General features: G+C 35.0%; 1 protein-coding gene across 1 annotated transcript; it reads right to left on the bottom strand.

Annotated features, from left to right (window-relative positions):
* Window positions 1–42,413: 42,413 nt before the first annotated feature.
* LPL (lipoprotein lipase) lies at window positions 42,414–69,216 on the bottom strand. The gene is made up of 10 exons (XM_051975655.1): window positions 68,768–69,216; window positions 59,842–60,011; window positions 55,316–55,495; window positions 54,224–54,335; window positions 52,705–52,938; window positions 50,959–51,201; window positions 50,061–50,181; window positions 49,336–49,518; window positions 47,500–47,604; window positions 42,414–44,533 (listed from the first exon to the last, which is right to left on the bottom strand). Coding segments are annotated over exons 1-10 (1,422 nt in total). The 5' UTR covers window positions 68,841–69,216; the 3' UTR covers window positions 42,414–44,532.
* Between the last annotated feature and the right edge of the window lie 2,873 nt (window positions 69,217–72,089).

The following is a 72,089-nucleotide window of genomic DNA, read 5'->3' as shown; positions in this document are numbered from 1 at the left end:
GAAAAAATAATGATGAATGTTGGAGGGGATGTGGGAAAACTGGGACACTGATGCATTGTTTGGTGGAGTTGTGAACGAATCCAATCATTCTGGAGAGCAATTTGGAATTATGCCCAAAAAGTTATCAAACTGTGCATATCTTTTGATCCAGCAGTGTTACTTCTGGGCTTATATCCCAAAGAAATACTAAAGAAGGGAAAGGGACCTGTATGTGCCAAAATGTTTGTGGCAGCCCTGTTTGTAGTGGCTAGAAACTGGAAATTGAATGGATGCCCATCAATTGGAGAATGGTTAAATTGTGGTCTATGAATGTTATGGAATATTATTATTCTGTAAGAAATGACCAGTAGGATGAATACAGAAAGGCTTGGCGAGACTTACACGAACTGATGCTAAGTGAAATAAGAAGAACCAGGAGATCATTATACACTTCGACAAAGATATTGTATGAGGATGTATTTTGATGGAAGTGGATTTCTTTGACAAAAAGACCTAACTCAGTTTCAATTGATCAAGGATGGACAGAAGCAGCTACACCCAAAGAAAGAACACTGGGAAATGAATGCAAACTATTTGCATTTTTGTTTTTCTTCCCAGGTTATTTCTACCTTCTGAATCCAATTCTCCTTGTGCAACAAGAGAACTGTTTGATTCTGCATACATATATTGTATCTAGGATATACTGTAACATATTTAACATATATAGGACTGCTTGCCATCTAGGGGAGGGGGTGAAGGGAGGGAGGGGAAAAATCAGAACAGAAGTGAGTGCAAGGGATAATGTTATAAAAAATTATCCAGGCATGGGTTCTGTCAATAAAAAGTTATTACAAAAATAAAAAAAATAATAAAAAATAAATTTAAAAAAGGACTTTACATACTCCAGGCCTTGAATTTGCCAATTGAAAATACTTCTAATTAAAAGTCACCCTTCTGGGGATACCTATAAAATATTAAAAGGTGAAAAAAAAACTATAGCTTCTTGAAGCTTGGATGACAGGTGGATACAAAAGGTGAATAAGCAGTTCTGAAAAGGGCTTGGCAAGCCCTCACATTATGGTGCTAATCTTCCCTGAATACCCCATATTCCTGAATAAATGCTTATTTCTTTCCCCTTGTCAATCCACACTTTCAAAGGTTTCCTCATAGAACCTTTCTTTAAGACTCCTTTTAGGGGCCATCTCCTCCTAAAAGCTTTATCTGAAGTTCCCTTTTACTAGTGCTTTCCCCTCTTTCAATATGTCTTTTAATGCAATCCAATGAGGATTTTCCTTCCAAACACCTGTTATGTCCAAAACACTTTGCTAGGTCTTGAAGATGCAGAGACAAAACAAAAAATATTCCCTATCCTCAAAGAGCTTAATATTTGTTGGTATGTGGGTAGGTATAGGAATGCATAAAAAGGACATATAACAAGGTAAGAATAAACATGATAATTTGAATAACCTGAGGAGAAGAGAGTGAGCAAAAACTAAGAGGTAAAGCTTCCCACAGGATCTAGGGATTATAAAAGGCAGTAGTGCATTCTAGGCATGAGGGGCGCCTAAGCAAAGTATTGGGGAAGGAAATGAAGTGCCAAGTTCTGGGGATGGCATATTGTCCAGTTTGGCTTTATAGTAGAATATGAGTAATTTGAAGAAAGTCAGGAAAGGTGGATTGGAGGTAACTTGCACTGTTGCTGTTCAGATGATTCAATCACATCTGACTCTGTGATCCCATTTGGGAACATTTTTCTTAGCAAAGACATTGGAATAATGTTATGAGCCAGAACTTGAAACAAGGTGTTAACTCACTAGAGTTGATAGAAACAATGCTTAGGTAATTGGTTCATACATTAGAGCTCACACCTTTAAGAGAGTTTACACATTAGGGCTCACACATTAGAGTTCATAAGTCCAGACAAGTTACACCTCCCATCATCCCACTCTTGGAGAAGGAGTCAACCTTTGAGTTTACACCTCTAGCAACGAGAGCTCTCTGAACCAAAGAAAGCCCAATTGAGCTATTCTGGAAGAGACAATATCAGACTGTACTTTAATCCCTAGATGCATTTGAGGTGATTATTGATCTGAATTGAAACTAAGGCTGTCTCCAGAAACCTCCCCAAGAAACCTGCTCCCAGAGAACCATCATATATTATAGAAGAGAACACCACAGAATAATTTACCATTTTTTTTCTCTGGCTCATTTTCAGATGAAGAAACTGAGGCAAAAAGGAATAAATGACTTGCCCACATCACACAATGAGTTAAGTGTTTGAAGCTAAATTTGCACTCATGATTTCCTGATTCCAAAATAGTACTTTATCCATTGAGTACTTGATTAACTTGTAACAAGTCATAAATGCCAAACTAATAAGAATGAGTTTGTGGGTCAGGAAAATCACATGATCAGACTTTATTTGTAAGAAAGTAATTTTGACAGCGGATAGAGAAAGGACTGGAGAAAGAAGAGATTAAAAGCCTAGAGATTCATTAGGAGGCTTTTGCAATTAACCATACAGTATAAGTGATGAGGGCCAAAACAAACTATGCTGCTAGCTGTATAAGTGGGATTAGAGGAGGATGAAACATATGATGTAGAAACAGAATAGACAAGTTTTGTCAGCTTATTGGATACGGGGGATAAGAGAGAATTGGGGGATGTCTCCAAGACTGGGTACTTGGGTAACTAGAAGAACAGCAGTGGCCAAAATGAAAGGATATTCAAAGAAAGTTTCAAAAGGGGGAATGATGACTTTCTTTTTGGCTGGATTGAGTTTGAGATGGTGTCTATGAGACATTCAAGTGGAAATGTCCAATAAGCAATTGTTGATACTAAATGAACTGGACTGAGATTTGTCTGTTTAGAGATGATATTTGAATCATGGAAGCTAATGACATCACAGAGAGGAGAAAGAGAACTAGTTCAGATCTGTAGAGGACACCCCAACTCAATCTGTAGAGGATACCCCAACTTAATGAAGGAAGGTAATAACAAAGATCAAAGGAGAAAAACATGTAGAAGGAGAATCAGAGAGAGAAGTGTCATGAAAAGCCTGAGAGAAGCAAATATACAGTAGGAAAGAGTCAACTGTGTGATATACTTGTATTGCATTTTGTAATTATCTACCTGCGTCCTTTTTTGTTTCCTCTCAGTAGAATGTAAGCTCTAAGGGGGCCAGAAAAAAAATTGGTTTTATCTTTGTATTGCCAAGGCCTACCACAGTGCCTCACATATAGGAAACATGATAATTTTTCATTAAATTGAATTGAATACACAAAGTAGAAATACCTTTTATAACACACTTTAACAGTTAAATAGCATGGTGAATAGAGTTCAGATGACTTAAATACAAATCCTGTATCAGATGCTTCCTAGCTGTATGTTGCAAGGCAAGTTACTTAGTTTTTCTTACTTTCCTCATCTGTAAAATGGGAATGATAGCACCTAACCCATAGCATTATTATGAGGATCAAATGAGATAACGTATATTAAGAAGTTGGCAAACCTTTAGTGCTGTATAAATCTTAACTATTGTAATTATTATTGTTATTATTAGCAACTACATGTAAAAATGTTTTCCTACCTTTAGCCTGAAGATTTTCAGTAAATGTTACATGTTAAGTATCTGAGATCAGATTGAATCCTGACTTCAGGGCTGGTGCTATATCCACTGTGCCACCTAGCTGTCCAGAAACTCTGTATCTTTTGAAATAGATAGCTTGTTACATTTTTTAGCAGCTCTAATTTTAAGAAAGTTTTACTTTCGGTTGATTTAAAAATCTGCCTCTCTGTAATTTTCTCTAGACTAGATATTCTCTTTCATAGATTTAGAGCTGCAAATCATTTTAGAGATCATTTAGTCCAAATCCCTCCATTTACAGTTGAGGAAAGCCAAGAGGAAACTTGACTTGCCCAAGATCTCATGAGTAGTAAATAGCTAAGCCAGGATTTTAAGTCAATTCTTTTGACAACAGATGCATTATCTCCCTACCATACTATGCTGCCTCTCTTCAGTTCCTCCAACTAGTCTTCACATGGCATAATGTTTATATTAAAGTTTATCAAGCCTTTTGTTTTTATGCCTCCATTATTTTCCTTTAAATCATACCCTTTCCCAAATGCAACCCACTCTTAAAACAAAGAACATTTATTTATTTATATTTCAATAAAATATAAATTACAATAAAACCTTAAAACCTAATAACTGATTTCTGTAACACTAACTATATTACACATTTGTAATTCTGCACATCTCTACTGAAGGGAAGAAAATATATTTAATTAGCTGACTAGTTCCAAGCTAATCAGAATTTAACTGTCTTTTAATGTTGTTTTTGTTTATATTTTTGTAGTAATTGTAAATGTTCTGCTTTTTTTCACCTTATTTCAATTCAAACAAGTTCTTCTGAACTTTTCATATCTGTTGACACAAATTGATTCCATTACAGTTGTATAACACAGTTTGTTCAATTGTTCTTCACTGAATCAACCCCTTCTTTTGTCACACACACACACACACACACACACACACACACACACACACACACACAGAGACAGAGAGAAAGATAGAGAGAGATAGAGCTGCCACTAAAACTAATTTGTCATAGAATCTTTGATTTCCTTGGTATCCATGGCCTGTAACTGAATCTTTATAATAAGGAATGTGAAATATTCAGTGACTTTATTAGTTATACATTGTTTGCCACAACAATAGATTCAAGATTTTAGTTTTCCTACAGATTTTCTGATATTTTTCCATCTTTTATCATCTTTACTACTTTGAGGACTATAAAATGAAACAGAATCACAAATTTTGAGATTTGGAAAGGTTCTCAAAAACAATCTAGTTCTACACACACAGGAAAGAAATCTCTACTATAAAATACTGAAGGGTTATCCAAACTATTCTTAGGGACCTCCCAGGAAAGAAAATATCAAGAGTTAGTTTTAAGTTGAATTTCTATTATCTTTAATAATTTTGAGAAATCATTTGATTATTGACAATTTACAAGCTTTATTTATTTATTTTTAGAAAACCATTCATCTTTGTTTCTCTGTTAGGGAATGACTTTTGGAATTATTTATTTGCATCAAATATGTCATGGGTTTTAGTCCTTTCAACATCTTGGTTGCCATCCACTGAAAATACTCTAGCTTGTTAATACTCTTACTAAAATGTAGCAAGCAGAATATGGCATATTTCAGGTATAGTCTGACCAGAGATAGTAAGATACTGCTTCTGTTAATGTTGCCTAACATTAATCATTAATTAATTAATTAATTAATAATAGACATTAGTCTATTTATATTCTGGATCATGCTTTATTCATATTTTATTTACAGTATACTAAAACCATTAAATCTTTTTCATATAAATGGTTGCCAAGCTATGTCATTCCAGCTCCCTGTTTATAAAATTTATTTTAGACCCCATGTAAGACTCAACAATTATTCTTTTTATATTTCTTCTTCAAATACTCATCCACTACAGCATATGAAGGGCTCTGGATCCTCAATACCTATGCTAATAGCTCACAAGCTCTAGCAAATTCTGTCAAGGAGTGCTTCAAGAATGGACCTAATGGACAGAGTGCCATACCTGGAGTCAAGAAGATGAGTTAAAGCCTAGCCTCAAACGCCTTTCTATGACTGAGGACAGGTCACTTAATCTATTTACCTTAGCTTCCTTAATTGTAAAAATGAGGATAACAATAGCTCCTAACTATACTCAAAAAGCAACCAATACTTTTGATTCCAGCAATACTACTATCAGGTTTGTAGCCCAAGGAGATCATAAAAAATGGAAAAGGACTCACATGTACAAAAATATTTATGCTAACTATCTTTGTGGTGGCAAATAATTAGAAATTGAGGGAATGTCCATCAACTGGGGAATGGCTGAACAAATTATGATATATCAATGTGGTAGAATATTATTGCTTTATAAGATATGAGAGCAGATGAACCTCAGAAAAACCTGGAAAGATTCATATAAAGTGAGCAGAACAGGAGAACATTGTATACGATAATAGCAACATGATGTAATAATCAATCATGAAAATCTTAGCTCTTCTCAGCAATACAGTGATCCAAGACAATTTCAATAGACTTATGATGGAAAGTGTTATCCATACTCAAACAGTATGCAGATCTGATGCAGATCAAAATATATTATTTCTCACTTTTTTTTGGTTTTTGTTTTTTTCATAGTTTTTCCCTTTTGTTCTGATTCTTCTTTCATGAGATGACTAATATGGAAATATGTTCAATATGATTGTATATATGTATATATAAAATCTACATCAGATTGCTTGCTGTTTTGGAGAGAGGGAGAAGAGGAAGAGAGAAAAAAATGAAACTCACATTCTTATAAAAGTAAATGTTGAAAACTATAAATTACCTTTTTAAAAGATAGCTCCTAACTCACAGTTGTTGTAAGGAACAAATGATATAATGTTTGTAGAGTGTTTAGCACAATACTTGGCACATGGGAGGTATTTATTTCTCTATTTTCCCTTTCTTGATATTTGAGGATTAGCCTAGCTAACTTCAAAAATGATTATTGTAGAGATAATGAAAGGGAGAAATCATAACAAAAGCAGAGCAAATATAAAAAATAATTAGATCTGTGAATATATAGCTATATATTAACAAACTGAGACTATATACACACAAAAGAGGAAAATCTTCAAAAACATAAGATACTCAAAAAATGGAACACTTTTAAAATAAATTTTAAGTTACATAATTTCAAAAAAGGGGGAAATTGAATTAGCTGTCAAGGAACTACCAAAAAAAACTCATGATCATGATTCTATCAGGACAAAAAAGTACTCATATGACATGAATTATTTGCAAAAGTTGAGAAATAAAGGACCCTATCATATTCCTTTTATTAGAAAAAATATAGTCTTAATATTTAAATTGGGAAAAGATAAAGAATAGAGTTTGAGTTATGGTCCAATATCAATATCAAACATCATATCAGTGATTTGAAATAACAAACAACCTATAAAGATTTATGTAAGATATCATTTATTATGATAAAGTTGGATTTATACCAGAAATGAAAAGATGGTTCAAGATCAGGAAAACAATCAATATATTTAACCATATATTTTTAATTTTTAATTTAGTATTTTAGTTTTCTCTAGTTACATATAAAAACATTTTTTCTATTTTTAAAACTTTGAATTCCAAATTCTCTTCTTTACTTCCTCCAATTGGAGGATTTTTCATCATAAGATCTTTACATTGTCTTGGAATATTGTATTGCTGACAATAAGTGATTCACAGCTGATCATCTAACAGTAACAGCTGTTACTGTACAAGTACATATCATTTTGCATCAACAAATATAAATTTTAAGGGCTATAAAATTTTGCATACCCTTTGATCCAACAGTGTCTCTACTGGTTCTATATCAGAAAGAGATCATTAAAAAAAGGTAAATCCAGGTTTTACTAAGAGCATATGGCTTATCATTTCTTATAGCACAATTCCATCATAATTACATACCACATTTGGTCAGCCATTCCCCAGTTGATAGGCATCCCCTCAATTTCTAATTCTTGACTCTAGAAAACAGATGCTATTAATATTATTGAACACATAAATTCTTTTCCTTTTTGCTTTTGCTTTTTTTGGATATAGACTTCAGTGCTATTGCAAGATTTTCGCATGGTTTTACAATCCTCTGATAGTAGTTCCAAATTGCTGTTTAAAATGGTTGAATCATTTTACAACTCCAACAGCAATGCTTTCTTGTCTCATTTTTTCCACATTCCATTCAAAACTTGTCATCTTCCTTCTCTATTCCAGGAGGTTCCACTTGGGGCTTTTAGGAATTGATCAATGTATTCTTTTAATTGACACTTTCCCTCTAGTTCTAGAATATCAGGACACTTTTACTTAAAAAATTTCTCGAAAGAGAATGTCTAGGATCTTTTTTTTAAGCTAATTTTCAACTTTATTATACTTGGTAAATTCAGAGTATTATTATGTCATTTAGTGTTTAACTGTGTGTATCTCTATGTATGTTTTGCTTTTGTAAATTAAAGCTTTTTATTTTCTAATATATACAGTTATAAATATTGACTTTATTTATGTAAGTCAAATTATAACTTTGTGTTCTAAATTTTTCCCGTCCCTTCCCTCCATCCCCTTCCTTAGATGGCAAGTAATCCAATATATGTTAAGCATATGCAATTCTTCTATATGTATTTATTATCATCTGTACATGTACATATACAATGTAACAATTATCATGCTGTACAAGAAAAATCAAATCAAAAAGGGAAAAAATGAGAAGGGAAAAAATCAAGCAAACAACAATAAACAAAGGAAAAATGCTATGTTGTGATCCACATTCAGTCCCCACAGCCCTTTCTCTGGGTGCAGTTGGCTCTTTCCATCACCAGTCCATTGGACCTACAGGCTCTTTTTTCTGATCATGGCTTTCAGGTAATCCAATACTTTTGGAATTAGCTCTCCTCCATCTATTTTCCAGACTAGTTGTTTTTCCAATGAGATCTTTCACATTGTCTTCTTTTTTTCATTCTTGTGACTTTGTTTTATTGTTTGTTTTAATTTGTCATAAAATCATTGGCTTCCATTTGTTCAATTCTAATCTTTAAGGAATTATTATTTTCAGTGAGCTTTTGTACTTCTTTTTCCATTTGGCCAATTCTATTTTTAAAGGATTTTTTCAGTAAATTTTTCTTGCGTCTCTGGCCAATTATGCTTTAAAAAAAAAAAAAGCAAAATTGCCTTTTGTACTTCTTTTATATTTGGCCTAATCTGTTTGTTAAGTAGATCTAATGTATTTTGTGTGTGTGTGTCTCCTTTACTAAGCTGTTGAATCATTTTTTCATTCTCATTTCTTTTTCCGATTTTTCCTCTACTTTTCTTACTTGATTTTAAAAATATTTTTTGACCTCTTTCATGGTCTGAGATCAATTAATATTTTTTCTTGGAGGCTTTGGAGGTAAGACCTTTGACTTTGTTATCTTCCCCTAAATATGTTTTATGATCTTCCTTGTCACCACAGTAATTTTCTATTGTCAGAATATTGTTCTGTTGCTTGTTCATTTCCCTAGCCTATTACTTGACTTTTAACTCTTCATTAAAGTAGGGCTCTGATTTCAGGGTGTAAGATGCATTGTCCCATACTTCAGGGGTTTAATTCAGTTATTTTCAAAGATGCTTCTGAGATCTATGAATTTTTCAGTTCTTCCAAGATTATATCTAAAAAAGAGGTGTTTAATGCTTTCTTATCCTGTACTCTAACATGTGAGTGATCAGAAGCACTATTTTCTGCCTTGGAATTCTGAAGAGGGTCCCCACTCAACTCTATCCAGAAGCTCTAGTGTGCCAGTGCTCCTCCTTGCCCTGAGACTGCCATCCTCGACTGTGACCCAGATCCAAGTATGGGAAAAGCAACAGTGTCCTGCCTCAGTGCTAACAAAAAGACCCCTATAATGTCCATCTGACTAGTTGTTCCACTCTCTTACTCTCTGTGTGCTGAAAGCTCCAGACGTAGTTTCTGCCACTGCTCCCAATATTTGCTTCTGGTTTGTTAGATCCTGGTCTACACTGACTGGCAAACGTTAGCATGATAGATTTCTCTCCAATATTATCCTAGTGTAATAAACCTTTCATGCAAATCTTCTAAGTTATTTTGATTTGGAAATCATTTAGTTGCGTGTTTTTGTGCATTTTAGCAGTCTAGAATTTGTTTAGAGTCATTATTAAAAACATGTGGTTGAGTTTGGCAGAGAATTCAGGTGAAACTCTGCCTTTACTATGCTATCTTGGCAGAGTAATTTAATTTAATCATTAAGTAAACATAATTTAACAAAATAAAACTACATGAATATTTCAACAGATTAGGGAAAAAAAACCTTTGACAAAGTACAATAATTAGTTATGCTAAAAGTATAGACACAGAGGGATCTTTTTAAAATTATCATAAAATCGTACCTGAAACTAAAAGCAAGCACCATAAATAATGGAAATACATTAAAACCTTTTCCAGTAAATACAGGAGTAAAGCCAAGGTGCTCAGTCTCTCCATTTTTGTTTTATATAGTATTAGAAATTCTAGTAATAGAAATAGCACAAGATAAAAAAAGTTAAAAGCATAAAAATAGGTAAAAAATGACATAATGGTTTATTTGGAAAATCCTAGGGAATCAACAAAAATATAATTAAGACAATAGCTTCAGCAAAGTAGCAGGCTATATTGTAAGATTCCAAAATTCAATAGAATTTTTATATAATAATAAGAAAATCCAAAAGGCAATAATGGAAAGGAAAATCTCCTTTTAAATAAGTACAAGAATATTGTGAGATCAATTTACCATAGCGCGTATACACACACACACACACACACACACACACACAAACTTTGATAGATTCAATTATAAATTACTCCTTAAAGAAATAAAAAAAAAGTTTAATTAGCTAGAGGAATCATCAGTGCTTATTACTGAAGTATATCAATGTAATAAAAATGACAATACTACCAAAGTTAATTAATAGTGAAGTGCTAAGTGCAAATAGTGATTCCTATTAAATGCTTGCATTATTTCAATTACATATTTTCATTGGGTTGAAATCAATTGCCATATTTTACATATCTTTAATTTCTAATAGTGTGAATTGGAATACTGGTAACCACTTCCTGAGATTCATTATTTATATTACTTGAACCTACATAAACACTTCTAAAAAATCAATTTATCAAAGGGAACTTTAAGAAACTTGATTTGAAAAACAATAAAGCTTATTTGAAAAAAAAGATCTAGAATAGCAAGGGAAATCATGAAAAGAAGTAGGGATAAAGGAAAAATAACACTTTTATACTTCAAACTATATTATAAAGTAGCAGTCATCAGAACCATCTGATTAAAAAAATAGAGACATAGATCAATGCAACAGATTAGACAAGAATAATTAGCAATAATGGAGCTCAGTAACCCAATGTTAGATAATGAATAATTTAAAAGAAAACATAAATTCCTTAGTAAAGAGCTCCTTATCTAATAAGAACTGCTAGAGAACACTCTGGTAAAAATTAGGCTTAGTCTAACACCTTATCGCAAATTCCACAATTTTAATCAAATAGGTGATAAAGGCAATTACTAAAGATAAAGATTACTTTGATTACAGGAAACTGAAAAACTTTTGCACAGATAAAATTAATGAAGCTAAAATGAAACAATAATGGAGAGGGAATCTTTGCATTAAATTTCTTTGATAAGGCTTTGATATCCAAGATAGAGAAATAATCAACAGATGAACATGCATATATACACACACAATAATGACCAAAAGTCATTCCCCACTAAAGTGATTAAAAAAGATGAATGTTCTTAAAAGAAATTCTTAACTGTTAACAACTACATGACAAAATGTTCCAAATAACTAGTAGTTAAAAAAATACTAATCAGAATCCTGAGAATACCTCATACATTACAAGTTGGGAAATATGACAAAACATAGCAATAGTCAGTATTGGAAGATTGTGGTAAGACAAATGAATGGATATTGTATTAGTGATATCTGTGAAGTAATATGATCATTTTGCAAAATTATTTGGAATTATTCAGATAAAGTGACTAAAATGTCTATGTCCTTTGACCCAGAGATTCCAGTGCAATCCAGTGTTCAAGTTCCTGTTGTGTGCCAAGCACTGTGCTTAGCCCTGAAGATACAATCAGTAAAAAGAAAGATTATTCCTGTCCTTAGGACAGCTAGGTGACACAATGGATAGACCTCATTCCTGGAGCCAGGAAGACCTGAATTCAAATGTAACTACAGACACTTACTAGCTGTATGACCCTGAGCAAATTACTTAATACTTAATTGCCTCAGTTCTTCATCTGTAAAAAGAGCTGGAGAAAGAAAAGGGAAACCACTTTAGTATTTTTGTGAAGAAAACTCCAATAAAATCATGAAGAATCAGACACATCTAAAAAATGACTGAACCACAGCCTTTGTTTTTATCTAATGAGAAGAATAACAAGTAAAAAGGAGGCAAGAAAAGGTAGAGGGCACTAGGGGATGCCCAATATAGGGACATTTTATTAAGTAGAGTATTAACCAAGCAGAACAACAGATATAGAGTAGAGTGATCCTGAAAAGTCCAGTTTCTGCCTTATATGAATGAACATGAGGAGGAGTTTGGTACCCATCCTCTGTTTTTTGTTCTTTAAAATCACCAGTTTCACTCTCTCTTCCTGAGAAGTCCAGTGGCAGGACAAAAGTGAAGGGCATCAAAATGATGGGCAGTGGTCCAGGATACAGCAGATGACCTTGACATCTATGATGTTGGATTAAGCCTGCTTCAGTTGCCTTCATGGTTGTTGAAACAAATTGTTTTTAACCCACCTATTCTACCGAGGGAAGTTTTTACATGCTTGGAGTAGATATCCCCTAAATTGCACAATGAGCTTGAGGTCTAATGGTTACACTTAACCTGGCTTAGCCTGTCTGTGGACAGGGTTGGGATGTTGGCTACTGGGCATGCTAGAACTTCTTGGAGCCTCAAGTGAGAGTTGGATGAAAGGTGGACACCAAAGGTGGATGAACAACTCTGAAAAGGGATTGGCAAGCACTTACTCTAGATGAGAAGGTTGGTTCTCTGGAACATCCCATACACTCTACCCTCTAGCACTCCAATAAAAGGAGAGAAGAAGATTAGGCAAGTGGTGTCAGTCAAAGCTTGAGTTAGCAGAATGGTGATAAGATTAGGAATGATGAGTTTATCTTAGAAGGGGCATCAGGTTATCATTAGTTTTATACCCTAAGGAAGCCATTAACAAAGGGGGGGAAAGTGTCTACAACTGTTGAAATATTCATAACAACACTTTTTATAATAGCAAAGAATTAAAAACAAAGTACAAAACCATTAATTGGGAAAATGGGATAAACAAATTATGGTCCATGAATGTGATGGAATATTACTGTACTATAAGAAATAATGTATAAGTACAAAGAAACATGGAAAGACTATCTGAACTGATAGAATGAAGTTAACAGACCCAAAAAAATAATGCACACAAGAAATTCAACATTGTAAATGGAAAAAATTAAAAATGAATGCTGTAAAATTATTTTTAAAAATATGATGCAAAAGTGAAGATATGAAAAGAAACTTTATCCAAACCCTTTGCAGAGATAGAAGGTCCACAAGTATTACACATTGCATATGGTTTTAGACTAGAGAAGGAAATTCTAGTATCTTTGCCAAGAAAATCCCAGATGGGGTCATAAAGAATCTGACCTAACCAAAAAAAAAAAAAAAAAAAAACTTTTATCATATCATCTCTCCCATTAGAATGAAAACTCTTTAAGAACTTTGTTGTTGTTCAGTCATGTCCAACTCTGGGATCCCATTTGGAGTTTTCTCTGTAAAGACACTGGAACAGTTTGCCATTTTCTTCTCCATAAGAACACCTTCATTTTCTCTTCTGCTGATTTGGAATGATTACAATGGAGCCAACTTGAAAACCTTTGGGATTTAGTTCAGAGTAAATATTTGGGGGAAAGGGATAATCCATTCTTTTCTTTGCCAAAGGAAAACATTTGCCACAAAGCATATTTGAATTATGTCCTAGCCCACACAGGAAAAATAGATCTACTTGAATACACTTTCCCAGGCAAGAAACAAATAGTTGAATTCAAGTTCACACGAGGAATGGGTGTGACGTGGTGACTGGATTTTTAATTGTTAAAATAAGGCGGTGGGGTGGACTGTCTGGGTCAGCATTGGCATGTCCTGAACACTATGGGTGTTCATAACTCCAGGATAGGAGGGGATACTTTGAAGGCTTTGGAGTTTAAGATGACCTTTTTAGAGTACGTCAACACTAGAGCTAGAGAGGATCACAGAATATCATTATCTAATCCTTTGATTTTACAGGAGGAAATTTTTTGAGATCAAAAGGATGAAAGTGACTTGCTCAAGGCCTGTGGCAGAGCCAGAATATGATTCCAAGTCTTTTACAAGTTCTAGCATTCCAGCAGTACATGTAAATCAAACATGTTTTCACATTTAATGACATGAAGAATATATATTCTCAGGGGAGGAAAGGGCTTCAAAGGTCTTCAGGTACAAACATCACCTAAGTCAGAATCCTAAATTATACTGACTCTTGTTGGTAATAAGAACTCAGAATATTCCCAAAAAATTAGGGTGATTACTATCAAAAGCATTTCTTATACAAGAACTCAACATCTCTAGCTTTAACCAGTAGTTATATTCTATTGCCATTGCTTAATAAAGATCACAGAGTAAAGCATAGAACTCAGTCAAACCTTTTCAGTTTTTAGATTTGAATGGACAGCATACCCTTCAGTTTCATTTTTCTGTGTGACCAGAAACAGAAGTGAGCTCAACAAGAAATTCAATGACATACAACCTAGAAAGCATGACTAGAGTAGGACTTCTTAATCTTATGTGTTTGTGTTTGTGTGCACGTGTGGTGATAGACCTCTTTGGCAGTCCAGTGAAGTTTATTAACCCCTTTTTAGAAGCACAACTTAAAATGCATAAAATAAAATTTCAAAGGAAACCAATTATAGAAGATGTCATCTTTTTCCATTTATGTTTTCAGGTCCCCTAAAATCTGTCCATGCTTGGGGGTCCATGAACTGAATCTCAGGTTAAGAATCCTTTGTTGGGAAGATCATAACTATAGATATCCGTCTCTTGGTTAATAATCTCTAATAAATTCTCCACCCACAGCTTTTCATTTTCTGTCAGAGATTTCATTCAGCTTACTTGGAAGACAGGAAATTCAGTTTTGGCAATGTCTGCCTTTAGAGACTATTGCTTCACAAGTGTACAAATAGATAAAGCAAACATCCTATGGTCTGAGCTTGGGTTTCTTCTTAAGACACTGGAGCCTAGAGAATGAATAGGTATATCAGAATATCTTAATGATTTGTTTTCTGAGCTGTTCTTAGGAAGGGGAAGAGGACAAAAGGAGCCAAGATGTATGAGGAAGACTCTTTTTTATAGACAGGGTAAAGGGATGCAGAGTAAAACAATTTATTCCTTAGTCCAGTGTGAGTCAATCTATTCAACCCTAGTAAATAAATCTTAATATATTCCTATTTTCTAAGAAAAGAAATGCCTCAGCAGATGTCCCCCAAATTCTCTCCATTAGAAAATCCCCAACAAAAGATCACCACCATGTATACTCAGCAAGTAGATGTCATAATTCCCATGATCTGCCTCCTATACTTAATCTGTGTATCTGTTGTTTCCTCCTTGGCAATACTATGCAAATTTCTTGAGGGAAGGAGTTGCTACTTGATAAAAATTTGTTTAATTTTTGAATTAAGTAATCTGAACTATACTTTACCTAGGTGGTTTTGGGCAGAATTCCATTTCTTGGCCTCAAATTTTCATTTGTATGTAAAGAGAAAGAGATAGAAATGGAGACAGAATCACAGAGAAAGTGAGAGGCAAAGAGAGAGACAGAGAGACAGAGAGGTAGAGACTCTGTGTTGCTTACAAAAAGTCACACTGTCTTTCAGAGTTCTCTAGATGACATGGATATTACATTTTGCAATTATGCAAGGCAACAGAGGATCTGCTACAATGAGGTTAAAAGCCTTCAAACCACAATATTTTTCAATCTCTTTTCTAAGTAAAGTCTTTAAGAATTTCACTCCAATCAAGGTATATTAGATAAAACCAAAGAACTAAAATGGGTTTTTGACCATAAGTTAGGCAGTACCAAGCTAGAAAAAATTAAGAGAAAAGAACAAAGAGATCAAAAGAAGTTTGTAGGAACACTTAACAAATGAGTTTTAAGAAGAGTTCAAAAGAATATGTCTCAGCATAATCTATTATTAATTTATTGTAGCCTGGATCAAGAAAAGAATGCCTCATAGCCACCAAGTTGAAAATGGAGCTAATCTATGACACATTATCTTTTCATTCATTGCTTAGTTTATTTGGGCACACACACAGGTTGTTCATCATTTTCAATTCTATTTGCTTAATTCAAGAGTTTATTACATAGAATATCACATAAAATGATAAATACATTTCTTATAGAATTGCTGTTGTTTAATTTTATATTTTGTACCTTGTTTCCTCTTCCCCTCTCTTTTCCACCATTTAGGATCATTGCAAAGCATATCATAATCGTGAAAACTTCAACAATATTCTACAAAAGTGAATCTGACTCTCTCATCCCCATTCCCAAATATTTCATTCCTGGAAGTAATTGGTTAATCAAGGTAAGAATAGTAAACAATGAGTAAGGAGACCCGAGTTCATTTCACATTTATTTATCTTACTTTTGGCAAAATCCAAATAGAAACTACAGTTTTCTATGCATCTGCTATAAAACAGACATGCTTTCTCAGATAAAAACCGATTCAGTTTTCCCAAGTAGAATCTCTTCTTGGATTGTTCTAGACTCCAGGGTCCAATTCTTTCTTTGATTTTACCTTCCCTTTCCAAAGTAGCCCAAGATTTGTTTCATATTAACTTGTACCTAATGGACTTTGTCTTGTTATCAGACTGATATTGCTTAAAGGAAAAGCAACATAGAATAGTTGGTGAAAATCTGGTCTCAGAGTTAGAAAACTCTAGATTCTCCTGTTTCTGACATATACTGACTATATGACCTTGGGCTAGATGGATAAGTAGATAAAGGATGTATTTAGCATTTACTATGTGCCATTCCTTTTACTATAGTTGGGGCACAAATGGAAATAAAACAATCTGTCCTCTCAAAGAATCATGTTGACATCATTCTTCCCCAATTGTCTTCTTCATACTTAAATCTTGTTCTGTCCTGATATTATGATTAAATGTTGTGTAACCAAAAAAAAAGAGCATATGGTTGGTGTTAAGTGAGAAACACAGTAATATAAAAGTACAAAAATAGACAGGTGGCTCAGTGGATAGAGCACTAAGCTTGAACTCGTTTTCTTGAGTTCAAATCTGGCTTCAGAAATTTACTAGATATGTGACTCTGAGCAAGTCCTTTAACCCTCTTTGTCTCAAATTTTTCATCTATAAAATGACCTGAAGAAGAAAACAGCAAATCATTTCAGTATCTCTGCAAAGTAATCCCCAAATAAAGTCACAAAGAGTTTGACATGACTGAAATTACTCAACAACATCATCTAGACTGGAAGTCATGGCAGGACTCTAAGTAATGTAAATGTCATCTTGGAAAAGCCCTGAGTAAATGACTGGAATGTAGGGTATGTTCAGGGAAGACCCCTATTTAATAGCTAGACATTCCAAAATTTCCTTTTGGATAAATTTGTCACAGAATATGCCTGAAATTTTAGTTAATTAAGTAAGACTTACTAATTTTTATTGAATGTACATAAATATTAGTATATTAGCCAAATACTAATTCAAAGCAAAGAATTCAGCCTTTCTATATTAAGTTTTTCCTCTAAGTGTGAAGTTATACATATTTATTTTATATTTATAATGTTACAAATATAAAGCCATCTATACTAACAGTTAAGTGACACAGTCAAAAGAGCACCAAGCCTGGCATCAAAAAATCTGAGTTAACTGAAAACTGCTTATTCATATCCTTTGACCATTTATCAATTGGAAAATGCCCTTTATTTTTCTAAATTTAGTTCAGTTCCCTACATTTTTGAGAAATGAGGCCTTTCTCAAGAGAAACTTGCTATAAAATTTTCTCCCGGTTTCTTGTTTTCCTCCTAATTTTGTCTACATTGATTTTGTTTATGTGATTCATGTAATCAAAATTGTCTCCTTTACTTCCTGTGATCCTCTCTATCTCTGTTTGGTAACAAACTCTTCCCTTAGTCACAGACCTGACAGATATATTTTCTGATGTTTCCTTATTTTACTTATGATAATCTTTTATTTCTACATCACTCACCCATTTTTATCTTATTTTGGTATATTGTATGAGATATGAGTCTATGCCTAGTTTCATACAAACTTCTTTTCTATTTTCCCAGCAGTCCCCCCCCCCACCAATGGTGAATTCTTGCCTCAAGAATTGAATCTTAGAGTTTATCAAACATTAGACTACTATGTTTTTGTTTGTTTTTTACTGCTGTGGATTGTATACCTAATCTATTCCATTGATCCACCACACTGTTTCTTAGCCAGTACTAAAATATTTTGATAACCATGGCTTTGTAATACACTTTGAGATCTGGATTGCTAGGCCACTTTCCTTCACATTCTTTTTCATTGATTCCTTTGATATTCTTGACTTTTTGTTCTTCTAAATGAATTATTATTTTCTATAAAAGAATAAGCTCTATAAAATAATTGTTTGATTGTTTTGAATAACCAAATTGTTTTATATAGAATCATAATTTTTATTGTACTGGCTTAGCCTACCTACAAGCAATTGATAAATGTATATATTTGTGAGTAGACTGTTTTGCATTGGGTTCACAAAGGCCCTTGGAAGTTAGATCAATATTTTACACCATATACCAATATAAGCTCTAAATGGATACAACATAAAAAGTACTTCTTCATATGTTCAGTATCTCCCTTGCTATCAGGTACTAACATACCTGATATAACCATATCATTCCACTGGTTTTATTCAATTGGTATTGTACCCCAGGGCGCTGATCTCTCACCTAAACATTTTCTGATCCATGCTGTGTGCTGCTATCTCATGGGTGATTCAAACTTCTGGCTTTTATACAGAGAATTAGGATGTGTCAATCTACTGAAAATGACTTGCAATGGTCTGTCCTGCTATACCATGATTATAGCCTGCTGTAAGACTGATTTCACCATCTAGTTTGCTTCTGTGTCCAATTCATGCTAACCCCTTTGGGAAAGTCCTTTGCTTTTCTCTTAAGAATGAATTTTCTTTGTTACACAAGTTAAAAGCTTTGCAGTAGGTTTAAGAATAACTATCTCTGCTTAGAGTTCACAAGGAATGGAAGATCCTAAAGTACTTTCAGAGAAACTAGCTGGTATAGTGGATAGAATGCTGAAGTCAGAAAAAACTGGGCTCAGATTTGATTTCAGATACTTTCAAGGAACTTAAACTCTCTTAGGAAAATCACTTAATCTCTATTTATTTCACTTTGTTTTCTTATCTGTAAAAGGAGAATAATAATATCCTACCTTCCAGGATTGACATGAGAACCACTTTTCCATTTCATATTCACAACTGTCACCATAAACTTGGATTTCATTCAAAAATGATATATTTATGCTTTACACATGTCCAAACCCTTTCATGTATATTATCTTATTTTAAACTGTCATAACGTGGTAATAAAATCAAATTTTAGTTTTTCATCTTTATTGGCATCATGATATGATAAAAAGAACACTAGAACTCAAGTAACAGGTCTTGTATTCAAATCCCTGCTCTCCTATTTCTTACCAATGCCAACACTGTGAAAATCCTTTATCTTCTCTTGGGCTCAATTTCTTGGTCTGTAAAATTGTTGACACAGTTTAAGTTTTCTTAACATTTTTTTCTGTCATGGAACCCTTTATCAACATGGTGAAATCCATGAGTCCCTCCTCCGAATAATGTTTTAAAATGCAGAATATGAAATATATAACCTTACAAAGTAAGCCAATTATATTGAAAAACATTCTAACAATTTAAAGAAAAACCAAACAAATTCATGGACCCCAAGTAAAGAACATCTAGAAGATCATTTTTCCCTTCCTTTCCTTTTTCTTCCTTCCTCCCTTCTTTCTTCCTTCCTCCCTTCCTTCCTTCCTTCCTTCCTTCCTTCCTTCCTTCCTTCCTTCCTTCCTTCCTTCCTTCCTTCCTTCCTTTCTTCCTTTCTTCCTTTCAAATTAAACTGCCCAGCATTCAAACTCTACTGCAGAGAGCACAACTGCATTGAACTAGCCGCATTGTTCAAATGTCAAATTGTCACAAATACTATTTTACAGAAAATTCACTCAGACAAATGCTCATAAAGTGGTCAGATAAAGGGATACAAGGACACTCTCAAGATCTCTCTTAAGAACTTTATTTTAATTATATGACATGGAAGACACTGGCACAGGATCGCCCAACTTGGCATGTCTTCATCAGAGTGCTCTATAAACAAAGCAGAATTGAATTAACTCAGAAGAAATGTGAGATGTGCAAAGTTAGACAATCTACCCAAATGTTCATAGGGACTATTTGTGTCTGACCTGTGGCAGATCATTCTGAGCTCATATTGATCTGATTAGCCATGGTCAGATATACTAACTTGACTCTACCATATCATGCCAGTAGAGCCCCAGTCCAAGCAAACCAGGAGCAGGCTAGAATCATCATCATTAGCCACTGGTTCCTGAGATCTTAGCCCACAAATGATAAAGGGGTCAGACAACTAATCAGGAGATTATATGTTTCTCCTCTACTCGAAAGAAACAGGATTCTTGTTTTTCCCATATTTGGATCTGGGAAACAGTTCTGGGTGGGAGTGTCAGGGCAAGGAGGTGCACTAGCAAGCCAGAACTTCTAGCCAAAGTGAATTGGGGACCTTCCTCTAAGTTCTCGGATAGAAAGTGTGCTTTGTAGTGACTCGCAGACCAGGACATAGGCCAAGAAAGTAGCAAACACCTCTTTTTACTTCATACCACCTTGGAAGAACTGAAAACTTACAGGTCTTTAGTAGTGTCTCTAAAAACAGTTGCACAAAACCTAGGAAGCTTGGGGCACTATGCCCTCCACCCTGAAAGCAAAATCCTACTTTAACAAAGAGTTAAAAGTCAAGTAATAGGCTGAGAAATTGAGCAAACAATAAAATTCTGATCATAGAATGTGACAATGGTGATAAGATCAAAACATACACTCAGAAGAATTGATCTCAGGCCATGGAAAAGGTCAAAAAGATTTTGAAAATTAAGTAAGAGAGGGAGAGGAAAAATTGGAAATAGAAATGAGAAAGAAAAATGAATCCACAGCTTAGTAAGGGAAACACAAAAAACATACAGAAAAAAATAACATCCTAACAAACAGGCTAGGCCAAATAGTAAAGCAGGTACAAAATGCCAATGAGGAGAAAAGTGCATTAAAAGACAGAATTGGACAAATGAAAACGAAAGAACAAAAATTCACTGAAGGTAAAATTCTTAAAATTGGCCAAGTGGAAATGGGGTACAAAAGCTCATTGAAGAAAATAATTCCTTAAAAATTAGAATTGAGTAAATGAAGCTAGTGATTTTATGATAAATCAAAAAACAATAAAACAAAATAAAAAGAATAAAAAATAGAAGACAATATGAAATATCTCATTGGTAGAATAACTGACCTGGAGAAATAGATCCAGGAGACATAATTTCAAAATTATTGGACTACTTGATAGCTTTTATTTTTTTTAAAAAAGCCTAGACTTCATCTTTCAAGAAATTATCAAGGAAAAGTGTCTTCATATTCTAAAACCAGAAAGTAAAATAGAAATTGAAGGAATTCACTAATTACCTCCTGAAAGAAATCCCAAAATGAAAACTCTTAAGAATATTACAATCAAATTCCAGAATTCCAGAATTCACAGCTCAAGGAGAAAATAATGCAAACAACCAGAAAGAAACAATTCAAATATCATGAAGCCACATTGAGGGAAACACAAAATGTAGCAGCTTCTACATTAAAAAAAAAAAACCAGAATGCTTGGAATATAATATTTCAGAGGACAAAGGAACTAATATTACAACCAAGAATCTTCTACCCAGCAAAAAGTAAGTATCATCCTTGAGAGGGAAAATGTGTATTCTATGAAGGAGAGAACTTTCTTTTTTTTATTATTATAGCTTTTTATTTACTGTTGGAATCCTAGTGTTAACTCAACTTGAAACATAACTCAAGGGAGATGTTGAGAACGCTAGTGTTAACTCAATGGAATTGATACAATGCTTGTGTTCACACCTTTACTCATTGGAGTTCACACATTTGGAAGATTTCAGGTTTTAGTATGAGATATCCAAATTCACACCTCCCTTGAAGCTCTTAGGGCCATAGAGCACTCTGGGAGGAAACCCATAATTTACAAGTTATATGCATGGGTAATTTTACAGCATTGACAATTGCCAAATCTTGTGTTCCAATTTTTCCCCTCCTTACCCCCATTCCCTCCCCCTGATGAGAGGTTGATCAATACATGTTAAGTATGTCAAAGTATAAATTAAATACTATATAAGCATACATGTCCTAACAGTTATTTTGCTGTACAAAAAGAATTGGAATTTGAAATAGTGTACAATTAGCCTGTGAAGGAAATCAAAAATGCAGGCGGACAAAAATATAGGGATTGGGAATTCTATGTAATGATTCATAGTCATCTCCCAGAGTTCTTTCACTGGATGTAGCTGGTTCAATTGATTACTGCTCTATTGAAGCTGATTTGTTTCATCTCATTGTTGAAGAGGGCCACGTCCATCAGAATTGATCATCATATAGTATTGTTGTTGAAGTATATAATGATCTCCTGGTCCTGCTCATTTCATTCAGCATCAGTTCATGTAAGTCTTCCAGGCCTTTCTGAAATCATCCTGCTGGACATTTCTTACAGAACAATAATATTCCATAACATTCATATACCACAATTTATTCAGCCATTCTCCAATTTATGGGCATCTTCTCAGTTTCCAGTTTCTGGCCACTATAAAAAGGGTTATCACAAACATTTTTGCACATACAGGTCCCTTTCCCTTCTTCAATATCTCTTTGGGATACAAGCCCAGTAGTAACACTACTGGATCAAAGGGTGTGCACAGTTTGATAACTTTTTGAGCATAGTTCCAAATTGCTTGAAGGAGAGGACTTTCAAGCATTCTTGATGAAAAGACTGTAACTGAACAAAAATTTTATTTTCAAATACAAGACTCAATAAAAACACAAAAAAGGTAAACAGGAAAGGGAGATCATAAGATAATTAAGTTAAATACTTTATGATATTTTTAAGTCATAACTTTATCATTATTTGGCCATTTAGAAGGAGGATATATAGAGAGAAGGTAAAGGTGTGAGTTGAACATGAAGGGATAATATCTTGAACTCAAAGTTTTAAAAATGAATGTTAAGAATTGTTTTCATATGAAACTGGGGAAAAATAAAGTACTAAGGAAATTGAAAAAATATTTCACTTAGTATAAGAAAACTTGATGTCTTTTTAAATTTAGGCCTTTCCTCTCTTAATTATTTATTTTCTCTGACTAGACCCTGTTTGTACATAGTTGTTTGCATGCTAACCCATTAGATTGTGAAGTGCTTGACTTTGGGTACTTTCTTGTTGTCTTCCTTTGTATCCTAAATTCTTAGTATACTGTCTGCTATATAGTAGGTACCTAATGAATTCATCACAATTAATACATCTTTTATTTCTTTGTTTTAGTAGAAATTTGGGCTATGTAGAGAAAAATGAACTTTCCTCACTTTTTTATTGTGATACCAATTTGTATATTGAGCCAGAGAAGATTTTTTGGAAAATCTAACTAAGCAGAAGTTATTTGTAAGAGTTTGGTGATTTCTGCTCAATGATACATGTTAAAAAGAAAAGCCACTTCTTGACTTGTGTTAGAAGCATGTATTGGTTGTTATTAAAGAGTTGACAGTATATCCTAATCAGGAAGCAGTTCTTGCCATTATTTGTTAGCCTACTAGAGATGAGATAATGGTAGTGGCCCTGAAAAGATCAATTGATTCACAAATAAACTTGTATTAAGCACTTAATACACAATACATATTGTGCTAGGTTTTGAGGATACAAAGGGGGGGGGGAGTAATAATGTCTTTATGGATTTTACATTCTATCTGATAACATGACCACATATAAGTATATAAATGTATATATAAGGTACTGTCCCTTTTAGTATTGCTTTTTCAAATGTGACAATTTGGTGCTTTAAAAAAAGCAGAAAAAAGTACTTTGCAAAAAGAAAAGAATTGAATTAAATGGTAAAGGATATAAAGCAACATATGGTGTTTCTTCTTTAGATCAATAGTTTTGTAGCTGAAAAGAGTACGAAAAGAACTTTGGTATAATAAAACTACTAAAATATATTTATAAAGAAAAATAGTTTTCTATTTGGACAAAGTGTCCAAGTCATTTGGTGAGAAAGACAATAAATAGAACAATCAATATAAAGGCGTAAGTTACCTTGTAAGGGATTTAAGATGATGGTGGGGGTTTTTTTTGGTACATAAACAATTTGATGATTTAGAAAAAATAAAGTAAACTTTTATTTATAAACAAGTAATTAACTTCTGTTTATTAAATACATAAACTATGAGTATAAATGAAGGTCATCAAAAAACAAAATCTGGAAGAAAAACATTTTTAGAAATGATTAGTGGCTATACCTATAGAGAATAGTAGGGAATTATATCGGCCCCACAAACTTCTCCTTTGCATGTACAGCCAATCCTCAATATTTGCAAGTTTAATTATTATTAGTAACTTTATTTTTACTTTGGGAAAAGCAACCTACACATTCAAAAGAAAATTAAAGGTTATAAACCATATATAAGTTTATATTTGCAGGAAGGAAAAAATATTCATAAAAGTTTTTCACATGTTCCAAAAAGTGTTAAAGTAACCTCTTAAGCGTACCATGAGGAAATTGAAAAGAAAAAAAAAGGAAAAGTAACTAAGTTTGTGGGTAAATTATATTGTGGTCACCTCCCACACATACTCACATACACACACACATTCTTGGGCAAGTAACTTCCAGGCAGGAGTTTCAAGTTCCAAGGCATGTGCTTTTCACAGGAGCATAATTCAATGGAAGAGCTATAAAGGGAGATTAGAATTGTCAGGTTGCTCCTTTCCCTTTTGGACCTCAGGGTTTTTCTGTCATCATAGTCCTTGTCCTTTTCCTTCCCACTCAGTGTTACCTTTTCTTTTCCCTGCATTTATGGATTATTTCATGGTTAAGTTGGGGAAGGTGCATAATATTATAACTAATGTTTTGTCATAAAGAATTGTATGTAGAATGCTATATTTTCAGCAATTTTTAGCAAAAGATTACAGCTTTGGGTGCAAAGCAAATATTTTGGGTGGAATATTTTTCCATAGGTTCAATATTGTATTTCCATAAGTTCAATGTATTTTTTTGTGTGTGTTTATATTTTTACTTTTGTATTGTTTTCTGGCAGCATTACCCTAATAAAAATTGAAGATTAACTGTAAACTAAAACATTGTGAATTATATAGTTTCTTGGTGACTAAAGGATGATGAAATAAGGGCTGCTGTTTTCAAATGGGAGATTTAGTGAATTTTCATCTCATAAGTAAAAAGTGAGTTACTGAATACTAACTTACCTTCTTGGATGGAGGGAGAGGAGAGGAGAGAGAAAGGCGAGTAGAAAAGCAACTCCATCCATCTATGTATAAAAAAACCAGAAGTAGGAGCTGACAAAAAGACTTCTGATGCTAGTTTGTGAGTGATTAACTGGAGAATGAAGTTTATTGGAAGAGAGTGATCTCTGAAGTACCTGTTGCTCTCTTCTTTCATCACTGGTTAGAAACAGAAAAGCAGAAGAGAGAAACACAAGTTTTGTAAATCCTTTGATGTATAAGAAGGGATGTTGAGAACTTACTGGAAAACATAGAATCTTCATGAGTGAAGAGCTGGTTAAACCTGTCTGCCTTGCCAAGAGGCAACACGAACTACTTTGCTACGAGTTATATTCTCTATAAGCTAATTAGAATTTTTAACATGCTGGAGAGGGAAGAGCTGTCTGTCCTTATCTGAATTGTCCAGAGAGAGCTATCTTGATGAACTTTGAAGTTTTCTACTTCAAAGAGAATTTCTAGAAAATTCCACAGTATAATACTTTTCCAATACTCTTTTAAGGATAATTATGAGTTAAAGTGATTGTCAGTGCTCCACTGGTTTAAGGATAGAAGAGGAAAGAATTTTCCCTGCTAGAGAGTGACAAGTTTCAAAAGAGGAACAGTTAGGAAAGAAATTTTTATGTGGTTTCAGATATCCCTGAATGCATGACTGAAATAAAGTCAGAGGTCTAGAGTTGTGAGGAATCCTGAGCATGAGTTTTCTCACCTCCTATATTTTTTTCCCCAGATTTCTGTAAATGTGCACCCACCTACCCATACATAGTGCATACAAACCCAATTTTATATTTGAATTGTGATAAACTTATTATTAAAATATTTTATTTTATTTTTATTTAATTAGAATTTTATTTAATAGATGAAAACTGTGATGTTTATAACTTTATTTTTCAGTAAATGGTTATGTTTTAATTTTGAATCATCATTATTATGAGTGACTAATTTATATAAATGGAATTATATTGGTGGGAGCTCAATAGATGAAGTGTAGTATACCTCTTCCCAAATTGTGTTACACCCAATACTCTGAGATATTTGAGTATAGCTGCATAGTGATGGTTCTCTCTAGGAATTTAGAACTGTTAGTGTGAGAGTACATTGAAGTCAATGAGGTTATTCAGACCAATTCCAATAGACTTGTGATGGAGAGAGCCATCTGCATCCATAGTAAGGATTGTGGAAACTAAATATGGATCACAGCATAGTATTTTCACCTTTTTTGTTGTTGTTTGTTTGATTTTTTTCTTTCCCATTTTTTTCCTTTTTGATCTGATTTTTCCTATGAAGCATAATAATTGTGGAAATATGTATAGAAGAATTGCACATGTTTAACATATATCAGATTACTTGCATCTAGAAGAGGGAGTTGGGGAAAGGGAGGGAAAAATCTAGAACACAAGGTTTTGCAAGGGTGAATGTTGAAAATTACCCATACATATATTTTGAAAATAAAAACCTTTAATTTAAAAAAATTTAAATAAAAACACACACACATATATTTTGTGATATGTATAAAACATGGCATGTACATATGTGAGTATATATACAAGTAATTGGAAGAATATTCATTGCTTTTGACTAGATTGTTATCAATAAAACAAAAAAATGCTAAAACTAAAAAAATAAAGAAAAAGAATATCAGATCAAAATGAGAAAGAAAAAACCAAACAACAACAAAAAGGTGAAAATGCTCTGCTTTGATTCACATTCATTCTCCATAGTTCTCTTTCTAAATGTGGATGGCACTTTCCATCCCAAGTCTATTGGAATTGCCTTAAATGGCTTCATTGTTGAAAAAAGCCAAGTTTCATCACAGATGATCATCATATAATCTTATTGTTACTGTGTATAATGTTCTTTTGGTCCTGCTCGCTTCATGCAGCATCAGTTCTTGTAAGTCTTTCCAGACTTTTCTGAAATCAAACTTTCTTTTTTTTCTATGATGTTTATTATTATTATTATAGATTTTTATTTACAAGTCATATGCATGGGTAATTTTTCAGCATTGACCCTTGCAAAACATTCTGTTCCAACTTTTCCCCTCCTTCCCCCCATCCCCTCCCCTAGATGGCAGATAGACCAATACATGTTAAATATGTTAAAGTTTATGTTAAACACAATATATGTATACATGTCCATACAGTTATCTTGCTGCATGAGAAAAATCCAATTTAGAAATAAGGTAAAAATAACCTGAGAAGGAAAACAAAAATGCAAGCGGACAAAAACAGGAGTGGAAATGCTATATTGTGGTCCACACTCATTTCCCATAGTTCTTTCACTGGTTGTAGCTGGTTCTCTTCATTATTGAACAATTGGAACTGATTTGGTTCATCTCATTGTTGAAGAGAGCCACATCCATCAGAGTTGATCATCATATAGTATTGTTGTTGAAGTATATAATGATCTCCTGGTTCTGCTCATTTCACTCAGCATCGGTTCATGTAAGTCTTTCCAGATCTCTCTGAAATTATCCTGCTGGTCATTTCTGACAGAACAATAATATTCCATAATGTTCATATACCACAACTTATTCAGCTATTCTCTAATTGATGGGCATCCATTCATTTTCCAGTTTCTAACCACTACAAAAAGGGCTGCCACAAACATTTTTGCACATGTGGGTCCTTTTCCCTCCTTTATGATCTCTTTGGGATATAAGCCCAGTAGAAACAAAGCTGGATCAAAGAGTATGCACAGTTTGATAGTCCTTTGGGCATAGTTCCAAATTGTTCTCCAGAGTGGTTGGATCTATTCACACTTCCACCAACAATATATTAGTGTCCCAATTTTCCCACTTCCCCTCCAACATTCATCATTATCTTTTCCTGTCATCTTAGCCAATCTGAGATGTATGCAGTGGTATTTCAGAGTTGTCTTAATTTGCATTTCTCTAATCAATAATTATTTGGAACTCTTTTTCATATGACTAGAAATAGTTTCAATTTCTTCATTTGAAAATTGTCTGTTCATATCCTTTGACCATTTATCAATTGAAGAATGGATTGATTTCTTATAAATTAGAATCAATTCTCTATATATTTTGGAGATGAGGCCTTTATCAGAACCTTTGACTGTAAAAATGTTTTCCTAGTTTGTTGCTTCCCTTCTAATCTTGTCTGCATTAGTTTTGTTTGTACTAAAACTTTTAAACTTGATATGATCACAATTTTCTATTTTGTGATCAATAATGATCTTTAGTTCTTCTTTGATCACAAATTTATTCCTCCCCACAGGTCTGAGAGGTAAACTATCCTATGTTCTTCTGATTTATTTATAATCTCATTCTTTATGCCTAGATCATGAACCCGTTTTGACCTTATCTTGGTGTACAGTGTTAAGTGTGGGTCAATGCCTAGTTTCTGCCATACTAATTTCCAATTTTCCTAACATTTTTTGTCAAACAGTGAATTCTTATCCCAAAAGCTGGGGTCTTTGGGTTTGTCAAACACTAGATTATTATAGTTATTGACTATTTTGTCCTGTGAACCTAACCTATTCCACTGATAAATGAATCTATTTCTTAGCCAATACCAAATGGTTTTGGTGACCGCTGCTTTATAATACAGTTTTGGATCTGGCATAGCTATAGCCTTTCTTTTAGAACTTGTAATATTACATTAAATTCATATGCATTTATTCAGCCATTTCCCAATTGATGGACATCCACTTGATTTCCAATTCCTTGCCACTACAAAAAGGGCTGCTACAAAGATTTTTTTCACACTTGGTTGGATGTTAATTTTTAAGTGCCAGCAAGATACATAGGTAGAGAATATTCAGGAGGAAAATAATAGTGTAGAATCTTGGTTGGGGAGTAAGGGTGGAATGTGACTAAAATATAGATTTGGGTGTTATATGCAAAGAAGTCATGAAAGTATATGATATTACAGAAGGAGTAGAGCGAGGTGAAAGAGACTAATGACAAAGCCTTGGTGGCTACTTTCTGGTTGTCAGAAAGATAAAGTGATGAAAGAACTTGAAAAGGAGAAGCAGAAAATAGTAATGCCATAAACTTTTCGGAAGGAAACAGTTGGTGGTCAATAATATCAAATGATAAAAAGTCATTGTGGATGAGGACTTAGGAAAAAAATCACTAATTTGGCAATTAGAATGCCAATAGTAACTTCTAAGAAAACAAAATTAGTAGAATGGTAGAATGAAAACCAGGTTGAAGAGGACGGAAGAGTGAATAGGGGATAATAAAGTAGAGGCCACAATTTTAGAATGCTGTATCTAGAATTTTGGCAGTGAAAACTAAAGAGACGAGAAATAGGGAAATAGCTTAACAGGTGACAAAACCAAAGGAAGACTCTTTGAGAATGTCTCTAAGTTAAAAGAAGAGGCATAATACATAAGAAGAGATTAAAATTGGAAAAGAAGGAGAAAATAAATAATAGAGTAAGAATTGAGAAGAGATGGAAGAGAGCAAGGACATAAGTGAAAAAATTAGTTTTGATAATGAAAAGGACCATATAATTATCTATTAGAGGGGGAATGGAGGGAAGAAAAGGGAAAAGAATGGAAAGGGAAGGAAAGGAAATGAAGAGTAGGGGGAAGGATGCTATTAGGAAATCCTGAAATATAGAGGAAAAGCAAGATGGAAATTCATTTTGGATGAATGTAATCTTTTTTCAATTAAGTAGGACCTAATCTCATCTTTTTAAAGTGAGGGCTAGAAGGAAAGCAGAATATAGAATCCTAGAATTGAGGTTTCAGGTGATGATGAGATCTGAGGTATGATCATTGCCATGATCAACCAAGGAAGAGAGAGATTATGAGAGTTTAGGAAATTGATGAACAGAATGGACAGGATGTTAAAATATCAGTATGAATATTTTAAAATAATTTTCTTCAATATTTTTAATATTCATTTCATTTTTCATTCACATAGAGTCATATTATATAATAAAGAATAATAAAGGTGGTGGAGTTCAGCAAACCAGATCAATACATCAGTGAAGTCTGGGAGTACATGCAGTTCTCCAACATCTATAATTCTTTCTCCCAGTCCCTTCCTTGACCAAAAGATAGATGCCTCTCATATCTCTTATTCAAAGTTAAGTTTGGTCATCATAATTTTTCAAAACTCAGTTTGGTAGTTTTTGTTAATATTCTTTTTTCTTTACATAATTGTAGATGGTTGTATATATTATCTTGCTGGTTCTGCTTACTTCTCTTTGTATCAGGTCATATAAGCCTTCTTATACTTATGTATAATAATAATAATTCATTTTTTTTCCTCATGTACCACAGCTCATTTAGCCATTCATTAATCAATAGGAATCTGCTTTAATTTCTAGTTCTTTTCTGTCACTCAGTCAGCAAGCATTTCTTAAATCCCTATAATAAATAGGTCAGGCACTGTGCTAGGACTGAGGCATACAAATATGGAAGAAGCTATTTTCATTAGCAAGCTTATATGATAATGAGGGAAATAATAAATACATATGTAACTATTTAAATACATATGTAAATAAATACATATGCAAAACAACTCCAAAATGGTTAAATACAAATAGATACAAACTAGTTAAATACAAGGCTGGGGAGAATCATCTATGCTATTAAAATCACCAAGGAAGATGACCACAATTAAGGTGGAGAGAAAGACTGTAAATTATATACTAATATAATAAGACAGGTTAGAAAGTAGAAATCTAATTTTTGTTTTCTTAAGTTTTAATTGGGTGCTATAATCAATTCTAATTTCAAAGAAAAGAGATTACTGAGTGAGTGGCAAGATATTCAGCTATATGCTTGATTGCTCTATTATGATCCAGAAGCCAGAAAATATTAAAGAATATTCAAGAGAAGAGAAGGTAAAAAAAGATATAGCTCTTGAGGGAAAGTCAAGCAAGTTTTTATTAGTATTGGGGTTGGTAAGAGGGAAGGAAGAAGAAAGCCTAGGATAAAGGGAAGTTCATTAACAACAGAGCAGAGATTGTATAAGGCACAATGGAGAAGTCAGGCAGAGAAAATTACATGGGGTAAGAGGAAAAGCTTGCCATATATGTACCTTTATTCTAGATGAAAGGGGTGGTAAGATTTTTTTTAATGACATATTTCCTGCCTTAAGAAGCACAGAAAAAAGATGTTTGCCTAAGCAGAAAAATAATGGGAGCAGAAGGTTGAGTTTTTTCCACTAGCATGCATTTTGTTTGCAAAATAGACAAGAATTTATACATATATTGTCCCCAGGATCCTAATGGATTTTTATATCATGGAACCTTTGTTGACAGGGTCCCAGATGAAATTCTGCTCAGGTGATTGCAGCATGGAAAGTCGAGAAGCTTCAGTAATAGGAGAGGCTCATAGAATCACAAGTATGTAGAATCAAATTTAGATTTGGAAAGAGTATCAGGGACCAACTAATCCAAAGTTCTTAATTTTTTATGTTATGGACCCCTTTGGCAGATAATCTGATAAAGTTTATGGATCTCTTCTCTGTCATATTTTATAAATGCATCAGATAAAAATATAATAAAAGACACTAATTACCATGAAATAGATTTACTAAAATGTTACAAAATCAAGCTCACCCAGGTGAGTTATACTTGATCTAGTCTCACTAACCACTTCATTCTACATTATTACTTGTATTTCAGGAGTGATTTGGGCTTAAGGGAGGGAGATAAGAAGAAAGAAAGAAAGGAGGGAAGAAAGGAAGGAAGGGAGAATGGGAGGAGGGAAGGATGTAGGAAGGGAGGGAAGGAATGAAAGAAGGAAGAAAGAGAGGAAGAAAGAAAGAAAGAAAGAAAGAAAGAAAGAAAGAAAGAAAGAAAGAAAGAAAGGGAAGAAGAAAGAAGGAAGGGAAGAGAGGGAGGAAGGAATAAAAAAGAGGGAAAAAAGAGAGGAAAGGAGGGAAGAGAGCGAGAAGGAGGGAGAGAGGAAGGAGGGAGAGAGGAAGAAAGAAAGAAAGAAAGGAGGGAAGAAAGGAAGGAAGGGAGAATGGGAGGAGGGAAGGATGTAGGAAGGGAGGGAAGGAATGAAAGAAGGAAGAAAGAGAGGAAAGGAGGGAAGAGAGCGAGAAGGAGGGAGAGAGGAAGGAGGGAGAGAGGAAGGAGGGAGAGAGGAAGGAGGGAGAGAGGAAGAAAGAAAGAAAGAAAGGAGGGAAGAAAGGAAGGAAGGGAGAATGGGAGGAGGGAAGGATGTAGGAAGGGAGGGAAGGAATGAAAGAAGGAAGAAAGAGAGGAAAGGAGGGAAGAGAGCGAGAAGGAGGGAGAGAGGAAGAGAGGAAAAAGGAGAAGAAAGGAGGGGCAGAGTCAGACTGAAATTGTCATTAGAGGATAAAGAAGGAAAAGTAGTCTTATGAGAACTCCAATAAAATATAGCTCCTTAGAGGCATAAACTGTTTGTTTTTCTTAAATTGACTATCTCTATCACCTTCGATTCTGAAAGGGATTTTTCCAACTTTGAATGTTTACTTAATTGAGCTGAAATAATTCTTGTTGACTTAAATAAGGAAAGCTTTGGAAGAAACTTTGCTAATCTAGTAGTTCAACTTAATCATCTTATAAATGAGGAAACAGAAACCCTGAAAAGTTATAAAAAATGTTCAATAACACATGGGTAGTCAGGGGCAAGACAAGTTTAGAACCCAGGTCATCTAACTTCAAATCAATCTCTCTTTTCATTGTATCATGTAGCCTCTTAAAGCAAATATCCTTTCCACTTTTGTACTGCTCTAATTATTTGGAAATTTCTCCTTATATTAAGCCAAAATTGATGAATGTATAATTTATATTCATTTCATTGTTAAACACTTCTGAAACTTATTTGAAACACTGTTTTTTCAAAGATTTGCTTGATTTTATTTTACTTTTTAAATTATTTATTTACTTAAACATTCTTTTCTTTTTCAATTAAGTTCTAAATTCTCTCCCTCCCTCCCATCTCTCCACCCATTGAGAAGATAAGAAAAATAATATAAATTATATATATACATGAAATCACACAAAACATATTTCCATATTAATTATATAGCAAAAAGCAAAAACAAATTAAAGAAAGAAAAATTATACTTCAATTTGCATTCAGAGTTCATTAATTCTCCCTCTCTGGAGATGAAAAGCATTTTATTATTGTGAGTTCTTTGGAACTGTCTTGAATCATTTTATGGATTAGAGTAGCCAAGTCTTTTATACTTGATTGTCATTACAACGTTGTTATTACTTTGCACAGCAACCTCCCAGTTTTCTCATTTCATTTTGCTTCAGTTCATATAGGTCTTACCATGTTTTCTTATTTTCTTTTTTGGAAGCCATTCCTCTCATTATTTCTTATAGCATAATAATATACCATCACAATTATATATCACAAGTTACTTAATCATTCTGCATTTGATGAATATCCCCTCAATTTCTATTTCTTTGCCACTACAAAAAAGAGTTGCTATATTTTTTTGCACATATACGTCCTTTTCCTTTTTCTTTAATTTCTTTGAAGTACATACAGACCCAGTGAGCATAGTGCTAGATTGAAGCTATAAACAGTTATATAACTCTCAGGGCATAGTTTCAAATTGTTTCCCAGAATAATTGAACTAGTAACCTATTCCACTAACCACTCATTAGTATATCTACTTTCCCTTACCCCTCCAACATTTATCACTTTTCATAGATATGAAGTGGTACTTCAGAATTGTTTTGAAGTATTTTTCTTTAATTAACAGTGATTTAGAATTATATTACATTAAATTGTCATAGTAATCTATTACATAATAAACCCAAAGATCCAAACTTTTAGAATAAACTCATTACTTGACAAAAATTGCTGGAAAAATTGGAAAACAGTATGGCAGAAACTAGATATAGATCAACATCTCACATTGTTTACCAAGATAAGGTCAAAATAGGTACATGATTTAGACATAAAGGGTAATATCATAAGTAAATTAAGAGAGCATGGAATAGTTTACTTGTAAGATCTATGCATAAATAAAGAATACAGAGCCAAAGAAAATATAGAAACCATCACAAAATATAAAATAGATAATTTTGATTATATTAAATTTAAAAATATTTTTTGCACAGCATTATGAATATGGAAATATATTTAGAAGAATTGTGCATGTTTAACTTCTATCAGATTGCTTGCTGTCTTAGGAAGGAAGGAAAGGGGAAGAGAGGAAGAAAAATTTGGACCCCAAGAATTGCAAAAGTGAATTCAATGTTGAAAATTATTTTTGCATGTATTTGGAAAAGAATTTGAAAGATACTTAAAAAAAAAAAAAGAATAGGCTTCCTACCAAAGGTTTTTTGCCTAATTCTCTCTGATATTTCTGATTGGAGACTTGATAAGAGCAGATCTGATGACACCATCTTTGGAAAATCAGAATTTTCTAGTAGAAATGGATTGAGTGATACTACATCAAGATTTAATAGGAATTAGAGTTCCCAATCACGTGTGAGTAGTTACAGGAGATTTCCTCTAATAAGAGATGAACCAGGTTCAGAAATTGCATTCCACAAATTCAGTGAACATAATGTAAATGCTGATAAGATATGACTTTGGCTTGGTCATGGCTAGAAATGGTAATTTAAAAAACTTGCTAAGTTCATGACAAAGGTCATTTTTTAAATTTTCTTTGTTTTTAAAAGTGTTTTCTTTTGGGGGGAGCAAGGGAAAGAGTTAAATCCAGAGTAATCACTACCAATTTTGACTTTGTAAAAATAAAATAAAGTAGGGGAAGATCATGAAATCCTTCAAATAAATTAATTTTACTTCAATATAATTAGAAAGTACTTTAAAGATTCCAGCCTTGACACAGGTTAAAGAAATTTTTATCCATAATTTTTAAAGGCCAACTTTAATTTACAGAAAAGCTGCAATCTGTCTTTGCAAAATGAGTTCCCACCCATAATCACAAAAGCATAGAAGCTTGAAGAATTAAATTTTCTTTAAAAAAAAATCGTATTTGTATTTTCAGCCCCAAGAACAATGTCTAGCACATAATAAATCCTTAAAAAAAAAGCTTGTTGATTGTTGACTGACTGACCACTTGACAACTGATTTGTTCCACTGGTATCTATGGTATCTATATTAAGAAATCTAAAGAAAGGTTCCCTGCATCAAACAGAGTGTTTGTGGATGATTTACATTAAGATTCGAAAAAGAGTCACATTTGAGACAGAATAAATAGGTTTTGATAAAAACTGTTAAAATGAGTAACTACACTTACAAACTCAGAGATCTATCAATGTATGCATTGAAGTATTAACATAATATTTTAACTGAGCTGTATGATAGGTGGGTACCTAATAAATCTTTGTTAATTAAGCCAGTTGGATAGGCTCAGTGTATGCACATAAGAAGCTAAAGTTCTTTTTCCCTCCTCTCATTTATCAGCAACTCCATTCCTTTCCAAAGACCTTCACAACTTGAAAAGGTACTTTCTGTGAATCCAAATATGACTTGTACAAACTATTAACCTCTTGGACCTATTTTCTCATTTCTATATCGAGAAAGTTGAAGTTATATATGTCACATTTTCAATGATATATGTATCATATACAATAATACATGCAAAAGTCCCTTAATATTTTTCTTGCATCTGATTAGTTCATATAGTCTTGGAGCACAGCACTAATTAAAACAAAGTTTCAGGATTGATCCCCTGTAAGAAGCAATATGCTTCAGATAACAGAACTTGCCTGTGAACATCAGATAATAGAATTTGCCTATAAGTTTCATCCAGACAATTAATGAAAATTCATTACCAGTACTATAAAAACTGCAAAGATGTTCCCTTTGGATAGTGCATTAATTGTGTCATAGTTATACATAGAAGTGAACTGGGAGTCAGAAAACAGGGTTCAGGTCCTGGTTCTGCCAATGGTTATGTAACTTTGCTGTTTTATGTTTGAATCTGTTAATTAGGTAAGAATTTGATAACTACCAAATAGCTAGACCTTCTCCTGATTGCTCCCTAAAGTTATTTGTAGTTTTTTATTAGTTTAATATTTCCCTGAAACTTATGGTTGTGGCTTTCTACAAAGGTCACTGCAAGCACTGCTGGGCATTGGACAAATTCAATTCAATTAAACAAGCATTGGTTAAATGAGTTAACTGGTTATTGATTTAGAGTTAGGAGAAAATTCCCTGTATTCAAATTCCAAATCTGCCACTCATTAGCTGGATAACTTTGGTCAAATAATCTAACTTTTATAGTCCTCAGCTTCCTGATCTACAAAATGGACAGATGACTTCTAGGGTTTCCTCCAGCTCTCTACCTATGACTCAATATGTGAAAGACTCCATGCTACATTACAAGGATATGAGTCCAAACTAATAGGCAGTAACTGTCCTCAAGAAGTTTCTCAGTCTACAATATTTACCCATAGTTAAGAATAAGATAATTTGAAGAAGAAAGTTCTAACAACTAAGAGAGAATGAGAAAGACTTCCCATGGGAAGGAGCACATTTGCTCCCTTCTACATCACTGTTGTATGAGGATATCAAGTGTTTTTAGACTGAGGAAGTTTTGGTCTCCTTATGATTATAAAATTATGTTGGTCAAACTTCCTAAGAAATAGTGAAAGTCTATTTTGATATCTATTCTTTTATCTATTTTTCTTTTGGTTTGTGTGTCTGAGGTGTAAAATTAGGATCATCTAGTATTCTGAGTATATGGCACAGACTGAAATCATCACATGAGAAAAAACAAGCTGGTTTTATGTTTCCATTAAGGGCAGGTCAATGCTAACATTCTAGCCAGAAGAATTTAAGTTAGATGCTAATATTAAACAAATGTTTTTCAGTTATTTTCAATGGTGTTTCACCCATAGTGATCTAATTTAGGTTTGGGTTTTTTGTTTGTTTGTTTGTTTGTTTGCAAAGATAGTGGAGTAGTTTGGTATTTCCTTTTCCAGTTTATTTGACAGATAAGCAAATTTGGTGAAGTGACTGACTTGCTCAGAGTCACGCAAGTAGTAAATTTGAGGCCATATTTGAACTCAGGTCTGGTACTCTATCTGTTGCACCACTTATCTGCCCTCCCTCCCTAAACCAGTAAAATATCTGCCCTAATTACGGTGGTTAAGTAATTACATATTTATTTAAGAATATCCATAAGAAAGCAAGGAATTGTGATTTCGTTCTTTTCCTCTATTTGTCAAAAAAATATCCCCCCCAATTTTGCAACATGGCTTTTGAAACAACTCATTTGAAAATGGTGGAGTGAAGACAGGAATTCATTCACCTCTCCCCAAACTGCTTTAAATTCCTTTAAATAATGGCTCTAAACAAATCCTTAGAGCATCAGAACATCCAAAAAGAATATTTTCTACCCTAAGGCAACTTAGAAACTCAGCAGAAAAGGTATGTGACGCCAGGGTGAGAGTATAATCCTGATGCAGGTCACGCCAGTGCAGTCTCAACACCAGCACCAGCAATGTAAGACTGTTGCTTTAGCACACTAGAAATTATAGCTACAGTGAGATGAGGACCTAACCATTCCAGGGCAGAAAGAGGGCTTGTGGTCAGATTCCTAGAAGGATCCATGAAAATAGTTGCATAAAACCTTTAAAGCTTGGAACAGAGCACCCTCCATCTTGGAAACAGAGCCCTACTTTCACAAAAAGTTTAAAGCCAAGTAATAGGCTATAAAAATGAACAGGCAACAAAAAAAGTTTCTGACTATAGGAATTTACTATAGAGAAACAAAGAAAGATCAAAACACACTCAGAAAAAGATGACAAACTCAAAGCTCCTACATTCAAAGCCTCCAAGAAAAAGAAGAATTGGGCCCAGACTATGGAAGAGCTCAAAAAGGATTTTGAAAATCAAGTAAGAGAGATAAAGAAAAATTAGGAAAATAATTGAGAATAGTGCAAAAGAAAATGCAAAAAGCTAATGAGGAGAAGCATGTATTAAAAAGGAAAATTGGCCAAATTTAAAAAAAAAAGCACAAAAGCTCACTGAGGAAAATAATTCCTTAAAAATTAGAATTAAGCAAATTAAAGCTAATGACTTTATAAGAAATCAAGATGCAATAAAACAAAACCAAAAAAATGAAAAAAGTGAACTATCTCATTGGAAAAACAACTAACCTGAAAAATAGATTAAAGAGAGATAATTAAAGAATTATTGATCCACATGAAAGTCATGATAAAAAAAAAAAAAAGAGCCTGGACATCACCTTTCAAGAAATGATCAAGGAAAACTATCTTGATATTTTAGAACCAGAAAGTAAAATAGAAATGGAAAGAATCCACCCATCACTTCCTGAAAGAGATCCCAAAATGAAAACTCTCAGAAATATTATAGCCAAATTCCAGAAGAGAAAGGTTAAGGAGAAAATATTGCAAGCATCCAGAAAGAAACAATTCAAGTATAGTGGAGCCACAGTCTGGATAATAGGGTTTGGAATATGAATAAGAATCACCTATCTAGCAAAACTGAGTTTTCAGGAGAAAAAGTGGAAATTCAATGAAACAGAAAATTTCCACACATTCAAGCTGAATGGAAAATTTGATTTTCAAACACAGGACTCAGCATAAGCATAAGGGAGTAATCAGGAAAGTGATATCAAAGGGGACTTAATAAGGTTTATCTGTTTACATTCTACGTGACAGGATGATACTTGTATTAGAACTTGCTCATTATTATAGCAGTTAGAAGGAATATATACAGACAGAAGGCACAAGTGTGAGTTGAATATGAAGGAATAATCTTTTTTTTTTTAAATAAAATTAAGGGGCAAGAGAGAAATATACCGGGAGAAAGGGAAAGGGAATGAAATGATGTAAACTATTTGCCATAAAAAGAGGCAAGAAAAAGCTTTTACAATGGAGGAAAGGGGAAGGAGGAAAGGATGACTAAGTGAACCTTACTCTCCTTGGAATTGGCGCAAGAGGAAATAATATATACACTCAATATAGGAGGATGGAATGTGGGAAGGAGGGAGGATGATAAAAGAGAGAGCATATTAGGAGATAGAGTGGTCAGTAACAAAATATTTTTGAGAACAGATAGGGTGAAAGAAGAGAAAGAATAGAGTAAATGGAAGGAAATATGGATAGAGTGATAGTAATTGTAAAAATAATTTTGAAGCAAGTTTCTCTGATAAATCCTCATTTCTCAAATGTAGAAGGAACCAAGTTAAATTTATTTTAAAAAATGAGCCATGCCTCAATTGATAAATGATCAAAAATATGATTTATGCCTGAGGCTATAAATTCATTCATATTCTTTGACCAAACAATATTACCACTTGACATGAATACTAAAAGAAATTTTTTTTAAAGGAAAAGGACTTATTTGTACAAAAATATTTGTAACAGCTTTTTTCAGGGCATAAAATTGGAGCTTGAGGGGATGCTCTTCAATTGGGAAATGCTGAATAAACTGAGGTTTATCATTATAATGGAATGTTATTGTTTTATGGGATATGAGGAGCAGAATGCTCTCGGAAAAAAATATGGAAAGCTTTCTATAAACTCAAGTAAAGTGAAATGTACTGTATACAAAGTAATAACAATGTTCTGGGATGATCAACTATAAATGACTTTACTATTCTCAGCAGTACAATGATCCATGACTACTCTGAAGGATTTATGATGAAAAAATCCTATCCATACCCAGAGAAGGAATCGATTGTGTCTGAATTCAGATTGAAGCATTCTCTCTCTCTCTCTCTCTCTCTCTCTCTCTCTCTCTCTCTCTCTCTCTCTCTTTCTCTCTCTCTCTCTCTCTCTCTTCTTTCTCTCTCTCTCTCTCTTTCTCTCTTTCTCTCTCTCTCTCTCTCTCTCTCTCTCTCTCTCTCTCTCTCTCTCTCTCTCTCTCCCTCCCCCCTCTTTCTTTCTCTCTGTCTTTCTCTCTCTTTTTCTCTGTCTCTCAACCTAATTTTTCTTGAGACTTTCTGTTAGTTTTTTAAAGAGGAGAATTTATGTTTTCTTTCACAATGTGGCTTTTATGGAAATGTTTTGCACAACTTCACAGGTGGTTTCTTAATGGGACTTTCTCTTTTCCAGAGAAAGAATCTGGAACTCAAAAATTTTGAAAACAAATGTAAAAGAGTTTTAAATGTAACTGGGGAAAATATCAAATTAAAAAATTAGAAAAAAAGAAACAACTTTCTTCTGGGTGGAAGTGGGAACATTTCCTGGACATCTTAAAAACAAACTTTTAATGTAATTGGATACATGGGCTATCTGTTCTATATCATTTCAGTAGTTAATATGGTCCATTGAGTTACTTGTTAAAAATTAGCTTTAAATATGGGGTTGTTTTCATGACAACATAAATACCAATATTATAAATAATATTATCAGTTATACAGATTGTATCTGGGGAAGCAGAGAGGGATTGATATTGATATATTACACAATACTCTTCCTTTGTAGTCATTTTTGCCTCTGGATTCTTCCTCAATGCATTCCCCTTACTCTCTCATGTTATCAGCAACCCAATCTTGTCAGTTCTACTTCCACACTATTTACCTTTTGCATGTCTTACATCTGTTCCTTCTCTTCATTTACACAACTTCTACCCCAGGTCTGTTTGCCATCACCTTTTCTGATGGAATGTTGAATCTTCTAGTTGTTCTATCTCCACAGAGTTACATACCTAAAAGACAATGTATAATGTTCGGTCTAGCTTTCTGGAGGACCTGGGGACCAACCTTGATCTTAGTGTAGGAGTTCAGGAGGCAGGAGAGCCACCAGGAGGATGGTCAAAGATCGAATGTCTCTCTTCCAGTCCTTCTTAGCCCTTGTATACCTTATTGTAATTATATCATTATAGCATACTGAATATGTGTGAACTAGAGAACCATTACATCACCATGTACTAAGTATATCTGTGAACTAGAGAAGCATTATCTCATTAATCCCACTGAGTTAACACCTTGTTTCAAGGTATTCTCCAGAGTTCTGGCCCTCTACAACAATGTTGTTCCCCTGCTCAGAAATTTTCAATAGCTCCCTATTACCTGTGTAGAAAAAGACATAATCCTAAACATGGGATTTAGAGCAGGACCTGTGAGTTGACAGGTAACAGGGAATTGTTGGGTGATAAAACTCTTTCGCTGTAGATTGGCATGTTCTCTGCAATTTTGGTTTTTAAGTTACCTAGAAGCTGTCTGCAATATGGTTCTTGCTTCAAAATCTTCTCCTCTAGTTCTGTTTCACATGAGTTTTCTTCAAGCACTGACTCAGTATTGGATGGATTTGCTACATAATCTTTCATCTCCCTGCCTTTGTACAAACAGGTGGTCTCTCATATTTGAAATGCAAATCCTGGCCACCTCTGACTTGTAGCATTCCTAGATGCCTTCCAAGTGCAGCTCAAGCACTTCCTCCCATAACTGACTTCTCCAATTGTTCTTACTCTCTCATCATTGAAATGACTTGTTAGTTATTTAATTTTGTATTTGTTGTGTCCCTCAATAGAATATAAGCTTCTCAAGGGTTGGAACTTCTTAGTTTCTGTGTTTTCCTGGCACTTTCTACATAATGTTTTGTGTATTATTTTAGTTTAGTTGTTCAGTCATATCTGACTCTATGACTCCATGGACCATACTGTCTGCGGAGTTTTCTTGACTAGACACTAGAGTGTTTTGCCATTTCTTTCTCCAGTAGATTACGGCAAATGGGGTTAAATGACTTGCACAGGATCACACAGGTAGTAAATGTCTGAGGCTGGATTTGAACTTGAGTCTTTTGGATTCCAGGTCCAGCACTCTATCCTCTAAGCCATCTTATTGTGTCTGCCTTGCACCTAGTAGGTACTGAATAAATTTTTACTGAATTGACTGTCTCTTTATTTCCAAAAGGACCACCATGACAGAAATCTCTTTTCTGAGCTTGTATTTCTTGTATTTCAGAGGAACAGCATACCAATTTAAAAAAAAAACCAACTTTTTTCTACATTAATGAAAGACTGGGCTTAGATTCCATGGTAGCTTAAAGATTTTTTTTAGGAGTTTTGAAGAGCATATATTAGAGAAGGCTTTGTGCAGGTATCACTGTGGAGGGCTTTTGTAAGCTGTTTTGTAATATATGTGAGAACAGAGAAGGTGCTAGGTAAATGTGGTTGAGTGGAATCAATTCCAGGAATCAGTGACTTGCCCTCTGGAATGGCATTAAGGCAAATAATGACTTACACCATAGTAGAGTTTTGACCATTTTTATTAAAAGCAGGTTTTACTTTTTCACAGAGTTAAGAAGGTCTTTTTAATGAAAAGCTTAGTCTACTGCATTATTTCATAAGGCTAAATTTGCTTCAGTGACACAATATCACTATTAAAAATTATTTACAAAGTTAGCACCTCATGTATATAAATGCAGATAGCCTTGACACTCTTGTCAATATATACAAACTACCTTTACACACACACACTTTCACACACACACACACGCACACGCACACGCATACATATTTACAGCTAATAAATAACATTTAAAGCCAAATCATATCTTGCATGTATAGACATCCTTAGAAGCTGGAGTTCTAGGTGCTGTAGACCAGTTCACTATAGGTTCTAACTTAAATTTGTTTGTCTTTGCTTAAAAAAAAAGTAGACTTCCCTCCAATTAGTCAGTTAGTAGTGAAGGGGAATGCCAGCAGCAAACCACCCTGCTCTCTTATTTGTAGAGAATTCATCCCAAACCAATTCTTAACAACTTTAACCTTAACCTACATTATTGAGCCTTACTGCATTTCTGAGTAGAGACCTAGACTATAACCTTCAGAAGTGTCTCCATTCTAAAATATTCTGTATATCAGTTTTTAAAAATCTGCTATCCCATAAGCATAGTAAACACAAACTCTTAAGGGAAGATCTATGTAGGTTCAAGGGAGAGGTTCACAGGATGAATCCTCCAGCAATAATTTCAATCTTTGATCCTTCTCTTTTACTGTAACACAAAAGTCTTTTGGGGAAAAAAAAGAGATCTAGTTTACAAATTAACTGTTTATTAACTCTGCTGATGGTATGAAAATCTTTAGTGGTATTTGTAGTTGGTTATGGTGATATAGAAACATCATACAGAGCATTTTTCCTTTTTTTTAAAAGAGCACTTTTTAATGTTTCTGCTTATTGTAATTAGAAACAAACAATTTTGGGGAAATGAATTTTCAGAGACTTGTGTGAGGGCAGACGATAGAGACAATTTGGGGTCCATCATCAGAACCAAGGAACACAGAGTGACTCATCTTTATTAAAGTTCTTATTTATTTCCAAAACACTGTTTGAGATGTGCTTGATTCAATCCATTTTTTGGAAAGTGGCTCTTATTTAATGCTCTCTACTCAGCATCAAAATAGACAAAACCATCACATTCTGAAAATTTTTCACTTTTGTAAAAAAAAAAAAAACAATAATACAATTAACTTGCCATCTTCCTTTTTCACTCAAGTTCTGAGTGACATCAGAGGCTTCATGGGCTGTCTTCAAAAATGATTCACTTTATGGTCTAATGCTAAAATATAAAACTTGTTCAAATATTTTTTTATGGAGATGCATGTATATATATATATGTGTGTGTGTGTGTGTGTGTGTGTGTGTGTGTGTGTGCGCGCACACACACATATATATTTTTCAAGATAAAGTAGGTAATTCAGTAAATAATAAACTAATCAGACTTTTTGAGATGTCTTTTAAGTGTAGCTTGAAGATGGATATCTGAGTTTTCAAAGGTTGAGTGCTCTGTTAATTAACATTCTTAAGTCATTCTCTCTCAGTGTTCACTTAGTCTTGGTTGTCTCATGCGCCAGATCCCTTCAAGAGTCTTTCAAAGAGAGAGGGGAGACTTTTAGTCAGGCAAACAGGTGGGTCTGAACTGGTTGTGAGCAAACCACAAGAAACCGTTGATTCTACTCCATGCAAATGTTAGAAATCTGCAAAATATATCACATGAGAAAATAGACTAGTACCATAGGATGTAATTCATATTTGATCTCAGTGTGTCCAGATTTCAGGCCTTTCACAATATGGGCTGTCTTTTCAGTTAAGGTCAAGTGCTATTTGACCATTGTATTTTCTCAAATTAAACATATTGGTTTTGGTTTTAGGGATGGATTTTTTTGATGTTCTGAGACTGTCTTCTCTAATAACTAACAAGGAAAAAAGAGCTAATGATAATAATACAGCTGGCATCATAAATACTTGGATGAATCCATTTCCAAACACCCAAAGCAGTAGGACTTAGTTTAAAATCCCACTTTCTTCATTCGCTTCATTCCTTGCAGAATAAGTGCAATTCTTCTTCCTTCAAGGCTAATACAGTTTCTGAAAAACAAAAGAAGGTGGGACTTAGAGCCATATTCAGTAGCAGAACCATAAATTTACAATAGGATAGTCAAAAGAGAGGATGTAATCCAATCTTTTCATTTTAAGACAAAAATTGAAGCCCAGAGATGGAGAGTTTAAGGTTACCCAAGTAATAACCTGTTTGATATCCCATTCAGGAAATATTTATTAAGTGCTATACCAGAAAGGCAGTGTGGAATAGTAGATAGAAAGATATTTCCTTTCAAGGTTTATCATACTACTTTCCTTTCACACATTCCTGCCAAATTGATCTGCTGTGTATTCATTATCTATTCAATACATCATCACATTTCTACCTCTATGTTTTTACAAAGATGGTCCTTCATGTCCAGAGTGTTCTCCCTTCTCCCTACTGCCTCTTAGAGTCCCTTACTTCTTTCAATGCAAGCTGTGACACTATCCATTCCTAGCCATGCCTAGCAAAAACACTTTGTGCATAGCAAGTCCTTGATAAATGAGCTGAAGAAAGAAGAGTACAATTAATGAGTGATTAGTCCAGAGTACAGAAAACTAAACACAAAAGGGCTTAAAATCCTTCAATTAAGTTCTTATTATCTTAGAGAATAACATCCTAATAATTATCCGAAATTTAGGAAGCACTTCATATTTTTATGTATGGGTTAATGATTAGTGTCTAATTCTTTGAGCTAGAAGATAAGACTTGTGGTGAGTCTGTGATGAGGTGGGAGTCAGTTTGTAGACAACCAGAAACTTAAATACAAGATAATTTTATTTAGGCTTTCTGGGGAGAAAATGTAGTTTGATTCGATTACTTCTAGTTCAAGTTTATATATGTTGGTGGAGGTGTCTTGAATGTATCTAAAACTCAATGATCTAGAAACAAAAGTGATGCAATGGGCTCAGCAAGGCAATTCCTAATACTCTGTAAATAACTAGAAAATACCATCATTTCACTCTTAGATTTAGTTAGATCATTATAGAAAATTTCACTTGATCCAATCATTTCTGCAGAGAAGGACACTAGTTTTCAGAAAATTAAGGAAACTGGCCAAGGTTATATAGTAATAATCTAAAGCAGATAGACACAATGGAAAGCATGCTGGCTCTGGTGTTAACTACAGTTCAAATCCCAGCTTTTTCACTTTTTACCTTGTGATCTGGGAAAAGTCATGCAAGTTCTTTGAGTCTTAATTTCCTCATTTCTTAAATGAGAGGGTTTTAGTCTAAATGCTCTGTCAGGTTTATCTCTATGCTTTTTTGATCTATATATCCATGATTTCAGCTGAAAGTAGAATGCAGATCTCCTGACTCCAAAACCTACTGGCTCTTTCTGATATACACTAAACCCTTTTCAACTAACATTTATTCACCATTATTTGTTTTTCTTCAATCACCTACGGATGTCTACTCTTATATTCAATTCTTGAGAGAAAAATATAAATGTGTGCATTGTAGTTCATTTAAAAAAACCTACAGAGGGGTGCATCTTTCTATAAATGACAAGTGGCTGATGATAAGTTTGAAGAATGATCTAGGACTATTTAAAAGTAAATATCAAGTTACCTCTGACCTGTGATAAGTAGAATAAACAAGACAATGAACCCATTACATTTGTTGAGTGAATGAATAAATCAATCAATGATAGAGTACCAGTGACACATTCCCACTTTGAAGACGAATGTAATTTATCTATTCAATTCAACAAGTTCATGGGCATTACTATCAATCCATATTAATATAAGCTCTTTGACTCATATGATCTTCTCATTAAAAGATAAATATACCTAACTGCAAATGGGGTAACCATAACAACATATTTAACCTGTATACAATTCTCATTCTCTATATAAATGTAGAAGGAGAAGGAAGTCAGGTGAACAGTGATCATTTTAGGGAAAGGATGTTATTTCCAGTTGTTTGTTAGGGAATTGGTTTGTGTCACATTTTTTATATTATCTCCTTATACCTCTGCTAAGAGTGTTAGAGCCAGCTCATATTGACTTGTGTAAGTTAATTGTTCGATTTCTAGCATGAGCATCTATATATCAGAAATTGAAAAACTCTACAAATTAGGACTTGATTTATTTTGTTGTTGATAATGATGACTTCCTAGACTTAATAAAGTGATGGAGGAAATGTTAATAATTCAGACTAAACTTAAAAGTGTGTGGACTATATTTCCCCATTTAACAGCACACCTCTGCCTGTGATCCATAAGATTTGAAAACTGCAGGAGAATATGTAGGAAAAAGAAAATAGCCTCTGTCAGGAATTAAATAATATTGTTAGGAAAGGTGACTCATTTGATCTACATTTTAAATGAAAAGTTCTTTCTGGAAAGATTCTATTGATGATTCTTATGTAGATTGTACTAAGGATAAATAAGAGAAGAGCCAAAAAATTAATTTGAAATGGAATGAAAAGAGAAAACAAAGAACTTTTATGGTTCCATGCTACTACTTATACAATCTTTGGATATTCAGGAGAAGGGATTTCAGGATTATTCTTCTGTTTCTTTCATTAGGATTTGGGGAAAGAGCATCAAGTTTGATATTGCTAGTGAAATATGGTGCTGTGGAACTTTTTCACATGTTATTGAATTGGGACTTGTTACCTACCTGAGGATATTCCTATGGTACTTTGAAACTGGTAAAGTAAAAGACATTAGTATTTTTTTAAGACTTCTATGAAAAGGGTCCTAGAGAAGGAAGATAGAACAAGAAAGGAAAGAAAGGGTGGGGTATAGCAGAGAAGGAAATGCTAAATACTCATAAGAATTTTTAGAACATAAGCAAATCAACAAACTACTGTCACCACTGAAAAGCTATGGTGTCTTTGAGAGTTCTAATGAAGAGAGAATTCCAGAAGGAGACTTGGTCAGAAAAATGGGCATTGTTAGACAAAACTCCTTACAGATTATAAAATGCAAGAAAATTCTCAGTGATATATTTTGTGAAACTTACCAGACAGCCTTTTTGCTCAGAGGTTTGTCATAGCATTTCACAAATACCACAGGTTCTTTTCCTTTCTTTAGATGGGAGATTTTATCTCTAGAACAGAAGACGACCCTATGAAAGAAAAAGGAGATGAGGATATGTTATGGGACTCCCCTCAATTCTATACAATGAAATCAATCAAAAACAGCCAAGTTAATTTCTACAAACATTGCAATAATCAACAATCATGTAAACCTAAATCTTTTCCTCCCTTTATTCAAAGTTGTTTGGTTATCTCAGCAAATGAAGCAGATCACAGAGTTACTAAATTCAAGTCTGGAGGATTTCAGGCCTTTGACCATAGCCTATGGCTAAATAAAATGTTTGATGCATAGTGATGCAGCTTTTATTTAAAGACTTCCAGCAAGGAAGGGCACCTCCTACTTCCCAAAGCGGGCCATTCCATTTTTAGATAAATATAATTGTTATTAATAGTTTGACATATCAAGATTAGTTTCTTTGCAATTTCTACCAATGACTTTTAGTTCAATGTTCTTAGACCAAGAAAAACAAGTCTATTGCCTTGCCCATGGGGATAGTCCTTCAAATATCTAAACACAGTCAAATATTCTCTTCTCCAGGCTAAACATTGTTAATTGCTTCTACTGATATTTATGTGGCATGAACTGAGGGCCCCTCATTATCTTGATCAAGAATTGAGTTTCAGTCCTATCTCAGAAACATTCTGGCTTGAGCAAGTAACCTTTAATTGTTTTCTTCCTGATCAACACCTCCTGGCTTCTGGGACTTCCTTCAAGTCCCAGATAAAACTCTACCTTCTACAAGAAGCCTCTCCTAAGCTTTCTTAATTCTAATGTGTTCCCTCTGTTGATTATTTACAATTTATCCTGTACATATCTTTTTTGTACATAATCATTTGCATGATGTCTCTTCCATTAAATCATGAGCTATCTAACATTAATACCTGGAATACAGTAGGCATTTAATAAGTGTTTGTTAACTGACTTAATAGCTCTGCAATCCACAAATTGCAGAATGGGTATTGATTCATATTGGTAAAGGGAATTTTCTCATCAGAAGTTCTCTCCTCTAAAGAAATCACAGATGTGAATTAAAAAAAAAAACACAAATATTAAAATCTTACCACAGGTTTATCTGAAACTGAAATTGCTAAGACATAATTATGCTACTCTAAAGTTTCCAAAAAGCTTTATGGAAACTTTTTTGCTAATTAGATGAAATCTTGTAAAAGATTTAGCTTCTACTCTAGCCATTCCAGATATAGGGGGAACTCACTGAATTCCACCTTTCCTAGGCACAGTGTCTATGAGGAACCATATCACAGAAAAAGCAGGGAATTAGAACTTCTGGATTTCTAACTCCAATCTCCTGTTGATTTAATGTACCAAACTCATGGTGTGGAATCTGGCAGTATTATCCCTTTCCCAGCATATTTGCGAAGGAATTGTTATGAGAAGGATTTCTAATGAAAATGGCTCCATTTAGAGCAATGCTGAATGCCTGGATTCTAAAATCATAGAGAAAAAGCCAGAAGAATTCTTAGGAGTCTCACCCAGCCCCCTCATTTTGCAGATGAAGCAAGAAGGTCTAAAAAGTCTAGATGACTTGCCTAAAATGACCTGGCCAATGGATCTCAAAGCCAGGATTCAAAAGCAGATCCCTGGACCATTAAGTTACTATTCCAGGTCACCTTCAGGGTCAACTGCCTGTCTGCCTAGAATGAATGCAAATTATGGAGTAGCTAATCCTTAAACACCTTCTTCTTCCTACTAAAGTTAAAGGGAACCCGAAATGAAGTCAGATAAGACTAAATTTAGTTACTTTTTCTGAGTTTCTCCTGCTTTGACTCTGATTTTCTGGATGCCAAAGCCAGTGCTGCTCCACCAGTCAGACCAGCTGAAGAAAGAATCGCTTTTCCACTGCAGTTTCACCATAAGCAGCTCGCCAATATCTATCTCCGTGTAAATCAGGAAGGAGTAAGTCTGGTTGGTGGACATTTCAGGCCTGAGTAAAAATTCAGCACAACTGAATTAACACATGCTTTGAGGTTTGCTTCAAAGATAGGGACATCTGACCTCTAAACTCATAGGGAACTCTCACTATATTTTGTGTATTTCAGGTGGCCTAATTTGAGGCATTGGATTTTTATATGGCAACTACATAAACATTATTCATTAGCAAAATGGAGTTAACAGTACCTGAAATAATAACAAGTTTACTATGTTCAGATGTGATAATATATACAAATTTTATAAACTTTAAAATAATGTTAATTCCTATATTATTGCATAAAGATAAGAAATACATTTAAAGTAACAGAAAAAAGTTTTTTGTTATTGAAAAAAGTACTTTATATAAGTAGGGAAAAAAATTAACTTCACAGGGCACAGAGCAGAGATTAAAGATCTAGTTTCTTGAAATTGGGGGTTTCTTGGACTACTAATAATATTTGTGTTGCTCAGACTTGTAGTTATACAAGGGAGCTCTCTAGGATTATTTATTTGTATGTGAAACAAGTTTAATTTTTTTAAAAGGTTGCTACTTACAGGGTAATAGAGATTTCCTCACTTTCTGCTATCGTGCCATACAGAGAGATCAATAACACCTGGTTGGTCTGAGTCACACTCTCAGTTCCAAGAAAATGTAACTTCACCTGATAGTGGAAGACTGAATAGGAAGAAAACAGAGAATTACTGATTAAATATTCTTGAGGGGTCCACAGATAGACAACTTGAAATCAGACCAATTAAACCAAATAAACAAGTGATAATGAAACAGAAAATATTTATTAGCATGTCCATGAAATTCAAATCTGTTTGGATTATCTGGATATACGATAAGGAAAACATAAAGGAGAGGCAGTCATGGTAGAGGGGGTAAAGGATTGGATTTGGAGTCAGATGACCTGGTTTGAACACTTTCTATCTTTAGGCCTGGTATTTGTTTTTTCTAGCCTCAGTTTCCTTTTTTGGTATAATTAATGGGATGAATTAGATGATTCCACTGGTGCTCTTCCAGTTTTATGTCTATGATCTTTGAAAGCATGGGGCAAAGTTTAGAGAGGAAATTCCCCTCTCAGGAAAAGATTTTCAAAATGGATTTGTTTAAGGGAATACAATAAAATGCAACATATTTTTGTTGAGTTCTACATGAGTTTTGTGTAGGCTATTGTACTAATGAGAAAGGGGGAGAGAGAGAGAGAGAGAGAGAGAGAGAGAGAGAGAGAGACAGAGAGACAGAGAGACAGAGAGACAGAGAGAGAAAAAAAAGAGAAGGAAAGAAAAAGAGAGAGAGACAGACAGAGATTGAGAGAGAAAGAGAGAGAGAGAATAGGCTTAATAATGGTTATCAAATATAGGATGGAATGACAGATGAATAATAGCCAACTGGCTTTATGTTTCCATTGAGGAAGTGTTACCATTTCTCAGGAAAGGTCTATCCTACCTTTGTAGGGCATCTGAGAACGGGTCTTCAGGTACATTTTGCTGCTTCTCTTGGCTCTCACTTTGTTGATCTCATAGCCCATGTTGTTGCAACGATTCTTCCTACAGCTCAGGCAAAGCCCCTTCTCAAAGGCTTCCTTTGAACTGCAGCGGTAAGCCTTACTAGGGTTTTCTTCATTCAGAAGGGAGTCAATGAAGAGATGAATGGATCGTTCATGAGAACATTTCACCAGCTGATCCATATCTTGAAAAGAAAATCATAACCAAAAAAAGTACTCTTTGAAAAGAAATTCTCACTCTCTAAAAAGTCCATACATCATGTGATCCATTTGCATGTCTAGATTTCTGTGTGGTGCTGAGTGAGATGACCCTAGAATCCCTCCATAGTTAGATGACTACATCTATCAACTTTCAGTTCTCAACTGGGATTCCAATTTGGGAAGGAAGAGTAACATTCATACAAGATACAAGGAGGGAAGTAAATTTTACAGAATTTGCCTTTCTTTTATAGAGAATATTCCACCATTTTCATTCATTCATTTATTTATTTTGCTTCAGGACATTGCTAACAATACAGGTAATGTATGATAGTGGACAGAGTACTGGGCTTGGTATCAGGAAAAACTAGATTCAAATCTTGCCTCTGAAACTTTCAAACTGTGCAACCCTGGGTAAGGCCATCCTCTAGTTGGTTAAGGACTGAGGTACAGTAACAGAAAGAAGGTTAGACTTGTAGTTGTAGTTCAACATGAGTTGAATCCTGGCTCTGTAACCTTGGACAAGTTAATTAAACTTTCTACAGACAATCCACTGTAGCACAATCAACTCGGAGTCTGAATTTTGGAGGCTAAAAGGACCTCAGAGGCTATCATTGAACAATGACCAATAGGCCTAATCTACAAAATAAGAGCTGGATTATAATCTGTGCAGGTAGTGTCTCCATACTGGGACTTCCCTATACTAAAGATCCCACAGCTTCTTTGTGAATGTTCCCAGAAGATTTAACAAAGCAGTTATACAATTCCAAACAGAAGTGCCAAACTCTGCCTTCTTCTGAGTGTGGCAGAACCAAAGTGAAAAGTAATTGGGAAATGTTTAACAAACTAAATTAAAAAATACAATACATACAGCCTATATAATGTTAATCTGTGGTTTTTCAAGTTAATATATTAGAGTTTTACATCACTGCTCTAGAGCATTCCAGGGGCAACAAGAGTCTTTCCTGCAGTAATAGCATCCACAGAGGTAATTACAGGTATTATTAATTTTGTTTTATAGGTAAGTAAACTGAGATTAAGATCAGTTAAGTGACTTGTTTGAGGGCATATAATCGTTGTTGCAGGTTAAAAGAACCCATGAGATAGGAGGCCAGAAAAAGGAAAGTGTTTAAAAAAAAAAAAAAAAAAAAACCTCTGCTGATGAATGGCTATTGGTCTTAACTAATGGAGTAGGGGAATAAGTGAAAACCAGAATTCTATTTCCTGTTTTGCCATTGTGATCCCTGTTAGCTTGTTTATGATTTCACACTGTGCAGAATTCAATTAAAACTCTCATTTGACCATATTAAGTATACGGGTTGATAAATGGTACAAGAAACTGGAAGGACTGAGCATTTGTCAAGAAGCTATCTCATCTCATGTGGATACCAATGAAACTCACTTTCTGGGGGATATGGAGGATGCTGTTGTAATCAAGGCAAAAATTAAACAAAAAGGATAAGCTTAACCTCCTTCTGGTTGACATTTACCTCCCAGACCTTTTGTTGCAATTTGGTTAATAGCATCAAAAAGATTACACCCTGGTTGAAAGAAGCCTCCATTAGGATAAATGTCAACATGTCCCACTGGCTTCTGGATTCCAATACTTCGGCCAGGCGATCCTCGAGTGAAGGTGTGCAATACATCTACAAAATCAGCATCATCAGGAGAAAGGCGGCTGGTGGCTTCAGCATATTCAAAATTAGGTCCAGCGGGATCTAAGCCTAAATAAAATAAAATCAAGAGTCACCAGCTACTTAAATCTGGTTTTTTTCCCCCCATAAGATTACTTTATTTTATAAGTTAAGTCAACACTGAATCTGAGAATTAAAATTTAAATGGCAGCAATGTAGAACAGTATAAAAGGCACTAGTTGTACAGTCAATGGACCTGGGCCAGAATCCTGTCAATGGGTCCTCAGCCAAGTCAATGAGCTGGTCTAGGATTCAGTCTTCTCATTTAGAACCAGCTGATTACACAGTTTATAGAGCACTGGATCTAGAAGACAGCACTTGTCTCATACACCTAATAGTTGTATAACTCTGGGCAAATCATTCAACTTCTGTTTGCCTCAGTTTCCTTGACTGTAAAATGGGGATATTAACTTCATCTTCCTCATAAGGTTGTTGTAGAGATCACCTGAGATAATATTTGTAAAAATTGCTTAATACAGTGCATAGCACATAGTAAGTGCTAAATAAATGCTTCTTTCCTTCTTCCCCTTTGCCACTAATCATGCCCCAAATCTGACAGTACATCTTCCATCTCTGTGATTTTGCATAAATGGCTCTTTTACCTCCCCATCCTCCATTTCCAGGTCTGGAACACTGTCCCCTTCTCAGATCTGTATCTTTCAGAAATAATATCTTCCTTCAAATTTCCACTTACGTCCTACTTTCCATTGAAGTATTTTCTTAATCCTTCCTTTTTTGTGCACATGTTATATCACTCAAATGAACTGTCCTTTTTAAGTATTCAATACATTATATTAAAAAACAGAATTAACCTATCATTTGTCCTTATAGCGGGATGGTCTATAGCATCAAAAAAGACTACATCCTAATTAAAAGAAACATGCCTCACTGACTTCTGGATTCCAATACTTTGGCCAGACTATCCTCAAATGAAGGTGGGTAATACATTTACAAAATCAACATCTTCTGGAGAAAGGCGACTGGTTGCTTAATCTCACCCACAATTTAAAACTCAATTCAAATGCTACCTCTTCCAATCTTCTTCCCTGTCCCCAATTAAAAAACTTTTGTTTCCATTCCTCCTTTGATATTTTGGTTAGCTTTTGTTCTCTGAATATGTTAGAATTATCCACAATGGAAAATATAGGTAAGACAACATATGTCCCATATTCATCTATCTAAAACACCCCTGCTCTAATGGAGTGTTTCTGCCCAATCCTTAACCATCTCAATTCCCCAGATAACATGATCATGGGCTCCACATTACTCTGATTCTCCTAGGGAACTTGGGGCTCAATCAATCCTGTCTCCTTACCAGTAATTCTGTTAACTTTTTTATTTGTCAGACTTCCTGCAATGCCAGCAGCATGAGCGCCAAGGCTGTAGCCCAAGAGATGAACGTTGTCCCATGGGTAGTTGAATTGTTCCTTTAGAAAAAGAAGAGGAAAATATGAATTCCAGAGCCCTTGGTATAATCACAAAGTCAAAAGAAACATGGCACAAACAGCCAGGTCAACCATGAACATGTAAACAGTGAGGGAAAATAATGAGGATTACTCCAAATGAATTCTATTCTTTTAAATTTTATATGCCCCATATGAAAGAGACAAAAGCTCCTCTAGTTAGGTAGAACTTAATTCTTTTCCTTGAGTTGTCCAAATTTGACACTTGCCATTATCAGTCTTGAACTTTCCTTTTTTTTTTTTTCTCTTGAACTAGCTTCCTCCCAAAGTCCTTTCCCTCTTCACTTCTCCTATTTAGACCAATTCCTAACAATGGTCCAATCTTTAACTTTTACAGAGGAGGAAACTGAGGTCTAAGGAGGGCTGGACTCCAAGTACCCAAGTCTTCTGACCCCTAGCCTTTCACTCTCCTCCATGCTGCATGGATTCTCTTGACCTCAATTTCCCACCCTGACTAGCTCCATCCTGCTCTAAGCTTTTCCAGAGTGTTGGCATGTTGTTGTCCCCAAAGTGCTTAGGATAGAAATGTTGCCAAAGACCAGCTGTATGTTAACGTTGTGAAGGAAAACAAAATGGCCCTCTTGCCCTTTCAAAGGGAATTTGAATTTTGATTATGGAATTTTAAGCATAAAGTAAATGAATAGGGTGTGGGTTGAGAGGGGGAGGTTCTTCCCCATGTCCCTGAAATGACTCTGTGTAGGTGGCTGCCTATTGTACCTACTTGGTCTCAACAAATCTGCACACTAGACAGGGCAGGGGAGGACCAAACTATATTTTTGTCAAATAGTTTCACAAGAATAAACTTGAACTTTTTAGAGAGATTTAAGTTGTTCTTGAGGAATATACATACAAGTCAAAAAAGAGGAATACTGACTAGGGTTCAGCTCTGGAACCCATGGTCAAGAGAACTCTACCACATGTTATACTCTTTCATGTTTACTTACTGCCAGCCAGTTGATAAATCTGGCAACATCTCGTCCTACCAGCTTTGTGTAGCCGGCAGATACTGGATAATGCTGCTGGGCTCTCATCAACCAATCGACTACAATGACATTGGAGTCTGGTTCTCTCTTGAACAGAGCCCCTACAAGTTTCGGCACCCAGCTCTCATACATCCCTGTCACCTGGAAAAGAAAACAAAGGTGGCATATTAACATGATATTTTTGAAAAATATCAAACGACAGTTTGCTACCAAAAAATAGGTGATTCAAGCTATGCATGGTTCATATGGTCCACTGGGATCTACCCAGAGTCAAAAGATGTAAAAGAAGACCCCTATCACATTGGGAAGTTTTCTGGGAAGATGAGGATAATAGTAGGACAATTAGTTCTGGGTGGGCTGCAGTTTAGAGAAAATACTGAAATCAACGAACCTTGTGATTCCATATATCCTGGCAAAAAAATCTCACAAGAGTAGCTAAGCCAGATAAGTGACCAACAAGCCTCAAACCCATCAATGAGTTAAGGGAATATCTCCCCCGATCATGTGAAGATTTCCCCCAGTGGAATGGATAGATAAAAATAATTTGTTCCAGTGGCCATGGAGGCGGCTGACGCAGGTGCTGTGGAGTACTTAGAGCTTGGTCAGACATCAAAGATGCCAAGGTCACCCACTGCATCCTGGACCATTGCCATTATTCTTGACTTCTGCTCTGCTAGTGGACTTTGATGACTCAGGAAGAGAGAGGAAAGATGATGACTTTGTGCAACTCTGCCTCACTTAAATCCAATTCACGTGCAAGTCAAGACATTACTTGCGATGTCACTGGTCCTCTCTGAAAACTTAGGATGACAACAACCACTGTCACCAAAATCAATGAAATAATGGCTCCCTCATAGTGTAGTAGAAAAAAAAGGGAGTATTAGTAACAGGGAAATCTATCACTTATTAAACAAATGTGATCAGGATCTTTAAGTTCAGTCCAATAAAGATTTTTTTAAGTGCTTACTGTGAGCAGACACTGTGTAAAGTATTGAGAATGCAAAAATAAATACACAGTGGAGAAAGGGAAAGGAATAAATATTGATATAGCACCAACTATGTACCAGTTACCATGCTAAGCGCTTTTTTTTTTTTACAAATATACATAACAACCCTATTAAAATAGAGAGTTATTATTTCTATTTTACATTTGAAGAATCTAAGGTAAATTAAGGTTAAGTGACTGGCCCACTGTCACATAACTAGTAAGTGCCTGAGACTAAATTTGAATTCAGGTCTACTTGACTCCAGGCCAAGAACTCTATCCACTGCACTGTTTGTGAGCTTTATATTCTAGTGGAGAGTTAAGAGATGACTATAGTATAAGGAAAATTGGGAATTGGGGAATATGAAGAACTTAACACAGCAGAGTATTTTCACAGAGGGAATAACACTCTGCATTATAACTTTAAAACATTCTAACGGTACAGACAAGGAAGGAGTATATTCCAGATTTGTGCAAGTACAGAGAGCCAGGGGATGGTTATTTCCAGTCTAGATGGAATTAACTTGTTTGTGAAGAGGAAGATATGAAATAGGACTAGAAATGCATGTAGGAATCTAAATTTCCTGACAGAGGAATATAGACAGTCATTCTGTGTCAAGCATATTATGCTCTCTTGGTTTGTTTAGCAAGTCTTTTTTTCCCCAGGTAAATCTTTATTCAGTCTTAATTGGAATAATCATCCTGAGCCCAAATAAATGATGTCTGATTCCATTATATTGTCCTCAAAATTGGTTTAATTCACTTAGTAAAATCAGTAACTTTGCCAATTGGGAATACTTCATTCAATTATTTTATTCATTTCTACAATTTTTAGCGTGACAAAATTCTCTATTTTTTGGTCCCAACCAACTCTACACACAGTCAGACTAGGTTAATCTGTTATGTACCAAGTTCAGCTCAATTCAGTGTAAGTGAGCATCCATTAAAGATGAGGTGGAAATCATCCTTAATACCATTTCAAAAGTTACTCTCTCAAAACAAGGAGATATCTGTCAGTGTAGGAACCAGGTAGAATAGTGATCTCTAACTCCAAAACAAAGGGTATTTGTTATCAGTTGGTGCCTTGTGTGACTGGCTTCTATCATGCTAAAATAGCTTTTATTTTTCCTGGGACATAATTTTCTTAAAGAAATTAAGAAGCTGAATGCTAGAATCATCTCTACCACTAACTGGACCTGAAGCAAGTTCCATCATCTCTCTGAGTCTCAATTTTCTCATCTGTAAAATGAAGGTAACAAAACATGTTATACTTAACCCACATAGATTTAGAGCAGGAAGAGACATTCTAGGACATTTACAGATACAATACAGATCCCCTTCTTTTAAAGATGAGGAAAGTGAGGTCAAAATGAGATAGAAGAACTGTGATTAGTTATATAACCTAATGTTATTTTAGGAAGCAAAAGAAATTTTACTTAAGATTCTCTAAGCATTCTGCTGTTTAATCTTTGCATTTCCTCTGAGTGAGCACATTGGGCTGCTTAGACATAGTTAAATAGGTCTGCCCTTCTCTCATTGTCAGCATCTTCTTCTCAGATGGTGCAGTGGTACCCTCAGCAGCAGCAGCCATTCAGGAGGGGGTGATGTCACTGGCAGAATGCAAGGTTAATCACTTCCAAAGGGAATGAGACCCTCCTCCTTCACAATGAGGTCCCTGTATTTTGGTGCTTGTCAGGCAGAATCCAGGCAAGTGGCAGGGCTCCAATACAGCTGCTTCTAAAGAGCTTCTGTGCTTGGTTATGTGTGTGCTACATACTAAACATTCTTTCAGCTTCTGCATGATAGAGCTGACAAGATCCCTTCACTTTCCTGCTTTGCACAGAAAGCAATTTTCCTTTGTGCAAGCATCAGATCTGGCAGGAGAATCCTGTCTGTGCCTGACTTCAGGTGCAACAGTTTCCTTGAAACTATCAACCTTTTCAGATTAGGTAAAATCACTAGAAGATAAGAAACTCTCAAGAAATCTCCTTTGCTCAAGTTGTTTGATATAGATAAATTTATCGGTGGAATGGGCAGCTAAGTTGCATTACAGATAGGGCACGAGTTTGGAATCAGGAAGACTTGACATTTATTAATTGTGTGACCCTGGGTGAGACATTGAACCCTTTTTGCAATTCCAGTGTCTTTGCCAAAGAAAACTCCAAAAGGGGCCAGGGAGAGCTGAACAACCACAAAATTAATGGAATAATAATCCAATCTCAGGTTCATGTAGTCATACCAGGAGAGACTCATTGTTGTTTTTCAGTCTTGCGTGTCCCCAGTTAGAATTTTCTGAGCAAAAATACCAGCGTGCTTTGTTTGCCATTTCTTTCGCCAGTTCATTTTATGGATGAGGAAGCTGAGATAAATAGGGTTAAATGACATGCCCAAGGTTATCTAGCTAGTAAGGCTTTGAAGTCACATTTGAATTCAGGAAGATTACCTTCATGACTCTAGACTTGATACTATCCACTGTACAACTTAACACACAGTAAACATTTAATAAACATTTGTTGATCAACTGACTAAACCTCTGCCTTAATCCACTGGCTAAGGAATGGCAAATCATTTGGCAAATCTTTGCCAATTCCCCATGGATAGCATGGTCCAGAGGATCACAAAGAGTCTGATATAATTGAACAATAGACAATCTCTATATTATTTTTTTTTGCATCTCTTTGTTTTACAGATGAGAATGACAAGGGACAGCGAGTAAGTGACTCCTGACTCCCAGGCCAGTGCTCAATTGTTTAGATAAATACTAAAAGCAAAGTTCCTGTCAATTCAATTGAATGAATTCCTAACATCAGAGGTTCATCTTCTGTCTAAAACTATTTCAAGTTACACATTTATTTTTAATAAGCTAATATTTTATAATATAAATAGTTTATCTTGTTAACAATATGTTTTAGGGTAGGATAATAAATCCACAATATTTATGCACTATATTGACCATGCTCCTTTGCTCACATAATATTTATTACAATTACATTTCATCTGTGTTTATAGGAAAGATTCTTAAGTGCTGTAATGAAAGAAAATGTGACTGGACCCATATTTGTTCATTCACCTGGCTCTATTTTCCTCATAATCTTTTTTTAGTATCAATTTCAAGGACCATAACTTTTGAAATTATAGAGGGATTGCCTCATAACTTGAAAAACAAAGATCATCACTTAAAAATCTTTTAAAATGGGCAATAAAAAGAGCAGATGTCTTGAATTAACAAAAAGCAAACAAACAAATATTTGAATCTGAAAAATTAAAGTACATATTCCATGTTGAGGAAGCAAATTTATGAACATGCAAAAAGTACAATTAGCACATATCAGAGTTCTCACAAAACAACTTATTTTGTTTTGTTTTTGTTTTAAGGTAATAAAGAATTCTGCAAGAGCATTGGCCAAATATAAGCCCGATACTTGAATTTCATGATTATTCACTTTTGACCCTGGGGTCGTAGCAGCTCAGTAGAGCTCCTTCTCTGGACCTGCTTTCTTACCGTCCATCCATGAATCACCACGAAGGTTTTGCTGCTATGATTGAAGTTACATCCAGCCACGGAATTAATGTCCCCAGGAACAAGGTGGCACCTATCCTCAGTGATTTCTTCTGGAGTCCTTAGGGCAAACTTACTTTCAATATCATTAAAATCTTCATTTTCTCTTCTTCCTGTTAGTGGAAAAGAAGAAGGATTAGCATTGTGTTTGGAAGGATCATGATATGACAAAAAAAAAAAAAAGATTACTAATGGTTTCATCCTTTGCTCAAAGTAGCCAAAGATGGCTCCCTACTGTCTACTCAGAAGAAGCTGGTGGAGTAATGGACAGTCTAGAATTAGGAAGACCAAGATTTGACAGTTATAAAACAAGTGGGCATGTCACTCAATCCCTTAGCAGTCTCCAATCAATCAGAAACCATTCATTAAGGATCTATTTTGTGCCAAGCACTCTGCTAAGATTCTATGTGGCAGAGAAGGGGCTGACCCAAATGAACTAAATTTCCCATATTAAATGAAATACGAGGTCTGGTTTCTCTCTCTAATATAGACATAAACAAAATATACCATTGTGAAGATTCTGAAAAGGAGCAGTCAAACTTCTGGTCTGAAGTTTATAACCTGAGATTTAAAGCCTAAAGACAGAATCAATACATATCTATAAGGGAAATCACAGACTTCTTTATTATTTGTTGGCAAATTACTTCTTTTTATTTTTTGCTAAGATGTTTTCCAAGAAGTTAACAATAACTATATGATCAGCATCCACTACCATTCCTAAACTTTAGCTATTATTAGTGATTTTGGAATTTTAGTAGAGACTATGTCAATTCCTATTTATTTTTCTAATAAGAACAAAAGGATACTTGTTAATTTAACCCATAATTAGACTTGTAAAGAAAAACCTGACAGACATCTGATAACAGAAACTCAATGATTGCCAAAGGATCTAAACAAATTTATCTCAGTGTTATCTCAGGGAAGTCCAGTGTTTTCAGTTGTAATAAATTATTACCTAGATCTAATATTCCAATAAGTAGTTCATGATCAGCACTAAATTTCCAACTGAAAACTGAAAACAGCATTTAGCATTCAGGATAAAAAAACAGATTTGGCTAAGAGAAATCCACATGGCAAAATCTAGACTTTAAAGAGGAATCTGTTCTAAACCCTGGTGAAAAGCCAGCCTTTAATAAAATCTTTATTCCAATAAAGGCCCAAACAACATACTTGAAATTAAAAAGTCAACAAAACATTTATTAATCTCTTTCTGCCCACCTTGTAAGAAAACTTATTTTCCAAGTCCCATGTAAATGAGAGTCTCCCGTAAGATGAGGAAAGAGGGTTGGCCTTGAGTTAGAAAGACTTGATTCAAGGTAGACTTCTACCTACCTATCAGGTGTATTTAAGGGCAAATCATCTGGCTTCGTAGAGGTCCTAGAAATATCTCTAAGGCTATTAGTTACAAGAGCGTGGCAGCTCTGCTTGGGTGAAAGTAAGAGTCCTCACCTAATCAGAGGATTTGTTTAATTGAATTCAGACATCAGGAAAATGATGAACACTGCTAGGTTATATTTTGGTTGGGAGACAAGTCAGTAATCTCTCTAAATAACTTATCAATATCCAAATGAAGGGCATGTTCTCATGACATAGAGCCCTCTACCTCTGTGTGGGCTCTCTGAGCATAGGCGACATGCGTTATTTCATCTTTGTACCTTCCCAAGCTATGAAAATTGTGCTCTGCAAACAAAAATAATCCATAATTTTCTATATGTTAGGAGAACATTCCCTGAATTATGGCTCTAATGATTTAGATTTGAGTCTCCTTCCTCCAAATCAGAATAGATCCATGCTTACTTGCTTTCCTGAATTCAGTTGCTTGGTTGTTTTTGAAAAGAACCAATGACATCACAAGGGTGATATCTTTGAAATAGGGTTGATGTATAAATCTAAATAACTAGGAAGATTTAAAGAGGTAAAAACTAGAAGGAATATTGACAATTATTTGGTCCAATCCCCCAATTCTATAGGTAAAAAATTTGAGAGCTAGAGATGTGGATCATCAAAGGCGCCATTCCAACAGTCCCACTTCTCCTTAACTCCAAGTTCAACAATCTTTCTACAAGGACAGGGGTGCTAATTTGAGGCCCATAAATTTGTTTTGGTTTGTTTTTTAATATTTCTGATAACTGTATTTCAATAAAATTTCTTTCCTTTGTAATTTTATGTGCTTTATTTTACAAATTTAAAAACATTATCCTGAGAAAGTTTCAATACTGGACCACCACAGGAAAAAGGTTAAAATTCCTGAGCTAGAGGTATAGGAAATCAGTCACTGCTGGCATCCAATCATGGATGGCTTAGATAGGCTAAATTCTTTTCAGTGAGCAAATGAAATGTAAATGGCTAAAATTATCACTTATCTGCAGTTTTTAGATACAAAGGTCATTTAAAATGCAGTTTCTTCTTGGGTAGCTGTGTCCTCTCTGAGGAGGACTAAAGTATTTAAACAATAAGCATTCTTTAAAATTTGCTATGACTGAAATTTATAATTATTTATCTAGACTATGTTCACTAACTGCCAAAGTAATAGAATAGATAACCCCAAATAAGGGGACAACTGAGGGAAGGCATTTGATGAAATTGGTCTCCTGAATTCAACATTATCTCAAGGCATCAAGACTCCAAATTAAATCTGTTTTAATATTGATTTTTTTTCAGAAAAATAGCAAGGTTTTACTGGAAAGCAATGAGAAGGGTTAGTTTTTCACCACTTAAATCCTTAACAAGTTGAATTACTTAAAGTTACATTTCTTACATCACTGGATAAGAGGAATGGAGAAAAGACTGCATTTAGATAAGGATTTTAAATACTACTGTATTTAGCTAATGAAAAAGAAAGTATTCATTCTAATGCTTCCTCAGTGTCCAGATTAAATACAATGAACAAGTTGTTTTAAAAATCCAAACCCTATATCTATATATAGATATACAGATATATATATATATATAGATATATATATATATATATATATATATATATATATATAGAGAGAGAGAGAGAGAGAGAAAGAGATACAGATATATATATATATTTGGATTTTTAAACCATTTCCTCTATGTGTGTGCGTGTATGTGTATTCATGCACATACACATTACACAGATAGCTCTATTAAGTATGGATTTTTGTGATAGAAAAACCTAAACTCTTTTGTATTGATTATCAGATCATCCACCATCTGAAAAAACTTGGATGAGAGTAGAGGAGAAAAAATTGGGAAGAGTCCCATCAATAAAAACTGAAATCCAAACCCAAAGAAAGTCTGAAGTTGTTTATATGAAAATGAAAAAGAAATCTAGAAAGCTAAAATGCTTTTGTCAAAAATATGGGCAGAAAACTAATTAGTTTGAGTCTGAAAAGTACTACCCCTACTTGTCTATATATAATCAAAAAATCATGGAGGGAACATATAAAACTAGGAGGAGAGGAGGATATTTATATATAGCTCTTGAACTCACTGCAATGTAGCTAAATCAATCCATTCACCCTTCTTGGAGCTAGTGGGAAAGGAGCTAGATTCAGAGGTGGAGGGCATGGGTTTGAAATTTGATTCTTCTTAAAACCTGTGTAATCTTAGGCAAATAATATAACTTCTCTTGGCTTCAGTTTTCATATCTCTAAAATGAGAAGGTTGATCTCACTTAACTAAGATTATTCATCCATCCTTTATCCAATTGGAATTGAACTCAGTAATTCAAGCTTGCTTCCAAAAGTTAGGTCCATTCTGCTATAATTTAGGGAAAGTGTTAGGTTAATATTAAAATAAAATTATCTTGTGTAAATCTTCACACACAAGGTTTCATACTTTCTCTTTTGTGGCAAACACTTACTTCATCACCATGATGAGCAAGAGTTCACAGGATCATAGATTTAGTCTTAGACTGTAACCTCCTTTGGATGAAAGGGAGTTGTTTTGTATCTTTATTGTATCCTCATTATCTCCTTTTATCTACAACATAGTGGGCACATAATAGCAATAGTTGAGCAAAAATAAATTTATTGGCTTGACTCAACATGCCCCAGATGGCTTATGCCTACATATGACAATTAAGATAATTAAGTATACCTAAAAAGATTAATTATTCAATATTTTGTACTCCTGCTAATTATACCTAATTAGCTACATAAGTAGTAAGACATTGGCTGTAGATTTTGACCCAATGTAGGGTCTCATAACTGAATGTGGGGGTTGTGAAATTATGATTTATTATCAGTAAATGTTTGATTTCTATACTTATTTTGTATACCCATATCCCCAGAGTCATGTAAAAATTTCTCGGACAAAAAGAGGTCGAGAACAAAACACAAAATCTTAGTCAAGCAAATTCAAATTTGTTTAAAAAAAAAAAATTGCGGACCAGGAATGAGGAGATATACTAACTAGGGAATTTATGACTCTGAACAAGTAATTTTTTTTTTTCTTGACATCAAGTTCTTTATCTGTAAAAAAAAAAATGAACAGTTTCTTTCAGGATAATGGGAAGCAAAATGAAGGTGAAGGCAAAAAAACTGGGCTTTGAATCCCAGCTTGACCATATACTACTTGTGTGAATGTGGGAAATCAACCTGATTTTCTGGCCCTAGGTTTCTTCATTTGTAAAGCAGGAGAGTTGAACCCCCATTGGAACTCTAAGGTACCTTTCAGTCTTGAGTTCAGTGAACTGTGAATTCTTCTCGGACTCTCCCCACTCTAAAATTCTGTGAACATTTTTGAAATAAACTAGAACACCATCATGGGCTTCAAAAACCTTCCAAATATGCCTCCTACTTTGGAAAGGGAAGCACAGTGCAAATGCAAGCATAAAAGGGAAAAGCAAGCCCACATTTAAAGAATTTTTGACAAAGATTTGTTGTTCAGTTGGATCTTTGCGATCCCATTTGGGATTTTCTTGGCAAAGATACTAGAATGGTTTGTCATTTTCTTCTTCAGCTCATTTTACAGAAAAGGGAAACCAAGGGAAATAGAGTTAAGTGATTTACCCAGGGTCACCTAGCTAGTGTGTCTAAGGCTGAATGTGAACTCATGAAGATTAGTCTTCTTGATTCCAAGACAACTGCTCTATCCACTATGCATTTCACTCCCTTCACTCAAAAAAAAAAAAAAATTACAGCCAAGTTAAAATGTCTCCTTTGAACAAAGGGAGTTCTGCACATTAAAATAAACTATAATTATTATATGTCAATACTCCAAAAACTTTTCACTGACAAGAATTTCAAAGTTATGGACTGAGAACGTTGCCATCTTTCTGGCCTGCTAAACTATTTATTCCCTGATGTCTTTCTTCTCACAGTCCTGCAAAGAAGTAGTAGTACTTTTAAACATAATTAGCAACCATTACCTCAGATTTCAAAGGATCCTTCCCCTTTCACAGTGAGGTCCAAAGAAATTTGGTTAGACTTCATTTTGAGAGTTTGAATTCCTTAAACATTAAGGTAAATTACAGACTGAATTTGTAGAAATAAGGTATATGTTTAGTGTTGGAGGAGAAAAATAAGCTTTTTAAAAGGTTGTAAAGTTAAGAGAATCTAAACAAGAGGTTTACAGAATTAGGAATGAATTCTTCTCTATATAGTCAATTTTCTTTCATGTTAAAAAAAAGGAATATACAGGATTGTGATTGAAGGGAAGGGGTAAATTTCTGTCTCTATGATTACTCTGTCTCTTCCTTTTTCACCTCTCTCCTTTTCACTAAAACTACAAGTCGGACTTAATTATATTCCCTCTCTCTGGGTCTCAGTTTCTTCCCCTGTCAAATGCAGAGTTAAGTTTAAGTTAAGTTCTCTGGAATCTTATGAGTCTATCACCTATTATCTAATTAATCATTTGTTCAATTATCTAGCAAGTAGAAGAGGTAATCTGGAGCAGTGAGTGGATAGGACAGTCATAAAGTCAGAAAGACCTTGGTTAAGACCTGTCTCAGACAAATACTAGTTTTGTAACATAAGGTAAAAATCCATCAACATCACAATGCCCCAGGCAACTGTCTAAGATGGAAGTTCTTAATTTGGGGTCTAGGAACTCACTTTCAAAAATTTAACACTATTTCAATGTAATTCTTTTGTTATCATTTATATTTTATTTTAGGCGTTTACAAACATTCTAAGGAGGGAGTTCAAGGTTTCACCAGATTGCCAAAGGGGTCCATGATACACATAAAGAAAATTAAGAAGAAACTCTGCTGTTTGACAAGTAACTGGAGATGAGGTAGAAGTTGTAGGAGTTTCCATACTGGGAGTTTCTTGAAGCAGTGAAGTCACAGATCTACCTAACCTCTTTCCCCCTCCCCACCCCACTCCCAAATGTAAGGAGAACACATCAAAAATCGATGAATATCTGCAAGAAATTCCCCTTCTAAGTGACACTACCTAGATCTTCTGATTACAAATGCAGAGGTTACACTGAAAAAGTCATAGTGACTAGGAAGATTTAGGCATTTAGGTGGTGCAGTGGATTGAGCAATGATTCTGGAATCAGGAACACAAGTTTTCCTTCATGATTTCAAATTCAGTCTCAGAAGTTTACTAGATATGTGACCCTGGGCAAGCCACTTAACCTTGCTTGCTTCAGTTCCTCATCTGTTAAAATAAGCTGGAAAAAGGAAATGACAAACCACTTCAATATCTTTGCCATTTAAAAAAAGTACTCACAAAAAGTTGGACGCCACTGAAAGCAATGAATACTGAAAACAAGGAGATCAAGCCTTTATTAAGTACTGCGTCCTTGCCCCCTTTGCATGCTACTTTTAATTATATCTATGGAAGGAGTGTGACAGGCAAGGCTAATGGAACCATTAAGGGGTTGGGAGACCCAGCCTTGAGGAGTGCTGTCATCCCCTCTAGAACAGACCCGGCTTCGAATTTGAATCCACAAAAGAAATGTCTTGATATCTTAAATGATCATAACTAGAATACACATTGAAAGTTCCAATGGCCTTCAGCAAACTCTTAGCCAATCCCTCATTTCTCATAGAGGTTCCTGGAGCAATAAAGGACTTGTTCTCAGCGTTTTGGTCTTTTAAACCAAATAGTAAAGTTGTTAGCTAAAACGGAGAGTTTATTGTACACACTTACTTTTCAAATGTATATGGGGAGGGGGGGTGACTGGGAAAGGCTTTGTGATGTTACTAAATCTTTTATTTTATGGTTGTAAAATTCTAATTCAATCCAGTTTGTATCCCGTATCTTTTCTAGTGTTTTTCTCGAGGGAGACTCCAAAAAGCGACACATATGAGATCTTTCAAATACTGTATTAACTGTTGAACAGGACCTCTCCTGGTTTTAAACTTGAAAATGGGAATAAAGTTGACCAAAATCTAATCGATTCCTACCTCATTAACAAGAGTTACTTCCCAATATCAAAATAAGTCAAATGTTCCAACACAGCCATTCACTCTTTCCCTATTTCTCTCTTACGCATTCATACATACATACAGAGAAACACAGAGAGACAGAGAGAGCACATTCTAAACCCAGACTAGCTGAACTGGATGTCAGAATTTAATTGCAGCACGTGGCATCACATAGGGGATAAAAAAGGTTCTCCACAGAATAGGAGCTAAGGAATTGTGAAGTCTGATTCTCTCCCTCCGCCTTTTTCTTTTTCCAGAATAATTCTCTAATCGCCCAGGTTGTGTAATTCTATTATGAGCAAAGTTTCGAACCTGGAAGAAACAATCCCCACCACTATCCAGTTAAAGACAGACTCTCAGTGTCTAGCTCCGGATAATTTAAAACTTGTCGTGTTGCAGACGAAAGAGTAAAAGCGTTCTGACTTGGTCACGTCCTCACCCAAGCTCTGAAACCATTTTTATGGATCCGATAGCCAACTGGAGCCCACGTGGCACAGGAGCTCTAGCCCACCGGAGTAACCTCCTGCGCAGAACTAGCAAGCACCTTGGCTTTGGAAGCTTGGGACGACACTACGTCTCTAAGTTGCGGCGGCAGAGCACCCCTATGATCGTGTTTTTCCTGGCCTGCTGGAAAATTTCTCCTAACAGCATCATAAGCTTTTGGGTTTAGAGATACTTCTATGAAAACTTCCCGTGCACCACCTCTACTTGCAATCCAAAGCTAAAGTATGGATTTTCTGCACCGGCTTCCCTTCCTCCACCACCCCCCTTCTCCCCCCCACCCCCCCACCCCTACCCCCAAGTCCACATGGAGTTTGGAGAGCGCGCGAGTGCCAGCTTCTCTTAGAAATGCAGGCATCCTTCCCTGATTCGCCGCGCAGAAACTCCTCATTCTTTTCCCCGCCCCTCGGCTCTTCTGGGAAGACAGCCCTTCCCTCTTGCCCAGCCGCCTGAACTGAGCAGTGCTGAACTGAACCGCCGCCGCCAGCTACTACTAGGGTCACCTTGGCTGGCGTTCCTTTCATTCTTGCGCTCCCGGGGCTACTGGGTTACCGCTGCTCACCACCATCCGGGGCCCTTCCCCTCCCACGACCCGCCCCTCACACTCCCCTAGATCATCGCTGGCCCGTGCTCTTCTCGAGCGGCTGCTGAGTAAGGCTTCTGATCCTTAAGCACCAGGAACTGCAAAAGCCGGGGTGCAGTGGTCGCGCGGAAACCCGAAGCGATGGTAATAAGAATAAACTCGATCCACGAGTTTAGTCCCTCAGCGACCGAGAAAAAAACTGCATTACCCATCCCTGCTTACAGGCGCCGGTTCCCCCCAAGGGGCTACCAGTTAAGAGTCCTAGCAAACTCCGTTCTGCCCCGTACCCCTCTTCCATCACCATTTCCCTGGTGTGCATTAGGCTCGCCCTTCCATCCTCTCTCTCTCCGTTTCTCTCACTCCCGCAGCCCAGCAAAGTTGCAAGCGAAGTTGGATCTGCCCGGGAAGGAGCCCGGCCTGGAGATGAAACTTACTGTTTGAGGCGGCAACGGTCAGACTCTGGAAGCACAAACCCAGGACGATCAGAAGCAGCGCTTTGCTCTCCATCTCCGCACTCTTCTCTCTCAGCTGGCGCTGGACTGCACTGGCTGGGCTGGGGGAGGGCTGGGGAAACCTCGGTGCTGGGCAGAGCAAAGTTGCCCTTTAAAGTGGGGAAGGGCTCCCGAGTCAGGAGTCTGACACTGTTGCTACTCCGGGGCTTCTTATGTGACTGGAAATATGCAAATAAACCTCATCACCTATTGGCTATAAAATCATAAGTTGGGGGGAGGGCCCTAAATCCACTTCCAAATATTTGAGCAAACTGTAATACGAATCAACCCTGCCAGCAAGAAGAGGGGGAAAGGGCAGGAAGAGAAATCTGTTTTCTGTGCTCATTTGCCCCTTGCTTTTCCTCAGGTGGCCGATTCCCTAGGGCATTACATAATTATTAATAAAAGAGAAATATATATATATATACACACATATACACACATATACATGTGTATATTGAATTGGGTTCATAAGGTTTTTTTTTTTTTTTAATAATTGCTGTTGTGAAAGCTTGTATTGTTAAGCTATAGTAAGTAGGGGGGCTTTGTCCTGAGCAAAGGGAATCTTTGGTCAATTCTGAGCTTTTTAACATTCATTCTACCTCCCTCCTCAACCCCATCCAATTCTCTGGGATTCAGTGGTGACTATGAAGGGGGCATAAGATGGCTTGTAGAATGCACTTAGGCACGTTAATGAGAAGGGAGCATCCAGCTCCTCTTGAACAAGACAGAGTCTCATTTGTTTGTCTTTTGTGCTCTTAAAATGCTGGACCATCAGCAATCCCTCAGGGTATCCAAGAATTAGGTTTTATTCTCAAAAGGCTGAATGTAGATATCACATATCACCAATTCACTGAATTTGGAGATGGGAAAAAAAACCTTGGAGATCATTTTGTACTAACTCCTCATTTTATCTATAAGGAAACCAAGGTACAGAGTTGAGAACTGATTTGCCCCAGGTACAGATACAGTGAATCTAGGTTTGAACCTGTGTCCTTGCACTTTTTCCAGTATTTTCTCCACTATACTACACAATTTGCTATTAAAATTTAGAAAAATAAACACATCCCGGACTTAATATTTTGCCAAACTTTTCCCTAAAGAGCTCAAAGTGATTTAAATCGTTTCTTTTAGTTTTCTCAGTCTTTAAGGTTTTTGGTGTTTTTTTTTTTTATGTTGAGAATAATAACATCCACTTAGATAAGAAAAAGATACTACTACTTCTTCAAATGGAGAAACAAACCCACAATCTAAAATTTTTCAATCCCATAATCCAACTATCTGTTCACTAGAACCTTTGGCTCCAGACCAAAAATCCCTCATCTTTATAAAAAGGCTATTGTTTGCATTTGTAAGTTACCAAAATGAAAAGCCTCTTCTAGAAGGTATATACTGTACATTTGAAAAAGTTTATGCTGCTAGTTGTCACCCAACAAATGAACCAACTATACACTGATAATATCTAAATATCAACATTTCTTTAGATTTTGTAAATGTGAATATCAAGCATGTTATTTTCAGGTAAAACCACATATACTTATTGAATCCAATTCTTATATTGGAATGAATCTTGAAATGTATTCTGCAGCAAATATCTCACTAGAAAATTCCAACATCAATCACAATGGCGTTGGGGGGAGGAAATTGGCAGTGAAAGGGAAGGAATCAGAGATCCAGGAAATTTGCTTGAGATTGATTAAAGTTAGCTTTGATGTTTATTCCTTTCTTTTATTTCTTAGGGAAAAAAAAGGAATATTGTATTTATTGTTTTAAATGAGATTATTTGTAAAGCAGACTGCTAACCTTATAGCCAGCTTTATTATTATTATTATGTGGAAAAGAGTTAAAACACATTATTACTCTAAGAAAAATTTTAAAAACATAAACAGCTTTGTAATGGCCCTTGATTTACTAATATGGTATCAATTAATTAGCTTAACTTTCCTGGAAGAATGAACTCATAGCAACTTCTATCTCCCTGAGATTAAAACTAAAGGAAAAAAAAAACATTACTTACTCTCTCTTCTCCAGGGCATAAATGGTTGACAGGTGGGTGTGGAGGATAAGCTGCTCTCCAATTGGCTGTTCTGTCTATGTCCATCAGATGCCTAAACAAGACTCGAATGCCTTGGCTCACATGATAGCCAAGCTGTTCCTGCAGTGGGTTAAAGATGTGTCTGTCCCAAGCTTTTGCAAGGTTATTTGGAGGATGATGGCAAAAGGGGTTTGACTTTTTGTAAAAGACATTTCATTTGTGGCAATGTCTTCTTCCAAGTGAAAGACACCCTCCAGCAAGAGCCCAGGTTTTTATGATGTCCCTTAATATTACCCTGGAGTCAGTCCTGCTTTCTTATAGGACAGAATAAAATAAAATTTACATGCTTTATGAAATAGATCAGTGACTTTTAGAACTTTAATGGTGGAGAAGTTTTTTATGACCCATAGTATCATAAAGATAGCAAGTAAGTATCTCTGGAGCATTCCTTGAGAAAAGAACAAGGTGCATGGCACATTGATCATTTTTTGTCATTGTAGTTGCGAAGCTGGAAAAAGATAAGTAGGTCCCCAAATGGATATTTTCTTCATATGTATACTTTAGGGGTAAAAGATGACACTGTTGTAATCTGTTACAAACTATATCTACTCCCCTCAGGTCTCTCGGACACCCAGAGAGGGAATATTTTTTCTACTGACATGACTGGAGCCTCCACTGACTATATTTTCTTCTACTATTAGAGACCAGTTATTAATGTCACAGTTCCATTTAACCACTGAAAATCAATTAGTCTTTAATAAAGGGATATTTACTTTGAAGACAGCATAGACAAAATATATTTTCCTCAATACTTAAAAAACATATACTTTTCTACACAATTGGGAAGAGTAATTTCATTCAGTTCCTATATAAACATTGGCCCCACCAACTTCATGTCCAAAGGTTGCATTACTTCCGGATGGGTCTTCCTTTTAACTACTACAAAATATAAATTCTGAAGGTCACTCCTGAATTTTACTCTTTGCTCCATTGGCTATGAAGCCCACACTCTGGAATACCAGGATAACAAAGCATCCTTTTCACCTTTCAAAATAGGAGGTCAAATCTCTGATTTCCCTTACCTACAACTGAAAAGAACAAATGCAGAGATCGAGGACCAAGGCTATTTCAAACCTTAGAGGAGTCAAGATTCCAAGGTCTTTTACCAGACTCCAAAAGTGAAGGCTAAAAAAAAATAATAGAATATAATACAAACATAATTACAGTAAT

This window comes from Antechinus flavipes, chromosome 2 (genome assembly GCF_016432865.1).
Source record: "Antechinus flavipes isolate AdamAnt ecotype Samford, QLD, Australia chromosome 2, AdamAnt_v2, whole genome shotgun sequence".
Classification (NCBI taxonomy): Eukaryota; Metazoa; Chordata; class Mammalia; order Dasyuromorphia; family Dasyuridae; genus Antechinus; species Antechinus flavipes.
This window is presented reverse-complemented; position numbering and strand designations above follow the sequence as displayed.

Excerpts from the sequence above, each read along its gene's own strand:
- LPL (XM_051975655.1), bottom strand. The coding sequence starts at position 68,840 with ATGGAGAGCAAAGCGCTGCTTCTGATCGTCCTGGGTTTGTGCTTCCAG. Across the intron at positions 60,012-68,767 it reads GACCGTTGCCGCCTCAAACA|GAAGAAGAGAAAATGAAGAT; the intron begins GTAAGTTTCATC and ends TTCCACTAACAG. Across the intron at positions 52,939-54,223 it reads AAAAGTTAACAGAATTACTG|GCTTAGATCCCGCTGGACCT; the intron begins GTAAGGAGACAG and ends TATTTTATTTAG.